This window comes from Cyprinus carpio, unplaced genomic scaffold (assembly GCF_018340385.1).
Source record: "Cyprinus carpio isolate SPL01 unplaced genomic scaffold, ASM1834038v1 S000006701, whole genome shotgun sequence".
Classification (NCBI taxonomy): Eukaryota; Metazoa; Chordata; class Actinopteri; order Cypriniformes; family Cyprinidae; genus Cyprinus; species Cyprinus carpio.
In genome coordinates, this window is record NW_024879310.1 from 101,585 (window position 1) to 173,673 (window position 72,089).

The following is a 72,089-nucleotide window of genomic DNA, read 5'->3' on the forward strand; positions in this document are numbered from 1 at the left end:
CGAACAACTGTCACATGCGACTAGTCTAACTACTGATTAGTTATCCCTATCAGTTACGACATGAAGCTAAAATACACTGGCATAGAATCTGTTCAAACATGTTGAAATATCACTGGCACAGGACTACATTTAAACCCTGCAGTGGGAAAGATAATGCCCGTCCTGTTAGCAGTGGGCCTCAAGAGCACCTTCTTATTCGCTTTTAAACAGTGCAAGTTGTGAAGATCCCTTCCCTACACTTTGATGCGATGCCTGATCCCATCAGTACATTATAGCTGTGATTTTGAAGGCCTTAATTTTTTTAACTGGCAGACGCAGCCTCCCTCTGCCTCGTGCCGATATCGATTTTTCTGCTCTGGAAACATGCCCGTTTCCCTCTCTCAGGTGCAGCTGTGATCCCAAAGCATAATGGATATCTAGTGTCTCACTACACCAGCAGTAGAAAATATAAAGCCAGCCTGAAGATAAATACATGAGTCCTGGAGAACGCTCACAGTGAACAGTTGCCCTGATGGTTCAAAATAGTTCATCCCAGCTAAAATACGGCAAATGAGAGATTGTATTTGATGAGTGGCCAGCTCTGGAATGGCTTAAGTTTTCAGTCAAGAGATGCTTGACTGCCCAAATTTCTCACACTTTTCCTTGACTATTTGTATTGGTCCGGTGTTGCTAAGCCTCTTAGTACAGAATGTGTAACACTCAATATTGAGCTGTGATACTTTGTTTTTTTCTATTCAAGTACAGCATACAGTTGTGACCCTGTGTTTTGAAACTGAGTTACAGTCATTTTTATTTACTGTTTTCTACATAAACTCATCCTTCTTAAAGATGTAGAAAATTATTTGAAAATATCACCTTTATATTTATATTGACTGGAGTAAGGCTCATGTCCAAGTTTGAAATCAAGCGAAATAATGGTTGAATCAAACTTTGATTGCGGTATTTTCATAACAGATTTGGAGCCTTTACCCTGGATTTCACATACAGGGCACTCCATTTTCGTAGTGTAGGATGGCTGCAATTAAGGGAAGCATTGCTTGGCTATAAATGGTATACATTGCTCCACGCTGGCTTGCTGCATATCACTTAATCAATTTGTTAACTGCAACATTGGTTGTTGGCTTAAAAATACAAAGTGTCTGTATAAAATAAATAAATAAATAAATGTATAAATATGGAAATTACGATGGCGTTTTAGTGCCACGTTGAAAAAAAATCTAAGATTACGAGATTAAAATCGTAATATTTCGCGCAATAAAGTCAAATACTTTGAATAAAGTCGACTATTAAGAGAATAAAGTCGAAATGTTTAGATAACTTTAAATAAGTAGAAATATTAAGTTATATTATTTTGAGAGTAGGCCGTTTATTGAATCCTGTAACAGGTCACGGATTGAGAGCACGGAGAAGTTTCAGGCCACCGGGATGTCTTAATATTGTTTGCATCCGGCGGAACCCGCATCATTTACCGGTCATGAGGAAAGTCAATTTTAGGCTCGCGAAACAGCTTAATATCAATAATTGATATTTATTAACAGACTGACAGAACAAAACTTTTTTATCTTACCAGCTCACACACCCATCGCATTCTCGGGGGAGCTGTAGTTTCCTTATTTAATGTGGATTATTATCTGAGATCTACCAATGTGTCATACTCGCGGGGACGTAATGCTTCAAATATATTCTAATCTTTCCATTGCATTCTTTATTTGTAGAGCACCATAAGAATAAGATTCGTGCTTTTGATAGGCCCACTTTAATGTCTCAGCTTTCAAGTCGTTTCTTTTTAAAAAAATAATAATAGCGACAACACAAATTATGGTTCTTACAATAATGTGTTTTTCAAGCTCTTTAGATGATCATAATCACGTATTTATTGTGAAACAATTCTTAATTAAACTGTTTTTCTTTTTTGGGGGAAAAATTCCCCAAATATGTGAAAAGTTTTTCTCGTAATTTTCGATTTATTCTAGTAGTATTACGATTTTTAATTCTCGAAACTTTTCGACTTTATTCCTCGTAAAATAGTTCGACTTTATATTCTCGAAACCAATACGACCTTTATTCTTGAAACATTTCGTCCTTTATTCTCGTAGTATTACGACTTTAATTCTCGAAAAATTTCGACTTTATTCTCGTAGTGTTACGACTTTATTCTCAAAACATTTCGACTTTATTGTCGTAGTACCCTATTACGACGTTTATTCTCGAAACCTTTCAGACTTTAATTCTCGAATATTTCAAACTTTATTGCTCGTAATTTCGACTTTATTCTCAAAATATTTACGACTTCAATCTCTTAATCGTAGACTTGTTAAATGTTTTTTTTTAACGTGGCACTAAAACGCCATTGTAAGGAAATAAGTAGAGGTGAGATACTTAATTAATGCAGAATAAAATAAATATTAAAATAATTTTATTTAATTATTAACATAGGTTTGGTCCCTCAGAGACTTTAAAGCTACAATAGCATATGTAACAATTCATGGAGTTACTAATTGTACATTTCTTCAGCGTTTTTGTTTTGTTGAGTGTAAGCTGGAGAGTGATTAACTGTAATCATAATGGCAATACTAGGGCTTTATTTCGAATGGAGATGAACCATAATAATAATCGCTACCGACCATAGTTTACCAGACAGCTAAGGAAATTACATAAATTTTCCTGTTTTCAGCAGGAGTGCCAGTATGCAGTGACAGCGAGAGTAAGAATCATTTTAACAAGGCAGATTAAACTATAGACCCTGAAATTCATCTATCTTATTTATTATCATCAGTAGCATTTGTCCACGATTGTCATTAACTGGTGCCGCTGTCTGGTCCATGCTCCAAGATCCTTTCTTTTTGATGCAACATACTTCACATTAGTAACATGTGTTGACACATTGCAGTGAGCCTTTTGTCATTGCAACGCCAAGAATGAATTTTCTGTGTTTAAGATGTTTATTAAAGCCATTTTTACTTAAAAGTTGTCACTCTTCTAACTGAATGTGATAGTTTATGCAAGAACGGTATTATGTACAATTTACACTGAAATTCTCTTCATGGTTTAATAAATGAGGTGTTTTGTTGTTTAATTGAAAGTTTTTGGGTCTTACCTACAGTAGAGATCAAAATTAGAGAACAACCTACAATTTCCTAAATTTCAAGGTCACTGCTTAGTCCTATTTGAACTTATCCTCAACCGGATAGAAGGTGGATTTGTTTTAAGAATCTTTCCATAAAATTATATTGCTGACGCAATTACAATGCCACTAATTCCGGCACTCCCAAAAGGCTGGTTGTGTCCACGTAGACAAATACAGAAGTTGACAGGATAATGTTGGAAAACTCACTTGGAGAATCGGTTCAACACTGCGATGGAATTGTTTGCCAGTTCAGCAATGAACAGGTATGGCATCTGTCTTCGGCACGTTTAAAAGCAAGTCGACTGAAAGCGCACTCTGCAGTGCACCAGCTCTCATCAGCAGAAAAGACTCAAAATGGCTAGGCTCACCTTTGCTAAGGACCTTTGAGAGTCCTCTTGGTTGACAAGATATGCGCTAAGAAGCCCCATACAGTTACCGAATTATGGGAAGGGACGAGGAAATATAGTGGACCAAGATCACACCAAGCCACAGTGGTGAGAAAATAGTGATTGTCCTGCGGCCAGCAGATAGTGCTGAAGTCATTCGAAGCGGGGCCTCTACACTTCCTACAAATTTTTGACAGTTTAACTAAAACTCTGCAACTTTTATTTGTAATCTTCGTTCACGCTACAGTGGTTACTGTTTCTCTAGATTTTTGATCACTGAGTTTTTCCACAAAATAAGGTTTTTGTCTGAAAATGCCTGGTTTATTTTGTCAAAACATGTTAGTGGATCAGTGGTACCCACCTATAGCTAATATTCCTTCCAAGTTTGAGCGTCTGAAAAAAATCAAGTATTTATAGATCGTTCTCTAATTTGTGACCTCCTTAAATTTGACCTTCTTATTTCAGTGTCTAACTATTGATGGACGTTATTTCATTTTCAGCTTATATCCAGTCATTAAAAGATGTTTTAATAATTGGTTTAAGTTGAACAATTAATAAACCCTATTCTGTATGCAAAAAAAAGGCTCTTGCACAAATAACTGTATTTTCTGTCAGATTCACAAGCACATGCATGCATACATTTGTTCATACTAATCATATTCTAATGTTTATGAATACATGTAATTTTAATGAGAGAGATGGGATATGTGTGATTGCATGAATGTGAACGTGAGCGTGACTTTTCACTGCAGTGATTCCCATTGCAGCAGTCTCCCATCTCAGCTCTCCTCTGTTCCTGTGCGCTTTCAGGGTAGAGCCAGTCTGCAGGCAAAGCTTCTCTGCGAGATCGACCATGTGCGCAATCGGAAGACCAGGGCTGGTACGAGTGCAGGGGTCCTCATGCTGGAACAACAATACGACACCTTTCACAACGGCAGCTGGGTTCACCTCACCGTCAACGGTGAGACCCCTCGCCGACTACTCTCCCAACTACATACTGCTACTGTGAAAGAACACACCACATCTATCTCAACTTGTGATTTCCATATTCCTTTTCTATATCAGACAGTAAATCAGAGCTTGTGGAAGTGGAGGAGGAAGTGACTGTCACTCTTATACCACTCATGACTGTCTGCTCTGTTTCTGTGACTAATATGTAGTAGTTAATCCCAACAAAACAACAGCCTTCTTGCTCTTGCCACAGAAATGCAGCATGTACTGTACTCCCTTGTGGTCTAGAGTCTGCTGGTCATTTTTTTCCATTAGAAAATTGTCATTGCTATCTCCCTTGTTTGAGCCAATATTTTGTTCTTGTCTTGTACAGAGGACAATAGTTTGGCAAATCATTAGATTTTTGGTCAGTCGTTAACATCCATGTCCCACTGTAATCTTTATAAGACCTCTATATGTTACGTTACTCCTAAATGTTACTAACAGCAAAATCATACCAAAATACTGATGCCTGCTCATCCTGCAATACACAGATATTATTGTACCCATTATTGATCAAATTTCTCTCCAATCCCAGCTAAAACAGACTAGCAAGTAAACCCCAAACCCAAGGCACTGCTCTGAGATCTGTCATGCCCTTTGTCTAATAAACAGGAGTATATTTCACTCAGGCCAGCTAGAGCCCTTATCATTTTTCCATTACACTACATGGAGATGTCTTTCTATGGTGCCCAACTACAGAGGCAAATTTGCTGGGTAGCTCAGGCTTGGTCTGTCATGGTTCCTTCCTCTCATTTCCATTTGAACATCACATTTTGCCTTACTATTATTTAGGGGCATCCGGTCAGCGCCGCTGGAAATTATTATCACCTCTACGGTGAGTGTTTGCATTTTATTCAAGATGATGAATTTAATACGATCCTTAAGAACAATATGTAAACTGATCAGGATGATTCACACGCTCGGTAATCATTGCCTGGGGTCGTATCCAAAAGGCCCTCGGAGCGCTTATTACATAGTATCGTACGCCACTGTAGGCGTTAATCAAGTGCTGATGCAGCAGATTAATTCCATACTACAAGCCTTTGTATTTGGCTGCTAAACTGTCATACTGATTCTACACTGTACATCACCTACATTTATGGAGCTGCAGTGGCAGAGGAATTAAAGATAATTCATTGGCCGTTCTGTCTCTCGTCTCATGTTTGGTACAGAATATCGTTTAGTGATGCCGTCGTTGGTACGTTGTGTGATAAGCAACTCTGTTGGTCCTTTTATAGTGTCCCATTTAAATTGAAAATCACATCCCCAAGTAAGACTATGTGTCCATTCCATGAACATCCCACAGAGAGGAAGTGATAAAAAGTGGGTGCAGTTCAATGATCATGGTCATCCTGGCTGAAACTGCACAGTAGGGATTGGAGTGCGTTTACTCGAGGAGAGGTACAGACCTATATTTGGAAAAAGGCACTGTTACGTCCCGAAAAAAACTTCAGCAAGATTTTTTTAAGGCGTGGAAGTTTTGAAACATTTGGATGCAACTAGGATACAGTATTTGCAGTGACTCCCTTAATAATAATGTAAGCTGTCATATTTTCATCTATGAAGAACGTCATCATTATACTGTGAAAACATGAGCAATAATAATGTTGGCAAATATTATCTGGAAAAATAATTTACTCTCTATTTTTGGCACCTGATCTTTTTTTTCTACCCATTCGTTAGATTTTATAAACCTGAAGAGAACTGCCTAAACTATGATAACAAAAAACAAAACAACAAAAAGTACTGTTTGCAGTAACCCTGAAAGAAGTTAAGGAGAGAGGCAGTACGTCGCTGTTTTCATCCTGTGAAGTAATAGTCAGATATATGGGCAACTGAGTACATTTTTGCTGCAGTGATGTAACGTATTTGCTTATTTGTATCTCTTCTGCGTTCAGTTATGGATTTGATTATTCATTGTTGATATGAAGCCAGCTACCTGATATTTATTTGGCTTCTGTCAGATGTTGAGGTGGTCATCCAGCAGGATGTATAAATTAGCACAGGGCCACTGTCTGTCTACGTAAGCACAGGATTGGTTGAATATTTCACCTATGCTTGTGAGGTAAGACTCATGCATATTCCAAACTTCAAACAATGACACCAGCAAGGTGGTACCAGTACTGCTGGCACCTCGCGTCCATGATTAAAGGTCCACAGCCGTTCCCCTTGCAGAGATATCACTGTGACTTATTTGGAAAGTGCACAGTAAGCCGTTTCTCCATCTATCAGAGCTGCGGCGGGCGGGAGAGCGTAGTGAGCGAGAGGCCCACGAGTAAAGGGTATTATTGCATGTGGGGTGCGTGTTTTTGTGTATGTGTGTGTTTTTTCTTGGCCCCAGGGTGACAATGCTTTTCAGTGTCTGCCTCGTCTTTTTTCAGGCCAGAGAAAATGTCACCTGTGCAGCTGTGCGGGTGGCCGCTTGTGCTGAAACATCTTTGAGGGTTTATTTTTCACGGCATCCTATTTCCTCTTTACTGCTGCAGTGGCCATTCCATGCCCTCCCTCGTTTGCATTCACGAGTCATTTTTCAGAGGTTACACTCAGTCACGGTCCCCTCACATGCACACACAGTCCCTGGCCCTTAGGTGCTTTCCGAAATTCAATATCAGTGATTGCGGTGTGTTAGATGGTTTGTGGTTTTTTATATGTCGTCAGGACGTTTTACAATAAAGTGCATATAATAGCCTTTTTGGCTAAATGGCTCATGGTCGGATTTGCGAAGACCATGCAGCTTTGAATCTAAATGACATAATGCGTGCTTGTTGAAATTCACTCACATTTGCTTTGCATTGCGGATGTGTGAGTGACCTGCAGCCATGGCAGTCTTTTCTGATCAAAAGTGTCGTTTATATTGCTTTCTCCCAGTAAGTTTTTCTATGGCATATAACATTTTTATGACTTTTATAAGCCACTGCTTATCAGCCTTTAAAAATTAGTCCTGCTAAGGAATTGTCAAATAGCTGACTTGGTAATTTGGTTAATTAAATGCTTAATGTGCATTTATTATCTGGATACTTGAAAGTCTTCTTGTAGAATAATAATAATAAATAACTCAACAATCAACTCATAAACCTTTTGCTGAGGGGGGGGGGGGGGGTTTTTTAGGAGATCGCCAGGGGGGTTTTGCTTGCTCTTATTGTTTGATATTCTGTTTTCCACCAAAATGGTGCAGGCCCCTTTTTTCATGGACTGAAAATAATGCTTATATAAGTAACACTTTTTATGCCAAAATAGCTTGTCAAACTTGTAACTTATATTTTGTATAGTTAGAAAGATTCACTCATATTAAATGTATAGGCTAAGTCTAAAAAATCTAAAGTTAGGTGTTTTGTCATATTTGTAAGAAAAATAATTAGTTAAAATGCAATATTTATCTCTCATTTGAAAATGTATTAATTAATTGATGTACATTTTAGAATATTAAATTAAGATATTTTATGAATAAAGTCAAAAGTCAGGCATGGGTTTAATTGGTACTTTGGCACCATTTAAGCAAATAGGCCCACGTATGAGTTTATTCACAAATATATATATATGTTCAAAAAAAATTGATTTTAAAGAAGTAAAAACATTACATATATTACCAGGGAGTATTAAAAAAAATAATAAGTTTTAGCGCCTGTAACAATAATAATTCAATATGAAAAAAATACAGTATGCAAAGCACACACTTTTGCCGTGCCAAACATGATAAAGGTTTTTTTTTTTTTGTCATTTGTCATCTAAATATAGTTGGAAAATTAATGTACAGTAGGAAGTAAAAGATAACGTACAAATGTTAGTAAGAGGTAAAAGCATCAGTGAGTGTTCCACAGTGAGTTCCACAATGGATTCCACAGTGAGTATGGTAAAAGTTACTTTATTAAAATATTTGCTCTACAAAACAATTTTATGATTTCTTTATTTGTAAATTAATGTGAAATGATCCTAAACATTTAGCGTTTTCTAGTTCACATGCTAATTCTTCGGCAGTCTAATCTTTCAGTTAAGGCTAGTGTTTTGACCTTGAGATTAGCTTTGTTGCACAATTTCAATAAAACTTGAGCAAAATTATATATCATTGTCAATTACTATTTGTTCATGACACAAAAAAACAAACAAGTCATTTATCTCTTATTGAAATATATCAAAAGTAATTTTAACAAAGACGATGGCTGAAAATTGCAGAATTGTGTTTTATTTCTGAAGGGTCCCGGAAACACCAAAGTTTTTGGAGTCTTTGTGGGATGTCACCTGAGACGCATGCACATGGGTGGGGCTAACTCAACACTGGCAAATCTGATTGGTATGGCATACAAAATCTCAGGTAAGTAAAAAAAAGTTCACAATGATTACCACGGCATACACATAATGATTTTTTTTTTTTCTCTTTTGAGCTTAAAGGGTACATGGGCTTAATGGGCTACACTTACCCTAAATTAAAATTGGATTGCATTTTAAATGCTTTTTAAATTGTTTTATACTTTTGGCGCAGTTGAGTTTTTGGGTCAACACTTTTATTTTAAGGTCCAATTCTCACTATTAACAAACCATTAAACTATGACTTTTTTGCCTCATAACAGACTCCCCTGGTTTTGATGCTTCCTTAATGACTACTGTAAAACCTGTTACAGATTAAGACATACTCCAAACATTTGGGGACACTTTATGTCCTTAAAATAATTGAGTAAACAAACGCATTTTTTTAAGGTAATACAGCTTACACATCTTAGACAACAGGAGCGGGGCTGACAGTCCATGGTATGCCATGCTAATGCTCATAAAGCAACTAGTTTACAGTGAGAAATTGCTCCCGATACTAAAGTGTTGACCGAGTTTTGGTTTGTTCATTTTAGCTTTGTTTTAGTCTTTTTTATTTTGCACTGCCTAGTTTTGGATTTTGCACTATATTGTTTTGTTTTGGCACCGAGTAGTGTTTGTGCAGTCAAATTTTGTTTTGCACAATTATGGTTTTTTGTGATTTGCACATTTCTGTTTTTGTTTGGAACAGTCATGTTTGTTTTTGGCTCAATCTAATTTTGTTTTGCGCAATTTAGTTTTGTTTTGAGCAGTCCTAGTTTTGTTTATATCATCCACTGTCAGCCCTTGTTCAATGTGCATCACTATGCACCATTCAATGTCACATATTCTAGTTGGCATGCAAATTGAATACCCATCACACTGTGTACGCTTATCTTAAAAAAATGGTTTTTTTTTGTAATAATCACTGGTGTTCATTGGTATTCAGACTGCTCCACTTGTCCAAAGCGTCTTTTGTTGGGCAGGTGCGTCTGTCCTCACAAGGGCAGAAAGTTTGACAGCCCTGGTTTCCTGTAGCCGCGATATTAGCATCCACTTGTGTATGGATCTTATGTGGTCAGTGGCTGTTCTTCCTGCCCGCGTGTACCCAGCAGGTGTCAGCTGGGCAGATGTACCCGCTCGGAGAACAGTAATGGCACTGTGGAGATGCTCAGGTCATCACACAGCCCCCCCTTCATCAGTGACACTCGTCTCTCTCAGAACATCCTGCCCATCCCCACAGATCATTAGCTTCTGATACTAAACGCCAATCCAAACCACAATAGTGAGGCCTTGTGGTTAAACATCTGAGCTGGTAACTTAAAGGTTGCAGGTTTGAACCCACAGTGGATCAGATATCACCACTGTGCCCTTGTGCAAGAAATAATTCAGCCAAAATATGGAAAAATTAGTCATTTACTCATTTATTTTTTCTTCTACAGAACACAAAGATATTTTGAAGAATATCTTAAGAACCATTCACATAAAGAACGATATCTATAAATGATAACTATATGAGTGTCCACACCTGCACTGGACAGTATTGTTCTGTTTATTCTAAGCGCACAGCATTTTTTGTGCTTCAAAAACATAGAACATGATGGAGTGAATTTTTAGAATTTGGATTATTTATAACTCAAATAATGTGAGATATGACATATGATAATATAGTGGAGGTGCTTTAAAGGCGATGCATATAAAACACAACTTTTCTGAAAAGGTTTTTACTGTGAAAACCGCTTGACAAGCTGTCAAGCACATTAATTAGCACTGCCTCTAAAAATATCAAAACTAAAAAAAGATGCATGAAAAAAATCTAATGAATTAGTCAACCTCAACTGCAGACTAGTCTGTGGTTGGATTAGTTGACTATTGTGACTCATCCTTAGGGAACATATATTTTTAGAGATTTGATGCTGATCTCAGCAAGACGTTTTGGGCTATATATTCTTCTCCCTTGTGTTTAGCCTGCAACAGATTGCAGTGAGAATGCAAAAGCTCATGGTAGGCACAGATGGACAGATGTTCAGAGGCTATTAATTGCTTGCTTTGTTTGTTTTTCACCAGGTGTTTGCGCTGTTGAAAGCAAAACTGCTATAGGCTAATGGTGACCCACATGCAGAGGAAGTTAGGATTTCATTGCTGAAAGTGTGCAATGCGTACTCCTAGAGACTTGTATTATGACTTGATAGATAGGTACACATAAGAATGATTATGCAGAATTATGCTGAAATGGAATAATCATCATTCACAAAGCTCTACACATCCAGATGTGACGATTGATGGCAAAACAATGACTTTCATTAAAAAAAAGGCCTGACTCACATCATAAAGACTTGGCATTGGGTGACTAAACAACCACCTAGCAATCACGTAGAATACCTTGCAACTGCATCATGTTTAAAAATGTAAAAAAGCTATGCAGATTGCATTGACATGTTGCATGGATGTTCTGGATGAATGTGACACTACAGAGATACTGGTAGTTCTTGTCCTCTGTTTCTGCAGCCGCTGTCGTCTCACACGCTCACCATGGGGACTGAGCATGTAAGAGTATTAAATATAAAAAGAATCTGGACTCAACTTGTCCTGTCTTTGTTTCTGTCCCAGCGCCCCCTATGTTCACGGACACGCCACCTCAGTACGTGGAGGCGAGGGAGGGTGGCAGCATTACTCTGACCTGCACTGCCTTCGGAAACCCCAAGCCGGTGGTCACCTGGCTGAGAGACGGGGATCAGCTGACCAGCAGCAAGAAATACACGGTAACTGTGTTCTGGTTTAATATTTTTTTTCTTAATCAGTGTTTTTGACTTGTTTTTCCATTAAAAATATCTCAAAACAAGATCAATTTACTTGAGCAAACTACATACATGTTAAGACTAGTATTTAGAAAATACATACTGTTCATAAGTTTGGGGTCAGTAAGATATTTTTTTTTTGAATTAATACTTTTATTTAGCAAGTATGCATTACATTTTATAAAAGTGACAAGAATGTTACAAAAGATTGCAATAGAACAGAACTTACTTTTTTCATCAGAAATCCGGAAACTGGATTTTCACATTTTCCACAAAAATACTAAGCAGCACAAGGTTTGCCGCCATGGGATAAAAAATGTAACTGCACCTTTTTATCTCAGCAACTCTATACTTCTTTTTTTTTCCTCAGACTGTAGGATATAAACTCCGATGCAATAATGTCTGAGTGCAATAATGTTTAGAATTTCGAAATTGTGAGAAAACATAATAATATGAATAAAAAGTCACAATTTACCTGTTTTTATTTTTATCTTTGGTGGAATTAATTAAGAGATATAAGTTTTTTTGTGAGAAAATATTCAGATTTTTTTTTATTTGAATGCTTTTTTATCTCACATTTTTATTTTCCTCGGAAATGCAAGTTATTTTAAAATATTAGTTAAATAATTTTTTAAATCTTCTTTTTTTTATCTGTCCAGTGGTGGAAATGGGCTTTCAAAGCTGTCAGCATTGATAATAAATGTGTGCGAGGCAACCTAATCCGCATATTAGAATGATTTATGAAGGATCACCTGACACTGAAGACTGGAATAATGACTGCTAAAAATTCTGCTTGCAGTACAGGAATAGATCGAATTTTAAAAGTGTATTCAACATAGAAAAACATATATTTGATTGTAATAATATGTCACAACCTATTGGGTTACACACCACTTGGTGTCTTACAATTATCACCCTTGCTATGTCGATCATAATTCTCAAGTTCACATTATTCTCGAACTCTGTGCCTATGTGGGGCGGAGTCGCATTTGTGACGTTTTAGTTGTTGTTGTATTGTGTCGATTGTGAAATGCGATCACTACTGTACTATATCGTATTGTCTAGACGAGGTCTCAGTTTGAGTTCCTTGATCGTGTTTAAAATGTTGTCTTATCCTTACCAGTAAGAGATATGCAAATACTACAGCTCAATTGGTGTCTACGTCGATCCATTAATAACAGATGGAAGCACTGGCTCATTTTGCGTTAACTTTGGCTTGTCCTTTCGATTGACGACACAATTGTCGCTTCGTTCCTTCTGGGTTTTCCAAAATATTAGCCAGTATGAAATTAGCCTAGCCTGGAAGTTGAGCCGCAGTGAATTGCGTACTGTCTCATTTCGTTTCTTTTTGTTGTAAATGGAACGCATGAATCATCACTAGCCTATTTTGTAAGATACGAAAAGTCTCGGTTAGTCGGGGACCGCGTCGGAGGCGGTCCTGACAGTTTGAATAGCAACACGCATTGCTCAGTTGGGAATGGATGGAAACGATACGCAACTGGACCAAGCGCGTTTTCACAACTTACACTTGCATGCAGGCTGCGAGGGAAGAGGATTGCTGACAGGGACCTTTGACAGAACAGGCAGTCAGTTCTGGCTCCAGTAGGCATTGTACTCTCAGCACATCAGAGGCGCCATCCCTGAGACAACAGACAAATAAAAGGACAAGAGAGACAGTGGAGCTTCTTCTGTTCTTAGCATCGAATGTGCATTGTCATGTGTCTTAGACTAGACCCCTGCACCGTCCTATGTTTGCCGCGTGTTGTCTTGTTCCACATTTCCCAGCGGGTTTTGTTCACAGCTAGCATTTACACAAGGCTTGTTTTGGTGCCTTGTGGCCGTATTCTGCCTGCCCACACTTGCTCACGGCGATTGATGCACCAGGAAGTGATGGCTGGCTGCTTGTTTTTTCTTCATTGACTGCTTCTTATCAAAGGTTACGCTCCACCCCGGTTGCTGACTCTTATCCTCCTTCACTCCACAAGCGCCACACTCAGCGATATTCCCTAACTGAAATCACATTTTTTTATGTCCTTGGAGCAAAAATGGAAAAAAGTGTGCAGAGCCTGTGAAATCCCAAATACAATGATTTTGCCTAGTCTGTTGAATGTGCTTGAATTATAGTACAAAAGTAGCAAGCACAATGGTGTTTATAAAATATATAAATAATTATAAAAAATTTTTAAGTAAACACATTCCTAATTATTCTGTATTAATGAATTAATGACATTAAACTGAGTAAAATTTGTAGAAATTATTTAAAATATGCAATAGTGTTTTAATTTAATATAAAATTTAAATACAACAATGATATAAAGATAAGTGATGTGTGTGGGTGTGTTGTGATATATCTATATCTATAAAATTATGGTTAACTGTAACACAAAAAATAGAATGTTAATAATTATATTTTCGTTGAGACGTTTGATTAAATTGTTACAGTTTAATAAATATTCTTTGTTATGATGGTTACAACTATTTTAGTTCTATAATAAGATAGTAATATTATATATATTATATGTTAGATTTATATCTATATATTATATATCTATATCTCATCTATAAATGTTTGCATTTATGATAGTAAATGATTAAATGCTAGGTAATTGTTAAGTTGAATTTTATTTAATGATGCCTTTAGTACACACACACTCAAACCATGGTGGGCATTTGATTTATAAGCTATCTTTGCCAACTAAATATTAATTAAATTGTTACATTAATAAATTATAATTTAATTATATTACAATTATTGTTTTAATTAAAATATTTAAAATGTATTTATTAAGTCGTATTAAATGTCACATGTAACAAGTTATTATTATTAAGAAAATGTGGTATTGTATGTTTTAGGGAAGAAAATACATTTACTGTTGAATTTAATATAAAATGTCAAACAACGTGATGCATATGTTAATAGGATTACAAGCCTAACCTTGTAATTAAAAATGCATTTTAAAACATAGCTTTTTATTACATATTTTTTCAATGTTCAACTAGTATTAGAGCCAAGGAAAGTCCTAAATTTATAAAACAACATTATTTCGAGGTGTACAAATAAGTACAAATAAATAAACAATTTGGGGCCGCCTGTCTGCTTAATCCCGGACACCTCTGCAAGAAACAATCCCACGTGATTTTGATGTCAGGAATGTGAATGCTGCAGAAGGCTAGGCATTCCACATACATTTAGTAAATTTCCCCAGTTCTGTGATTAATCTGATTTGGCTGCCAATTAGATTGTATCAAATCTATATTTAATTATTTCTTTCGGTAGGGAGAAAGCACTCAGCTTCAGCTCTGTGCTCATACTTTTTAAAAGCCAGTTCCCACGCCTAACCAGGCACATTCCCCAGACATTTACTCAAAAGAAGTGTGTCGTGACCTCACCTTTGAGAACAGTGCTGAGGAGGCTGTGGTCCTCCAATGTATTTTCCCTGCTTCCATGGCTAGAAGTTAGAGAAATGGAGGAATGCGCTGAAGGAATACTCACGCTAAAGAGCAAGAGGCACAGATGTCTCATCTCGATGCGGCAGAGCATTGTTCTCCAACCTGCCCTCCTCCACAGGCAGTGTGTGTTTAAATGAAGCTCTCTGCAAACACACTGTGTTTGAGAGAGTTTATTACCTGCCTCTCGTGCACTGGTCATCAGTGTGATGTGACTGTCAGTGACAGGATTGTGATGGAACAGCCGGAGGATTGTGTCAACCTTCCAGTGGACTTGACACACCTTGGGATATTGTGTGGGAGGAACAATAAGGCCAGTCTCCTCTGGGCTAAAGCTATCGGACGTGGCAGGGAATAAGACTTCAATCCACTCCTTTTTCCAAGAATATCGCCTGTCAGGAACCTATGCAGTATTTCATGTCATCCATGTGTTGTCAGGAAGATACAGCTGCACTTTCAAGCTCAGATGGGGATTTTTAAAATGTGCTATAACATTCAAGTTAAATATAAATTTTAAACTATTTTATAAAATTTACTTGTTTAACCATTTTATAGCGACATATATATATTCTATATATATATATATATATATATATAATAATATATATATATATATATATATATATATAATTCTAGAATACTTTGGTTTTGCTTTATATACTTTTGGTTTTTATATGCAGCAATAAATGCATAATAAATTATTTTTTTTTTTTTGTTTAATGCAGGGATTTTCAAACTTTTTGATGACAAGGACCTTAAAATAATTAATTTCACACACAAAGAGACCCATTTATGCCGTGTATAAAAATATAACCATTAAAATTTTGAAGACGGTCAATGTTAAAAATTTGTGCTGTCAGTTTCCAACCAGGCTTTAGACAAGTATGGAGCCCCGCACACTGAACAAAGCATGATTTACTAATTCGTTCCCTTGTTTTAAGTAAATTGTGTGGATAGGAAGTAGAACAACTTATTATTTCTTGCACATGATTACTTAAAAATGTGCCGGAACAAATTGTAAATTGTGCACAACTTTTTATTTTTTTTTTTTCCACTGCATGTCATGTGCGTGGCTTCATAAAAAGAAAGCACAAAATGAGAAGAAATTTTAATTTATTTCAATGTACATATTATTTGAAAATTTATCTTATAATTATATTATATTATATTATATATATATTTATATTATATTATATTATATTATATTATATTACTATTATATTATTAAAAATTATCTCAAAATTTCTTTGGATGCTTTTTGGCCCCTAAAGTCCTCATGGGAAGAAAATGAGGTGTAAAGAGCTCAATGCATATTAGCGACATGCTAAATCAACTAGTTTACCACACTGATTTTTGACCATTGTGACTTTTTTTTTTTTTGTGTAAACCCATGTTTAATACTTATACTGTTCTACAGGTCGGAGTGACGGCAGTCTTCTGACGGGGCAGGCCATCACTCGGGAGGACCGGGGGGCCTACAGCTGCCGTGCCCACAGTGACCCGGGGGAGGCGCTACACCCCACCCGCCTTCTGGTGCAAGGTGAGCATCCACAGATTGAGATGTCTGTGTAGCAACACATATTCCATTTACTTTCCTTCTCCAGCTAAGAGATACATTACACAACAAACAGGCGCATCTATATACGAAAAAACAACCAGTACTTGGGATAGTCGGGAGAAGCCAGCAAACGTCCTTCACTATCCATATTTGGCCCTTTATACTCACCTACTGTGATCATCACGTCCCGTCAATACTAGGTGCAAAGATGCACAAAGCCTTCGTTGATCCCTGGTTAATTAGTCTCTTTCAGTGAAACGGTGTATGGACACATCAGTGTGGTCAAAGTCTGGCCTTTTACGTCTCGTCACTCTAAGCACATCTGCCGCAGTCAATACGCTCAGTCCGCTCCATCTGTATAGATCCACTTCCTGTCAATCAGCTCCTGATGGAGCCTTCCAGTAGAAGCTGTTTTAAGCCCTGCTCATGACCGATGGAAGTGATATACTGCAGGTTTACAGTTACCGCTTGTGCCTTGTACATTCTCCCTCTCCTTCAGAGAGGCTTGTGATTTATTCACCTGTAGTTCACATGAGGATCATGTATATCTTTCTCATAACTGTCATCATTTAACCCTCCCTGAAAAAGATCAGTTAGCATTAAAATTCTACACTGGTCAGGCTAATTTGTGTTATCTCTCCCAGTTCTGCTCAGTATACCAAAGTAGGCAACTGAAAGTGAGAAAATGTATTATGATTTCAATATATCTGACAGTTCTCTCTGGGGGGTTTGCATGTTTTGGTAAATCATATTTGTGAAATGAAAATTAATAATTATGACAAAAAGTCAAAATTGTGATACTATGTCATATTATTATGAGATATAGAAGTAGGACATTTTAGAAATTATGAGATACTCATTATGACATAAAATGACAAAAATGTCAAAAGTATACTATGAATAATAATTCTGAAATTTTTTATCTAAATTTCGACTTTTTATACCATGGACTTAAAAAGTCTTAATTATGGCATGTTGTAGTTGGGGACATAAAAAGTCAAAAGTATGAGATACTAAGTCATAAAGTAATCATGACATATAACATAAATATGACTTATCTCATACTTCTGACCTAAAATTTGAAAGATCTCATACTTTTGATATAAATGTTGAAAATTGATAAAGTTATAATAATTTCATAACTGACTTATCTAAATTTGACTTTCTGTTATGATTTTCTACTTTTTATCTCCTAAATTATGACTTAGTTTGTCATAGTGACTTTATAATTATTACTTAGTATATCATAATTTTGACTTTTTTCTTATAATTACAGTACGACTTAGTATGTCATAGTTTTGACTTTTTATGTTATAATTTAGGACTGTTATAATTTATCGCATAATTCTGACCCATTATCTCATAATTTATATATGAATGATAATCTCATAATTATGACATTTTATCTAATAACTGACTTTTTATGTCATAATTATGATTTACCAAGGCATTTGTCTTGTCAGTGTCAGAAATGGGCTTCCATACCTTTTGGCCTGGCTGTTGAAAGTTAAAAATATAATGAATTAAAGGGAAAAATTCCACCATCGACAAGCTGGTCCATTTAAGTCATGGATCAACTGCCACCTGGGAAAATGATCTGCCTGTCTTGTCTCCTTCATGATGGATATGAGGAGATCTGTTTGATAAGTATGGAGATTCATGCACAAGCAAACAGAATAATCGTTGTTCGCTCTGATTCAGCACCTGGTACTGGTAGCACAGCTCTCCCCATATGGCCCTCTGCGTTAGTACAGAATGATGAAGTGGTTCAGTTTAGTTATCCATGGACTGTGTACAGTATGACAGCAACATGAGCAAGCTGTCTGTCATTGGCTTTGTGGCTTTCACTGCAATCAGATTTATGGGCAGTGGAGCATGGCTGTGAGTACAGAGCAGCAGCTAACACACTTCCTGCACTGGGAAACAGAATTTAGAGGATGCTTGTGATCACAAAGCACCAGGAAACATACAGGATACGTGGAGCTTCTGTCTTGTCTATGCCATCTCTTCATTATCTGCTAAGGGCTGGCTGATATATACTGAATATTAACAACATATTTGTGATGATTTACTGGTGATCTAAAATGAAGCAATGCCTTGAATATCACAATCATTTTAATGCAGGACTTTAAAAAACATTAAAAAAAATTCCCAGATTAGTAAAGGCTATATAATTTCATGCATAAAGACCAATTTATACTGTGTGTACAATAATACCTTTGAAATTATAAAGAGATCTTCCTTCTTGACATCTTTCTTCTGCCTATCATTAAAGCAATTTTTATTAGTATTTAATATAAGCTGTCAATAGAATGATAAACAGTGATTTTACCTCATGATTTCATACATATCTTGGTAGCTTTGATAACCCTAAAAACATCCTTAAACACATTTTTTTTTCAGCCATAAACCACTGAAACGAAACTGAATCCAAAACTGAATATCTGATCATCTGACACATGAGATATATTTTAGCTATATCGTCTGCCCTACCTGAAGGTTGGAGTGATTTCGAAGAGGATCGTCTGCTCTTGTCTGAGTACCAACGAGTCAGATGGAGACACATATGAACTGTGCCGAGCCAAAATTTGCCTTGGCCATGAGCTGTTTTGTTAGTAAACTAGCAATATTGTTTTTACAAAAAAGCAATATTCTCATGAAGCCTCTGGAGAGGCACTCTAGTTGAAACCTGCTTCAATAACATGAGCGCAAGCAACGCCAGGGATATTTTTAGATGCTTTCAAGTGATGCCTTTTGCGATTTGAGCTTAATAAGCAAAGCTGCGATACTGTCAGTAATCCCCTTAGATGCCGTGTCATTACTGACATTAAGGAAACATCCAGGAAGCTCTCAGCATAGTCCACACATTAAGAGCTGCTCAAGGATTAGAAGATATTTCACAGCTAGTCATGGGTTTGTTTGGTGCTGAAGAGCAGCATTCATGCTGTATCTTTCTGCAGAGCAGCCACAAATGCCTCACAGCGGTCCCGAGAGTGTCACGACCAGTATTCCTGTCTACCCACACGTCTAATTAAAAGTCTATTGGCAATTTCAGTGACAGCCTCGTGTGGGAAGGATAATATTCTCTGTGGGAAGGCCTGACAGTAGTATCCTTGCTGTCTTTATTAGACCGGTTTATATACATGGAGGAGAATTAGGATAATTGCGAGTAATACCACATCTGTGGCATGCAGTTGATTACTACAGACAATAATTCCTAGCCATCCCGTACATAAACAAAAATTAAATGTATTTGCAGTAAATTTGTAAACATCCAAACGGTCTGTTAATCTTGCTAGCCAAAGCTAGATAAAATTAAGCTGAAAGCTAGATAGTTGTGCATCAGTTTAAAAATTTTAATAATGTATGAAAGCCTGTTTCACCTTAGAGAAATCTCACAAATATGTCGTTTTTTTTTTTCAGAACTATCACTTTATATATCATAATTGTGACTTAATCTCACAAATATGTCCATATATCCATAAACATCAACATTTTATCTTACAGATGTGTCTTTCTCATTGAAAATTTATATATCACAAATGTAAATTTACTTTCAACTTATCTTGTAATTGCACACGACTGTACAATTGCGGCTTTTCTCATTATTGTGACTTTATATCTAAACAGTTGCAATTTATTTCTTATAATTATGACTTTATATCTCAGAACCTGGGACTTTATATCTCAAAAAAGTCTCAAAATTGCTTCCCCTCACGATTTCAACGTTAACTTACAGTTCTTATTAGTTAAAACGATAACTCTAATTTTTGTGCCTCCACCAGGCTCCTCCATACATCGTGTCACCACCTGAGAACATCACTGTTAACATATCCCAGAATGCCCAATTTACGTGCACAAGCAGAGGCGTATCCTGGCAACCTGACCTACACCTGGTACTGGGAGGAGGACAACGTCTACTTCAAGAAGTAAAGTTATGATCGAGTTCACTACTGTGCCAAGTCTCAAAGTCTTTAATACAGAAGCTGCTGTGTGTGTGTGTGTGTATCTGTCGGTTTTAGATTAGAGTCACATATATTTTTGGACCCAGAAAATCCCTGGAATCTCAAGCCCTCTACAGCTGCATTAAGGCAAATGCTAGCGCAGTGACGCAGAGGCGCACACAGCAGGTTTTTATGCCATGATGGGAACATCTTGTGACACTGTGCTTGTGTCATCACATGCCTAAAAAAGCATGCTGATCATCTGAAGCCCGAGCCAGAAGCTGGTTCTGACTCCCCCCAAGCGTGGCCGTATTGACCCTCTATATGCAGGGCTGTAGTCTGTTCCTCTCTGTGGAAACAGGCCAGAATAATGTTTCGAAATAATGTTTTTTCCGGTTACTATTGAAATGTGAGGAGCGAACCATGTTCATGGGAATTTTTTTTTTTTTTTAAATATTTGTATCTTATAGATGACATTATTTTTCATAACTGACTTTAAATCTTTTATAATCTTGAACTTTATACTCACAAATGTGCCTTATTTCATAATTGCAATTTTATCTCTCAAAATGTTATCTAGTTCCCATAATTGCGAATACATTATGAACTGTACTTTTTTTGTTTCTTACAAATGCATATATTTTTTCATAATTGAGATTTTCTCTCGTAATTTCACTCATATCTCATAATTGCCACTTTCTCATAATTGTGCTTTTTCATCTAACAATTGTCACTCTAATAACTTTGACTTTGTCTAACAACAATTGCAATTTTATTTATAAATTTTGTGTTTTTATTTTATTTTTTTAAATGTGATACTTGTGACTTTTTCCTCATACTTGTGCACACTTTTGAGCTGTTTTAACTGAAAGAACACTAGCGTTGACATGATTTTTAAATATATCAGTGCCATTGTTTGGTCTCAAGATGCACACCAATAATGGTTTTTATGTTTTTTTTTTTTTTCTAAGGAACATTTTATAAAAGATTACTTAAATGCCTTAATTGAACTTTGGCCTAAACCTGGCTTAGTCTAAGCCCTGACTGTGAAACCAGGCCTTTATCTTACAATTGTAGCTTTAATTCTTGTATTTGTGACTTTAACAGTTTTGACATTTATTTTTCACAAAAAAAAGTATAAAAAAAAATCAGTTTTAAAAGTTTCTCACAATTGCCTTTTTTTATTATTCACTCTAAGGCAAAAAACAGACTGCCATAATAATGAGACATTGTATCAGCCTCAATTCTTCTCTGTGTACAAACACATTTAATAATTTTTTTCAAACAGATCATCTCTCTTCTCTTCTCTTCTCTTCCCTGCAGTGATCTGAAGCTCCACGTTCGCATCTTTATTGACGGAAACCTCATTATCTACAGAGTGAAGCCAGAGGATGCTGGGAAATACACCTGCAGCCCTAGTAACAGCCTTGGGCATCTCCCCCTCTGCTTCAGCTTACCTGACCGTGCAATGTGAGTTTCATTCACCTTCAACCATCTTAAAGAGCCTGCAGCACAGGTCTGCGTTTAAAAATCTCAGTCTATGTCCTGTGTGCCTTTGAGGTGGTTTTATGTCAAGTATACTATCATCAGAGTGGGTAATTGGTGTTCTGTCACATAACAGGGGACAGAGCTATTTACACCCTTTGAGATGCAGTGGTGGCTTGCCAGGCATCTCAGATGTTCTAGTTGCTGCCTCTCTCTGGAGGGTTTGATCGCTCGCTTCCATCTGCAACAGGACTCTTGTGGTGCTGCAGGAAGTGGCTGATAAGCCCTGAGTCTGAGCTGCCTCTGTGTCTGTCTGTCTGTCTGTCTGTCTGTCTGTCTGTCTCTCCTTGGATAGAGGAGACAGAGTGGAGAAGGCTTACTTCCATGAAAAGTGGAATCATGCCTAAGCTAATTAAAATTTATATATATTAATTAATTTAGGTTATCATAAGAAATATAATTATTTGTATCTGGACAATCCCATGTCACCATCAACATTTTCTGTTTCCAGAGTTTTTAATGAATTTGAGGGTACTATATATCATTTAATTTTAAATCACTATTCATCATATAATGCTTTATTTTGATATTGTATTATATGACACTATATGACATTACATAATTGAAGAAATATAAATTATTGATACTGACAACCTTGTTCACCCGCATAATAACATTTACAACACACCACAGCCACACACACACCAGGACACACAGCTACACACACACACACACAGAAGACACACACATACACAAAAGACAATATAAAAAATTATAAGTGCATTATACATATTTAAATTTTTTGCATGTTTTTTTTGTATTGTTATTATATTACCTTATATTATATTATATTATATTATTACCATTACAAGTCAGCCCTCAGCAGCCCTGGTAGATGTAGAATGTGTATCTGCCATTAAAAAAACATTAATATGGTTGACTGCTGCTAATAAAAATATTCTGTAAGCCAGAGTAGTGATTGTCTACAATAGGAAGAAAATGTAATGGTGTAGAGATATGTGTATTGTCTTGAATGTGAATATTTCAGTGGGCAAAGGCATATAATTCAAAAGCTGGCTTATTTTCTCTCATTTATACCAACCAGAACAGTATGTCACAGTGACACCGCTATATCATCACAGCAGATAAAAGAGTAGTCAGGGGTGACAAAGGGGCCTTAATGAATTAACTGAGGGGAACGTCATCATATAGCTTGGCCCCCCCCAGTTTTTGAAGAGAAACGAGATTAGCTTTGTGGAAAAGCACATTTATATTTGTGTCATATGCAGAGCAGTGGCTGGACTGTCTCATTAGCAGCCGCTCCTCTGTGTCGATGGGTTTTGCTACGATCAGGTCAGTGACACCCCAGGGCTGCGCAGGTCGAGAGATACTTCACAGGAAGGGCTTACAATAACTTTAAAATACATGTTTCTGGGTTTGTTCTGGTACCACACATCACTAATACAGGCTCCTGACACTGTGATTTTTGCAGTGAAAATTTGGGAGATGTGTTGAGTTCGATTCGATTTTTATATCTATAACTGCTATGAACCATATTATGATGGCTACAGTTCTCTTCTTCAGATATTTTCAGAATGGTATTCTATTCCTGCGGTACCATAGTTAACATGATTACCCATGTTTCTCATTCCTGTTTGGACTGTATCTCTCTCTGCAGACCCCCCGCCCGTGTTGTGAAGCATGCCACCTGTCTCTCTAGCCCCAAGAAAGTTGCCGGGAAATCAGAATCTTCGCTGCCCAGTGGAATGCCAACCCCCCCAGTTAAGTCAGTTCCGATGGGAGAAAGATGGCTACCCCTCAGAATCGAGAAGGTCTATAATGCATGGACATCTAACGTCTCAAATATTAAGACTCCTTGACTGTTTGACAACAGTCCATGTTTACACTGATTGTGCCTCCTCTCTTCCCTCACAGTATCCTGGATGGAGTCAAGATGGCGGACCGGAGCATTCGGGTGGCAGAGGTCACTGAAGACTCCCCTTGGCACCTACACCTGTGGCCTTACAATGTCCTAGGTAACCATGGGACAGTCCCCTCCGGCCACTCTGGTGCTAAAGGTGAGTCAGTGCATCTTACAAGAGCAGTCCCATATGGTATTTTAAAAGTGTTCCTAATATTGTGTTGGAGTCCCCTACAACAGGTTTTAAATGCATCCAAGGTCAGGGAACAACATTATTTCTCAGAATATACATTCAATATTTAAAAAAAAAATGTCAATGACTTTTGAAACAAATTGTTCAAAGCAGTTCTGAGTCTGTAAAACTCCTCCCTTCCATAAGGCCTACTCTGCTCTGATTGGTTCCCAGCTTGGTCATAAGTCTATTGTGATTGGTCTTTTCCGTATACAATGGTGTGTCGGAAACGAAACGCTATTACCATAGTTTTTCGACTCGTATAAGGCAGTTCAGAGTCGGAACTCTTTCATTTGGAAGACAATATTTTTATTTATCATTTGGGCACTTTTTTGATTCAACAGCTTTGCAGACTGTCTACACTGAAGGATAGCTACGTTTACAAAAATTGCAAAAATATATTTTTCGAAAACCATTTGACCTGCTCTTTAATTTTAAAAATAATCACATGTTCCTTGAATCTTTGAGATACGTGTTTCAGTTTGTGAGGGTAAATGTCATCATGTTGACCCCAGGACCCCCCCTTACTTCAACAGTGAGCCCCGTGGGGGAATATCGTCAGGAGGGCTGGCAGGGGAAGAGAGCTGGTCATCCCCTGCGCTGCTTCTGGAGACCCTGAGATTCCAACCATCGTATGGAGAAAGGTACTATGACCCACCACAACATTAGTTAATATTTCCCTCTTTCCATAGATAGATTAATAATTAACTGTTTATATTTTGTACTTTGTCAAGGTTGGGAGCCCAGCAGAAGCAAACATAACATCTTACCAAAGTGGTAGCTGCAATTTTGTTCTCTCTGAGCAAAGAGGATCATGGGGAGTGGGAATGTGTTGCCACCAACGTAGTTAACAGCATGTCACTTGCCAGCACAGCCTTTTTGTAATATAGGTAAATCACTCATAAACTACAAATTTCAAACACACTGATGTTTCCACAGCTCAGAAGAAGAGAAACTGCAGAAAAAGATCCATTATCTGATCTATCTATCTATCTATCTATCTATCTAATCTATCTATCTATCTATCTATCTAATCTATCTATCTATCTAGTCTATCTATCTATCTATCTATCTATCTATCTATCTATCTATCATTAATCTATTATCTATCTATCTATCTATCTGTCTGTCTGTCTACGTACTGTCTGTCTGTCTGTCTGTCTGTCTGTCTGTCTGTCTGTTTGTATGGAGGGGGTGTGTGATATCACGATTTTTGATCGTGGATGATTTAAAATTTCTCGACAATATGCTTTTGAAGAAATATCGTAGTATGCACTACAGCGCACATCTCTATCAGTTGCAGTTCTGGCACCTTAGTCTCAATATACTGTGCAACTCGACATACATTCACATCAAATGTTAACTCACAGGGACACTGCACTTATTTCACAATCCCAAAAGTACATTATTTGCATGTGCTTTAAAGTCTTGCTGGTTAAAGATTTCATTTGCTTGCTGTTCTGACATGCACTTTTTTTTTTGAGCACAGACATCTGAAGCGCAACGCACACTAAAAAAGTCTGTCAAACAGCACCTGATTACTTTTGCTTTTGTGTTTAGCATAGTTATTACTGTTGTGTTAACACTATGCTAAAGTTACCGTTCATTGGCTGATTTGTGCTAATCTAAACTGTCAAAAAACACAAAATGTTTACATATAAACAAGTTGCTCATGTGGAAAGTGAAAAGTAAAAACAGTTTAAAAGAAAAAACAGATGTGTTGCAGGTCTTAAAGTGACAGCAGACTAATAGTAAACTAACATTGTTGCCGCTTGTCTTTAAAGGGATAGTTCACCTTTATTTTTGGCTGAACTATCCCTTTAACATTCCCATTCAGCTCAAATGATGGTGACATTCAAACAGTCAATGTAATGCTTTCAAATGGTTAGTTTAGTTTATTTTTGGCTGAACTACTGGTCCCCATTGACTTTGGTAGTAGGGAAAAAGTAGGGAAGTCATTGGGGACCAGCAACTGTTTTATTACCCACATTCTTTCAAAATAACTTTTATGGTTCAACAGAAGAAACTCAGGTTTAAAACAAAGTGAGAGGAGGTATCTATCTATCTTATCTATCTACTATCTATCTATCTATCTATCTATCTATCTAATGTCTGTCTGTCTGTATGTCTGTCTGTCTGTCTGTCTATCTATCTATCTATCTCCCTATGTCTGTCTGTCTGTCTTGTTACCTGTCTGTCTGTCTGTCTGTCTGTTCTGTCTGTCTATCTATCTATCTATAGATCTATCTATCTATCTACCTCTCTCTGTCTGTCTGTCTGTCTGACTGTCTATCTGTCTATCTATCTATCTGTCTGTCTGTCTGACTGTCTATCTGTCTATCTATCTGTCTGTCTGTCTGGACTGTCTATCTGTCTATCTATTTGTCTGTCTGACCTGTCTATCTGTCTATCTATCTATCTGTCTGTCTGTCTGTCTGTCTATCTATCTATCTATCCATCTATCCATATATCTACTATCATATATATATAGTATATATATATATATTATATATATATATATATATATCTAGCATTGCACTGTGAAGTAATCTTTCATAATTACACTTATTTATATTAATTTAATTTAATTTTTGTACTGTACATTTTTTTGCACAGGTCAGGCACTCAGTGCTCAAATTTGGAAGGTTCTTAAAGACACACCACAAAATATGTTAGATATGTGTGTTTTCTCTAACATGTGCCAGATAGGAAGTGTAGGCTAGGACATTACAATTTCCAGCCAAGCAGCACAAGTGAGTCATTACAGTAGGGGGCCGTGTAGCTCGTGGGAGCTCTTAACTCCAGCTGTCACGTCTCTGAGAGTTTGCCCTTCGAATAAACAAGTGATGTGTCAGCGGGCACACAACCTCACAAACCACACACGTTTATTGGTTTGGTGATTGACTGTTGTCATGACAGTCTAAAGATTCTGCTTTACTTTCGGGAGCAATTACATAATCCTCTGCAGTGCTTGGTGCCGAGAAGATTAACGATATGTGATGGCAAACTCCGAAAAAAAAAAAACCCCATCCTCCACTTCCAGTGTCTTCATCGTTCCGCACTCTCCTGCTATTATCAGACTTGGGTCAGGTCTGTGCAATTTGGAGTTTAGTTTTATTGTCTGAGTCAGAGAACGTTAAGTGAAGAAGAGGTTCAGGTCAGACACACAGGATCTTCTCCTGTCCCTTCAGTTTCTCATAAATCTTTCTAGCTTGTGTCTGACAAGGCTAATCCTCCATCTTGGAAAGTAGTTGTTTGGGGACAAACAGTCTGGCCTTAGGACCTTAACGATTTTTGGTTATTCATCTTCAGAATGAAATTGCCTGGCCGAACAATAAAGACAATAGCACAGAGAGTCTATACCTAACCTTGCTGCTTGTAAATGTTTAGTGAATTAAGGCGGGCTTTCTTCTATATTATGTGCAGCATGACGACATAATGGATTCTGTTTTGCGTAGGCCTCATTTTAGTTTTGTGGTTAGCTCTTCGTGATCTACCGTCAGTTTTAGCTAGATGTGTGATTGCAAATTTAAAAAGATCATATGAAATTATACACTACTATTCAAAAATTTGTTGGTCACTAGAGATTTTAAAAAGGAGTTAATTATTTAATTCAGGTGTAGGGACACATTAATTGATTCAAAAGTGACAGTTTCTGCCTAAGTGGCATTAAAAAAATGGTACAAAAAAATGCCATGAAAACAAAAAGGTGTTAGCCTGTTGACAAACTGTGCTGAGGTGTTTCTAGGTGCTTATTTATTGGCCCAGGTCAAACAAGCATATCCCCAAATCACTATGATATTTTTGGGCTCCACAATCTCAGCTTCACAAGCCACATGAACTTATGTGTCATTTATCCAATTTTATTTAGGACGAGCTATGTGGCAAAGTTAAATACTTAGGGTTTGTGGTTAATTCAAATCCATAACATTTAGTCATGAGCAATAGTACTAGCATTTGCAGGAGACACTACCAATTAAAATAACCCTGTTTCAGGAACACTAGTCCCACCATGCTCGGCCAACTAATGTCCACGTGTCAGCATCCACAAGCTCCGCCTAACGTTTCCTGGGAACCTGGATATGCACGGAGGCTTTGAACAGACGTTCTCGGTCTGGTATGGCCCGGATGTAAGTCATGCCAGCACCCCCTCTAATTATACTTCCTCTTCCTCTCTTTTTTTTCCTTAATGTACTCATGACTTGTTGTATCCCTTATTTTCTTCTAATGTGTTAAAGCTATGGATTTTGGATATGTAAATGCAAGAATTCAATGGGAATGTAAGAGAGCTCAATTTAGTTACAGTTTCAACTGTATTTCAAGAAACAAGTCTTATACAATGTTCTTGTTATTTAAGGTTTCTCAGTGTACTTTTTAAAATGCAACTCTTTGGTATAATCCATATAGAAAGGGTGAAGAATGATTTAGGGCCACATGACTGGCTTGTCCATACCTCGACTGAGACGAGCTCTCAGACTGCTCGTGGTGGGTGTCCAGGGTCTGTACTCCGGAGCCAAAGACTGCCTATGAATTTAGGTGTGTTGGCCCAGAACAAGCTGGGGCACTGGTCCCTTCGTGAGGTAGTTTCCACTGTGACGTACTAAGGAGGTGGGTGACACTGTCTAACACAAACTAAACTGTGTATGGACCTCTGAAGGGACCCTCCAATGAGAGAAAAATTACAACATCACTTTATCTGTCTAGGGATATCCATAAGTACCCACTGAACCACTGGTGCTTCTAACTCCAACCACGGTGCCCCTCACAGCCAACCGGACACAGCAGGGGGTATTGGTTGACAGAGGCTTCCTGCCCAGCCAATCACTCTTCACCAAATGTGACCGTTACATCATCGAGTTTCGTTCTGGGGGAAAGAGGGGAGTTTCTGGATGACTTAATTCCACCACTGAGACGTGAGATCATAGCAAGAGATTCTTATTTCAGGTAAACACTTATTGCTTTTACATCACTTCAAACATGCATGGAAAATATACAGTGGACTCTGCAAATAAATCAAAAAATGTAACCCTGGATGAAGAGACATAAGAGGCTTTCGGAATCATTTTTTAAAACTTACCAACCGACCCCATACTTTTATATGCGTACTGTATGTGTGTACCTCTTAAACCCCATAAATCAGAGAGGTGAAGTTAATTTCACTGTTTTTTGCAGTATAAACTGGAACCCAATTTAACTTTTGTTGTGCGATGTATATTCTGAGTGAAAAAATGGTAATTTGAAGAAATTCAATGTAGTGATGTCCATATTCTTTCAGAGCTTTGCAGTTCTGTGGACTATTTAGGAGAAAACGCAGTTGGAGGGGGGGGGGGGAATTTGGCCATTTCCACTGAAAAGTTCAGCGGAGGGTCATTTTTTAATTCAGTCTGACAGACAGCAGAGTCTGTTACAAATGTTCGCGTTACAAATCGGTTTGTTAGATCTGACACTTCAACCATGCTGGTCCTCACAAGGATTTGTCTGACCCCATTGACCTGTTTCTCTCTGTCTCCCAAGGACTCTTTGTATGAAATTCCCGAGTGATCGGCTTGAATGGATGATCTGGTCAGTGAGAGGTAGAGAGCAGTAATGTGGGGTGCAGTGTTCAAGTACAGGTGGAGAATAATGGGCGTCACTAAACTTGCACCAATGCATTGCTATAGCCCTCTAGAGCTTCACACTGCCCTCTGACTGCTCATTGTGTAGTTAGTGTCCTACTGTATTTGTGGGTGTGTTTTGTTGTTTTTGTGTTTGTTTGTTTTTGCACCTATTTTTTTTGTATTGTATTTTTGTGTTTTTATTTTATTTCAACCAGTGGAAGTCCAGTGGCTTATATTTAAGATTTGGGACAAAAAATAGATAAATAAATATCTAATAAGTTAAAGTTAATTACAGATTTAGCTAATATAGTTGTGTGTTTAATAGATCACAATGCATTTTTGTTGTATGATAAAGCCTAAAGTGTCAATAGGACGACTCAATTTGATGTGATTGCTGCACAGGATGTTACAGAACTTCTCCTAACCTACAAAAAAGGTAATATTAAGGATGCAAGTTGTTTTTGGAAGTTGCATTCAAATCTCTTGGCTCAAAAATTGAAAGCCTCAAGCCCTCTTGATTAAAATAGGCAAGGTGCTTCTATTGTCGGTTAAACACTATGTATAGCTGCTTTATAATGCACACTAACTGAAATCACTGTAATCGATCTGTTAACCAGCTTTTGCTGAAGGATGCTTGCTGCATTCTTCCTCCTAATTTGCATAGCTGGAGTATGTTTCCTCTCTCAGACCCCTTCCACCCACAGAGATCTCAGACGAGGGGAGGGCCAGCCAAGTTGTGGCTGTCATCCGTGGCCACCCTCATTCTGTTTCTTGTCGGCTGCCCTCCTCTTCAGCACACTTGCTGCATGTTTTGTCAACAAGCAGCATCGTCGCAAGCTCAAACGCAAACGAGGTAAAGCTTTTTTAACGTTCAAGACACAGTTATCTGTCTCTCTTGTTTTAAAGCTTATTGAATAATTTCTGCGCCGATGTTGTGCATATCACAGTTTAATTGGAATTGCAAAAAAATGTACATCTTTTCAGTCTGTTGCATTTTTTACCAGCTTCAGCATTTGCAGTGGTTGAGATAAAGACTCGGAAGCATATGGTCCTTCTTGTCTTGGCGGACATCTCTCTTCTCCTGCTTCTGTCTGCTTCTCCCTGCTGCTCTGCCCCTGTTGCTGTCCTGCTCTTCCTGCTGTTGCCCTGTTCCTGCACCTCTGTCTTGTGTGACTCCCTGCCTTCTGTCTTGCTTTTTGGCCTATCACTGTCCTGCTCCCCTTTTGTGTTCTGCCTGCCTGCTGATTTCTCTCTCCTGCCTGCTGTTCTCTCTTGCCCTCTCCTTCGACCTCTCAATGCCCCCTCTGCCCCTCCTCCTCTGTCACCCTGTGCTTTGCTCTTTCCCCCTCTCTCTGTGCCTGCCCCTTTGCCTCTGTCTCCTTTGTCTTCTCCTCTTGCTCCTCTCTCCTCCTCTTCTTGCTGCCTATCCTCCTCTCTCTTGTCTCCTGACTTCCCTACCCTCTCTTGTGCCTCTCCCTCCTCTTGATCCCGTGTGTGCTGTGTCTTCCCTTTTTGTTTTTTGCTCTTTGTGGGGGGCTGTTGTGTCTGCCTTGCTGTGCTCTTCTTTTTTGTCCTCCCTTGCTGCTCCTTCGGTGCTCTTTTCTGACTTGATGTGGCATGTGTGATTTGTGTCTAGACCTCCACTATCGTTACCACACAAGGAAAAGCAGGGAATCTCCGTAAGGGACAGTGCTAGTGACATCCACTCATCGTTTCACTTCTGCAAAGCTGTTGACTATTAGGATCATGCGCGTTGAGGGAAGAGAAAGAGAGAGAGAGAACATGTACAGTTTGGGGAAATCAAACAGCTGACCCTAGCAGCTGCTGTGTTACCATAAGCGATGCATGGAGGAGGATTGGAGTGGTGCACTAACAGTTGGCAGTATAAGGTCATCTCGTGCTTACCTCTGCTTATCTCAGCAGGTGGAGATGCATTGATTTGCATTAAAACAATCTTCTCAAGCTCTTTCTTTTTTTGCTCGTTCAGGTCAGGTTGTGATTAGATACATTTCAATAGCACAAGAATTATAATTTTAACATGATGCTTATCCCCCCAGCTCCTCTGGAATTGATCAGCTGCAGGCCATGGCACGCATGTCACTCTTACAATTTACCATAGAACTAAAGGAAGGATAACATTAAGGGTAGCACCTCCAGCCCAGTTCAAAACTGGGACCTCACGCTATTATCCGATTCCATTGTGGTCTTCATAGAGCTGGGGCCCACAGGTCTCATGATCCCATCCCACCCATTATCCACATAAGCAGTGTGGAACCATATAGTTCGGTTGACGGTCCCCACGACGTCGCCCGTCTCTATTGTGTTTTTGTTACCGCAGGCCTCCTCTTACCATTTGCCTGGACATTGAGCCCCCTACTGGGAAGAGCCAGCAGGATGAAGCCACTACAGGGCCCCATCCACCCAGCTTTAATCTCAGTGACGGGTGGCTTGATACCTGCATTCTTTCTCTGCAGCAGGCGCTAGCATGTGACTGTTTGCCATAGCTGCACTGTTTTCAATTAGTGGTGCAGAGCTAAAATGCTTCTATGGGGGACATAGGACAAACTTCAGGATACCTCTGCCTGCTCCTAATTTTGTCACTTGTTTGACCACTTATGAACCAGCAAGATGGAATATATTAAAGTCGTTCAGTGAAGATTATCAGTTTACGCTGATATTTTTGTTAGCTCACTGGTGGTGCCTATACTGACTTATCTGTTTCTGTGTCCTGTCCCCATTCTGTTGTTCTCCATTAATCTGTCACCACCTCCACATCGTCTTTCACTTTAATGCCCTTTAAATGAAGATCAATGTTTAATCTAATTACTTATTATGAAAAGCCACAGGATAAAGATACTTACCCTAAATTGTGTTAAATTACAAAAGAGGCACATAGAAACAAAGAAAGTGGGTAATAAAACTTATTGCCATTTTCATTTGAATTATTATTCCATGTTTTACCTAGTGGAGTGATTAGTGGCTTTGATAGTTGTGATCTTTAAAGTTTCTGGTATTCCCCAGGGCTCAGTCCCTAAGCCCCATGTCTTTCCTGTTTATGATTGATGAGCGCCTTGTCCTCTGAGGAAGATCATCTCCTGAGAGCATCACTTCCTCCCGCGCCCCCATCTCTGGCCAGCCTGGGGGGCCCGGCCAAGATGGTCTTTACGTTAAGAAGTTGCCACAGGCCCCAGGAAAGAGAAAGAGCTTTCCCTCTATAAGAAAACCAAGAGAGCAATAACCAGTAAGAAGTTACAGCGTGTCCAAGCACGAGGCTTGAGGTCTGTTTACACGCCCCCTCGAGATGATGCATCCGTGACCCTGATGGCCCGATTCGTCAGGATTCCCAGTGACATCGACACATCCCTCAAGCCATCGGACCGCATGTGAAGGGTTTTCCTTTTGTGGAGGAATCAGACTTGTATCCTGAGTATCCCGCCACCTCAGATTGAGGAGCAAACGCTGACCCAGGGGCCCTAGCCCCCAGTCATGGCCACTCCGCCGATCAGGACCCACAGAATACTCCCCTGTGTTCGCCTCGCAAGCCGACGGAAGTCCACCCTGACATCCAGCCCACCAGGCCTACAGCGCCCCCGGGTTCCGAGGGGCCTATGGAAGGTATTGGAGCATCTCGGAGGGTAGTCGGCTTCAGGCCACAGGGCAGAGCCGGGTCCTACCACATATTTCCAACAGGGTCGGCCCTCCAGGCCCCTCTAATGGCCTATCTAGGTAGGTGGTGCTGAGGTGGAGCTTCACCCCTACCTGGTTTTACATGCCGTGATGTTAAGTCCACGAATAAGCAAGTCTGCCCATTTTCCTTGTTCCTCACCGTTCATACCCCCCTGAGGGCCGTTCCGCCATTCCCACCATCCCAGACAAGAGTCGAGAGGAGGAGCTAGAGGATACCACATCAGTATGTGCGCCTCCGAGCCACACCCTTCCACTGGTCTCGCATTCTCCCTCCCTCCTCCTCGCTTCTGAGTGATTGCGTTAATACGTTTGCTAACGACCAGCCGAGATTTCCTGGCTAGCCCTCCTTGATATATCCCCCGTTAATCTGCTTAGTTTTGTCTAGTCAGGCGTTCCCCGTCTCTTTGTGCTCTTCCGACCACGGGTACATTCGCTCCATATCTCCAACCGGACCGGTCCCCGAAGCCCCCGCATAAGTACCCCTCTCCCATAGTCCGTAACCTGAGCAACTTGAGCGGAACTCTCGTCGTGGGGGCGTGGGTGCAGCTCCCTGTTGTCGGAAGACTATGCTTTGGTGCGTGTCAGCTGGATTAGGCCCCTGACACCAAACGGGCACAGATGCATGATAGTGCATGCCCGGCAGGTTTCCGCCCTCAGGGCCCTGTCACCCAGCATATAACTATGCAACACAGGTCCCAGACTCTGGGGCAGTTGAGACACACTACCCCACGTATGGGCGTACCAGTGTTGCCTTAACTTAGGCGCCCAGCCGCATAGGTAGCCCAACGACACACTGCACAGTGAAGAGCTCGGACCGGCCTGGTAGGTCCTGAGGCCAGCCTTGGCTGATCGACACCAGGGCGTCAACGAAGGATGGATCTTCGGCCCTGCAGCAGGTGGTCCTGCAGCCGTCACGACTCTCCCCTCTCACCCAAACCCCTCCCAGCTCACACCAACCGGATTCTCCAGACATTCTCGTCCGCCACTCCTCCCCCGTCGCCCAGGTATGCCTGCGTCTTCCAGCTCTCAAGAGATCCGCGTGCCCGAGAGTGCCCGTCACCCTGCCAGTGTCTCCTTCTCCGAAGGTCTCTCTTCTTTTCTCCCTGCCACTTCCAACCTACTTCAAGGCCAGAGTGGCCAGACGCCCAGCCTTCAGCTACCATGCCAACACGGCCTTTTGCAAACATCCGCGGCCAGCTACCCCTCCCAGTCCCCTTCACCTCCTGCGAAGAGAGCAGTTGATGCTTTCGACCCAGGATGCCATCTCAAGAGAAGGACAGATGAGGAGATGCTCCCCTCCCCAGAACCCCTCTCCAGGGGTAGGTGAACTGTACCATTCGTGAGGAAGGCTCCAAAATGACAAAGGAGATTGTCTATTCAATCATCTTGTACCGCAAACAGCAATGCTTTCCATGCTTTGGGGCGATTTTTGTTTTTTGTATTTATATACAAAATATTTTATATGTACATCTTACTATTGAACTATATTTACATATGCAAAAATGTCCATTGTCCTCCAGTAATATATCTCCTTATTCAGTTCACAGGATAAATTTCCATACTTTTTTTTAATTTTCTTCAAATCCTATTCTCCTTTAGCCTTTGAACAGGTGTTGATGATTTGATATATGAAATTATCCATAGTGTATAACGTTTTTTCCATAGTATTTAAAGGGATTTTCTCTAGTGCATCAATGATGATCCCATGGCTCTTCGCTTCCTTCTTTGTCCTCTTTTGTGGGCTGATCACATCTATACCACCCTCTCACATCTCATTCCCACTTTTTTCACATTTCTCCTCACCTTCCATCTAACTCAGGGCTTTGCCATCACAGTGGCCTTCATTGCCAGGGATGGGTGTGCACCAGCATCTCTTGCAACACTCATCCTCATCTAGAGTAGAAGACGGCACTTTACTGTGGAGACTCTGGTAGTCTTACCCTCTTTGTTTTTGATTGATATCTCAAGCTATCTGGGCAGCATTGTTGTTGACCAGGTCCTCTACACCACAATAGGTAAGGGTTGAATCCATGTCTGAAAGGGGAGGGGGTTTGCAGGCGGGGTCGTTAAATCATTCTCATTTAAAGGGAATGACTGTTTTTTTTTTTTTTTTTTTTTGACAATTTTTTTTTTAGTATACATGATATCAGTTATAAAAACTGAATATTTTTGGTACAATATCCTGAATAGTTTTATTACTGGAATATAAACAAGGCCATTTTTTTTAGCAATGCTTATTAAGTATTTCTGCAATTATTAATGCAGACAATTTTTCAGGAAATTTTGCACTTGTCGTCCCTTATAGAGGCACACTTGGATATTCCCGCTTTAAAATTTTGTTTCCATGAACAAAATAATCATGCATGCCTTTTCTAACATACTCTTCTCCTCGATGCCGAAGATCAGTAACAGCAGTTTCTCAGACTAAAAATTTCTTGTCACATTTTGTCATCCTAGTGGTTTGGTTCCTGTGTCATGTTTATGTTTGACATGGTCTGGTACTGGGGCCATGGTCTCCCCTCCCTGATGCCAGCGGGGGGATCTGGCTTCTACCTGTCATCGCGGTGAAGCCACCGTGCGTGTGAGGGGGATTCATGATAACCAAAGTGTGTTTGACTGTGTGCGGACTTTAGTGCTCAGTCATGTCTACCCCCCCCTCTAGTTAATCGCTTTCCTCAACTTTCTCTTTTCCACAGCCTCAGCAGCAGGGGGAGACTGTCTATAAACGCTTTGTGTTTTCTGTGCCTTGTGAACCCATGAGTTGTTGGCTGACGTCTTCGAGTATGGAAATTTGAGTGGTCATGAACTCTGCCATGATAGAGGGAATGGCATGTGCGATAAAAGACTACACTTTACAAGAAACGTGACCTCTGTGGTCAGTTTAATAGGACAACCCAGTGAGCTTACTGGGAGAAAACAGGAGATTTTTGGCTAGTTGTTATTTGATTGGACAGTGCTGGCAGCATGGCAGCAGTGTACACACATGAGGTAAAAGGTTTATTCATGCTAATTTAGGTGTATTCTGTGTAACTGAATGGGGACAATGCTGAGAAAAAAAATTCAACTCACCAGACTAACTGAACTAACCCAACGTGCTTTTAAATTTGCAGAGTACCCATCTAATGAGGAAGAGTCTTTGTTTTTTTAAAATAAATGACTGATTGGTATTTAATTTTTATTCTGATGCCCCCCAACAACGGGAAGTGGCCAATTAATATGATCAAGATCTTATTTTGATTAGACAGTATTTTTCTACATAATATCTAACAACACTTGCAATTTGCCAAAACGTTGATTAATTGCTAAATTGAACAGAACAAAAGGGATGAATGGTATATTTGTCACGAAGGTTTGCTTTGCACTTGGCATTGGGGCAGCCAAAGTGTTCCCTGTTGGGGGCTAAAGCTCAATTTGATCAGGCCGGTGGAGGGCAGCGCACCCTGGTGGCGGTGTGAAGTAATGCATCATTGTGTTTGTCTCTCACAGGGAGGCATCTAGGTGCAGTGAGAGTCTCTGCAGGGTCTGAGAGCGTTGAAGCACTGATTTATTATTGTATTAATAAAGCCAAGAAAATCAACAGCCAACAAGAACAAACAACTCCAGATTCAAGAAAAGGACAGGTCAGTTTCACCCGTACATTACATACTGGGAGAAATGGGACATGTTATCTCCCCCTGATGTCCTGACTACATGCTTATTTGTTTAATAATTATAAGAAACCACGCCCCACCAAAAACAAAACAAACCCACCACAACACCTTAACATCGTGGCAGTGGCAGTGAGGTTGCATGCGACGCAGGCAACGCTCACATGTTTCTTCTGAAAATATAAAAATCTATTCTGTTTGCTGTGGTCTCATTTGCTCTGCCGTCTCTAGATGTGTCCACCTCTCAGACCCAGACAGCCGCATGCATCTCAGGGGCCTCTTGAGCAAAGAGAACATCTCAGCTCTCCCTCAAAGAAAAGTGAAAAAGTACACTTAGAAAGTCCCCCTGAATCTTCATCTGTCCTCTCTGCTGCGCGTTGGCTACACCCCAGAGAAGACAGAAAATCCCTCCTGGGCAGTATGGACACCTGTCCCCTCAAAACTATAGTTCTCTGCTCTAAGAGGCAACCCACCAAAAAAAAAAAAAAAAAAGAAAACTAAATATTAATTTGTGTGTTGGAGATCGTCTCCTTGTCCATTAGCAAAAATGTACAATGGACAAGCTCTCAGTACTGTTTTGTAATCAGTCTAAACTAGATATGATTTATTATGTTCTCCGGTTGGCACAATATACTACACATATCTGAATTTTCTGTAAAATTTACACAAAGGAAAAAACTTACAGGGGTGCTTTTTGGAAATAAATAGAAAAGAACAGGACAAATGCTTTTCATTTGATAATAAAACGAAAATAATAGCATTCCATTACATGCTAGGAAAAATCTTGCTGGCCACTTTAGTTTTTGTCATAACGTTGTCAGAACTGTGTATATTGTGAAGGATAGAGTTAAATGCTCTGTACAAATATGTCTCTCAACGCGTGTAGTTTTACTACAGGGTTACTTTTCTTCCTTCTACAAAATATACCTCAAAAAAAGAAAAAAAAAAAGAAAAGAGAGAGAGAGAATAGAAAAAAATAAGAAAAGGAATAAATAATCTGGAAACATATTTCAGTTCACTTCTAGCATATTTTGTGCAAGATAGATTACAAAAACATGAGGGAATATTTGTAAGCCCAGAAATGACATATAAAGCCACAGAATATCACGAGAGAAATTGTAAGCTTGAAAAAAAAAACATGACTGCAGTACCTGGGACTGGACCTGTGACAGTTCATGTTTGAACAGTTATTCGGATTTTGTAAATTTCATGCAAAAGTTGGAATTGAAAACTTGTTTCTTCTTATTTATTTATTTTTTTATTATTTATGTTGCCATTATATTTGACTAAAATTATTGGATAGCTTTAAGGCACTTTTTATCTATGTGTGGGAGGAGATTAATATTAGCCCCCTGCTGAAAAATGATGTCAGGTTCACATTCAATTTTAGAAATATCCTTTTTGACATGTTCAGAATGACATAAGTGCAAATGTAATATTTAAACTGAAGTAGCAATTACTTTGGTCCTTGTCTTGCACAAATGTAGTTAGAAGTGGTGAAATGCATCTATTAATCTTTTTCGTCACTTCCTTGCAAGTAAATCATTTGTTATATGTTTTTGCTTTGGCCATACAGTACACCAGGAAGTACAGTACAGATAGATTGTGCATGCAGACTAATGAAGACATCAATTAACATAGAAAAACGAAATAGTCCTTATTCTAATCAGTTGAAAAAAAGATTACCAGTCTTCTTGGTTTACTTACAAACAGTGACTAACCTCCAAAAGTTAGCTTGACTCTTTTTGAAAAAAAAAAAAAAAAAAGTAAAAAAAATTAAGGAAATTGTATTGTAATCTTTCCTATTTGCCATCCATCACAGCTTATCTGATGACATAGCAAAGTTTGTGTTATTTGAATTAATGATGAGAGTTTAGTATTTCTAAAGGATGTTAATTGTCTCTAGAGATTCACACTAACAGCTGCTGATCTGCTACCCTACAGCGTGAAAGCTAATGGAGCGGTGTGTTAGTGTAGTTTAAACGATGGTGAATGTCCTTATGATTTGCTCTTAGAAGTTCAGATTTATGCTGCATATTTTCAATGTGATGTTTCTCTCTTTTCAACAGCGCCAAAATTTATCTTCTTCTTCTGCTAATGGAATTTAATAATGAGGTCCACTATGGAAAATTGAATGAAATCTCATGCATTACTTGAATAAGGCTGAATATCCAAGCAGGAAACACTGGAGGAAAAAATTCTGTGCATAGAGATTTGTAGTAGCCATTTTTTAGTTAAGAGGATTTGTGACTTGAGTGCCCAAAGGGCTGTTTACTTTTGTCTTTCCGTTTCTCTCTTTCTTTTTTGTACAACTCTTTTAGTCAACGTGAACACGACTGCTCTAGACATCTTAATTCGAGCTATTCAGTATTAGGTCAGCAGACTCCATTGCTTATGTTCTATGTACGTCTCCGTCATTACTAGCGTTTTCCCACCTCACATGGTGCGATTCGTAAAGCTGCTTTTAATCGTGTAGTCTCTTGAAGAGAAGCAGCAGGGCAGTGTTTTTTTTTTAGATATTCCTTATTACCTGCCTTTAGCTGTCAAGAGAAGTGTTAAACTTTAGACTTAACTCTGTTTTTTGCTATGTTGTTTTGTCAAGTTCTGTCAAGCACTCATTGCTAACAAGTCTCACAACCCAACTACATAATGTTTACATGATCTAGAAATATAACGTGCAAGGATGTAGGCAGCATTGTGTGGTAACACATTATGACTTGGTGCTATGTCTTTTTGAACTCGTGGTGCTGTGGTTCAGAGGTTAAACACACAAACTCACGCACAGTCCTCTGGTCTTTAAACTAACTAAACTAGCTCCGTTGTGATTTCCGTTGTCGAGTTCTCCTGGTGAGTAGGACTGCAAGCAATAAAACCTCCCTCACAGGGCAGGTCCGTGGCCTGCGCTCACTCTCTTTAAGTATGAAAATGGTTTAAAGTTGTTTAATAATAAAGTTCCGGCTTTTGACATTCAATATGTGCTTACATTATCGCGTGAACGTTCATGTCACCATGAATAAAAACATGGTATTTAGACAGATTTATAAAGAAGAACTTGCCAGTCTTGAGGAGGCAACATATCAATGTATAATCCATGAAATGTACACCACACGTATTATGATAGTACATTTTTTCATTTAGCATGGAAAGGACCTTGGTAACTCAAGTTGGTCGGCGGTCCTGACTCGTCAAGCGGCGGTATTTCTGTTTTATAAGTTTTTTTTTCTTGGGACACGATGGAGTGATGCATCCTCGCATAAAGCTTTCACGCTGATTTAAGATGCACATGCAGTGTCGCTGTATATCTGTGGATGGTGATTGATGGGCATTTTCTCAGCTCCTCTGATCTTTGAAGGGAGAAACCCGACTGAAATGTTTCTCTTGAATATATATCATATGATACTGACAGGTAGATACGCCCCCTTTTGCTTGTGTAAGAGGGCTCATTTTGCAGGAAAGCATCATATCAGCTCTGTTGATTGCTGTATTTCAGATTTGTGCTTACTTCTTATGGTGCTTCGTGAAACTTTATTTTCTTTTTTGTGTTGATTGAAACATAACTAACCTTTGCATAATCAAGATATTTCACTCGTTCGGACCTATCTGTCTTGTTTCAGATAATGGTACATCTTTTTGTTCTCGATTCTTTTGCTGTTCATATTAACCAGCACTGAAAACTTAGAATGTAATACTGCATTATGCACTAATTTACGACTGTTTTAACATTAAACCTCATACTTAGAGCTTATTGGAAGCATATTTCAAATTGCATTGTGCTCTTTTAAACTGCTTTGAATTTGTGTTGTACATTGTTTACAGATTATATTTATCTAAAGATGTGTTCTGGGCAACACATGTTTTTTCATCCTGATCACTTTACATGCAATGTATTAAGAGACTGTTTCTTATGTGAAGAAAAAGATCATAGAATATTTTTTTTCTTTTCAGATGTTATTTGATTGAATGACTTGATCGAAGGTCTTCTTTGTTAGTTCATTCTAAATTTATTTGCAGGTATTATTCTTAAACAGTATGGTGCTGTACCAACAGCCTTATGTACAATATGTATTACCTGATGCATTGTTTGATTCATTCTGCCACTGCATACAAGGGAATTCTCCAAATTGCCTAGACAACTCTGATTATGAAACAAAGGTGCAGTGTGCCTCTATCTCCTTGTCCCTGATTAGTACTTCACAGTATTTTTTTCCATGATTTGGGCATTCGGTGTCTCCACAGTACTCAGATGTTAAGATATGGTGCCCTGGTGTGTCTTCATGCTGCTAGGAGTAAATGTTAAAGATGTTTTGTATCTGTTACTACCAACCGTTTAAGTATGACATTGACCTCCACAATACACTCAGCTGGACACTTCGATTAAGCATCTTGATATTAAAAGGGGAACAAACTCTGCAGTAAGCAAAAGGCAATTGTGGTTGTGAGTGGAATAAAGGCATCCATTATTATTTTATTTATTAGTCGGCGATTATTTCATCATTTTCAAGATGCAAGTCTTGCTCCGAATAATACTCCAGGGGGGTCAAAAAGAATATGCTATCCTGACAAAATGAAGGTCCTTGTGATGTTACATCAATACCCAGACCTGGGAATGAAACATATGGAGTGTTAAGTGGTGTGGTGTTTGTGTGCTGTCTTTAACAGCCCAATAGAAGTTCTGTATAGCGGAAAGCGTTCAATTTGCATTGTTTACATCACCAGATATGCCCAGCATATGTCTACATTTTGGCAAGCTCTGTTAGGTTGACATTTTCCAACGCTTTGGTTCATGTAATAACCGCCGTAAAAAACTTTTTGTATTTTGAGTATACTACTTATAATAAAAAAGATCAATGTATATATATGTATATATTAAAGTGTGTTTATTTCTTGACGAAGTGGTTTTGACTGTTCTTATCTGCAGTGTAGCACTAGAGGCCACCGGGGTGGGTGTGGCATATGTTAAATCTGATTGACTTTTGTTTCCACATTTCAAGCAAAATGCCTTGAGAGGCGATGGTGTGTTTTCAAAAGTTTGCCACATGGGACTCGGATGTTGTCAATAGGAAGTTAAAGTGTGGGGGTTCATGCCAGTGGGGGGCAACGTCCCCCAACCAACACAACTCCCTCTCACACACCTATTTATCTGAGGTGAGTGTGACTAACACAAAACAGATAACGCCTTGGCATTGGCCACGAGACTAGAATGATAGCAGAATAAATTATCGTGATGATGTTGATGATGATGATTTCCAAGGTAAAGTTGGGATAGACTTAAGTTTTGAGTAAACCATTCTATTGTCTTTGGGACATTTTTGCTTTAATGAAATGGTTCTGACCTTTCATCTTTGACCATTCAGCATGTTATGAGTTGTTTTTTTATTTAGTTATTTAGTTATTTAATATGTGAACCAAATTAGATCTAAAGATACTTTATTAAAAAAATTGTTTTAAATTGTTTTTATTCACATACTGTTCTCATGATAGTTTGGTTTAGTTTAAAGGGATGGTTTCACCCAGAAAATGAACATTTTGTCATCATTTAACTCATCTTCCACATTGTTCCAAACAAGTCTTTGCTTTCTTCTGTGAAACAATGACCGAAGAAGATATTTTGAAGAATTAAGCAAGAAAAAAAAAAACTTTCTCAAAATCAGCTTCTTTTATGTTCAGCGAGAAGAAATAAATTTATAAGGCGATTAGAACAACATGAAGGTGATTGAAGCGAAAAAAAAAAACAGCATATGCTGGGTATAGTTATGTTTTTGAAAGCTGGGATGCTGGTTTGAGCTGGTTGAAGCTGGTCTATTTGCTGGTTTATGATGGTCCCTTTGCTGGTTTAAGATTAAGCTCGGTTCCTAAACTGGTTCATCCAGCTCTTAGCAACCAGCTCAGGGTGACCAGATCAATATACACCAGCAAAGGACCAGTCTTAAACCAGCAAAGGACATGCTTACACAGCACAAAGGACGCCATCATAAACCAGCAAAGGACCAGCTTAAAAACCAAGCATCCCAGCTTCAAAAATACCTACCCGTAACATATGCATATGCTGGTTTTTTCAACAGGGGAGATTGAACAGAGATGAACATTTTACAGAGCGAAACTACATGTACATTCCTTTCCATGTAATTACTTGTAACTGATTTTTTCTCTTGTAAAGTTGTCAGTCCAATTCAATGTGGCATCAGAATTCTTAATAAATGTGTATTTCTCCATCAGTATTTAATGAAACTTTTCCTTGAGGGAAATATTTAGTCCCTCTGTAAGAGCATCATGAATATTTTTAAGGTTTTCCCACAAATGTTTGGCCAACTGACTCAACCTTTTTAAGGACAAACAGAAGTTAAAATGGATCCTGCTGATAGTCCACCTTGCTCTGTAAAACAAAACCCACGCCGTTAGTCACGCCCCCAAAAACACACAACGCGCTCAGTTACTATCAGGTTGATGCGTGTAGAACGAACTTTCCATGTGTCCTATCACCTCGATTTGGCTATCGCGCACAGATCCCACGTTCACACATCGATGCAACAGGCATGATGGTTTGATTATTTTTCAGTCGCATTTAACAGTTAGTATGGATCTGTTCTAGAGGGAAACAAACATCTTGGATTTTCGTTTAGGAGAGGGACACGCTGAAACAGTCGCAGACAGGTGAGTGACTAGAGGCGTTGATCTTAAACGTTACCTCTGTTTGCTGTAGATTGTAAATATTACAATATATTACCCGTAAATGCTAATCACACCTTTTTGCTTAGTGGTCAAGTCACAATCTAGCCTGCGCCGTTATAATTTCCCTTAATTATCCTCCATTTTATTCACCCTAAAACTGTTAAGCCTGAGTTAGGTAACACTCAGACACAACGAGTCTTGATTAGAGAACGTCCTAAAGACCCTGACCGGAAGCGCTGAATGAAGCTGTTGCCCATGACAACAGTGCTTATTTTATTACTACCAGCCAAAACGGCAAGATTTCAACATCACTGTAGAATAAGGTAGATTATTTCTACACCTCCTTAGTCACGTAGCAATAAATGAATACTTGTGATGAATAGGCCTATTGAACCTTTTTCGCTGTCTGAACAACATTCCACGTCAGACACTCAGATATCCCAAAACTGACCGATTCCTGAAGTGATTTCAAGACATCTGTCGCTTAGCAAACCACATCAATATATACAGCTTTCACACAGTCCCATACACCAGTTACATTATGTCTCCTGTCTTTAAATCATGTTAACTTTTCACTAAATTCTAGTGGGGTCCAAAGGATCTGGAACGCACGAGTGAAAATATATTTTTATTGTAGCTTTATATGCATTTTGTCATACTATAAAATAATATATCATATGTGCTGTCCTTTATCTTGGCTTGTCTACACACACACACACAACACACACAGACACACACCATATATAATTAATGATATTATGAAATTTTTTTATATTATGTTTTTTATATTAGGATATAATTCTAAAAAGATAAATTGCAATAATAAAAAATTAAGTACAAAATTTATATAGGAAGATACATAAAATTATTATCGATTATATAGATGTTAAACTTTTTTTTTTAATATAATGATTTTTTAATAATAGTAAATATAATAAAAATGTGTTGATAAAATGTTTAATAATGATGATTAAAATATTTCGAATATAATTTTATTTTTAAGATAATTGTAATATTGAAAATAATTTTCAATAATAATAAAGTTTGTAAATAACATTATTATTAATAATTCTATTTAATTTAAATCCCAGGATTTCATTAATGTAGTTTTAGACATTCAGACCCTGTTGTATTTCTTATGTATGGACAAATCAAAGAATACAGACCACAAACTGTTGCTCATATTTTGAGATACTAAATTCCAAAGTGTCCTTCTCACAAACTGTTCAACAGGAATTAAATAATAATTATTTAAGTCACCATACAGCGACTGTGTAAATAGGTTTGGATTAATACACTAGATCACCTGTGTTGCTTATGTTAGTTCAAGGGTGAATCTAACTCTCTCAGCTACCTGCATGCACACATGTGTGAGTCTGTCTTTTCTGTCAGGGAGGGTTCATTCTGCAGGAGTCTAAACATCAAGCTTCTGCCGGTCAAACACATTCTGATAAGTAGGACCGGAGTGTGAGAGGAATACTTTGTTGTTTTCATATCCCATTACTCTATCAGAACCAACAGATCATAAAATTGCAGTGGTCAGTTTTTCATACAGGTGTGTTAAACTGTCTCTCGTGGGTGTGTCACAAATATTGCAAGACATTCACCTTTTGTTTGTAGTTCACACTTGGAATTATTGATGCCATAGCAATATAGTTTGCTTATAACCAAGTCTTGTGCAAGCCCTGTATTCATCCACGGTCCATGCATCACTGGAACATGGCACAAACTGTTCTCAATCATTGATATGTTCTTTAGGTTTTATTTGTAATTTTCAAGGTCCACAGTCGCCATTTAGCCAACTGATTTTTTTTTTCCTGAATTTGAGTGCACTTCTTCATCAACATGATTTATGATTTAATAGCGATATTTATAAAAACATCCACCTTCGTGCAAATTAGATGTTTTTATTATACTGTTTTACGCTGTTTTACTTACATACTGAAACATCCGTCCTTCCTTCCTTCCTTTCTTCCAATTATATAGCTAATTTATGGACAATAAAGAGGTAATTAAATCAATTTGTGACACAGTAATGCGCCATTAGGAAAAGTAAAACAATAAAGGTCCCACCATGCACATACATATTCGTTCATTCCTTCATTCATTCATTCGCAATGAATATATCCTTTGCTGTTATGTTAATTAACAATAAGCTAAATAAATCCACCAATATTACATCTCTATTGATTTATTGCAGTGGAATATAATATTTGATGCTGTTATGGTAATAAAAGGAAATAAATCCATCATGTTTCATAAATACTTATTTATTGCAATGAGTATTAGCCCTTTGATGCGATCTTCAAATCATTTTTGACAGGATAGATTACAATGTTTAATGCATATTTGTAAGCATTTGAATTTACACAAAATAATGATCTGTTTCATCATTAGGTAGTGTTTAATACCGTTTTTGGTAAACATAACACAGCACATTATTTAATGTTTCTAGTTATTTGAATATATATTCACTAATGAATGTCATGTTTGTTAAGGATTTATTTAATGAAACTTATTAATATAGTGTTACCCATTTGGCTATTTATTTATTTATTGTCATATGATAAGCCTTTGAATGCCATTTTAATAATAAAAAGTCAGTACAATAAACCGACACATGTACATGCAGAACACACAGTGTCTATATCACCAGGGCCTTCATCCTTTGCCAAGGTTGGAGGTTTATGTTTTAAAGTCCGGTCTCCTCCCTCCCCTCACAGACAGGCAGCTGTTGTTGCAGTGACTCAGTATCATGGAGGCGTGCAGCGGGACTGCAGCAGCGACACACGGCAGAGCTCCAACACCTCTGAGAGACGCATGCAGGTCATGCAGTCCTGTGAAGGGTGAGTTACAGCCTGCATACCTTCACCTCTCAGTGTGCTTTGGCGGCTGCGGTGCTCGATAGTAACGGTTAGATATGCTGTATAAAGCGTGTGTATGCCTGTGTGTTTCTCTTGCAAGGTTAGATGAGGCATTTTCTTACATTTGGCTGCAAAATGAGTCTCTGCATAATCAGTGCAGTGCAGGTGTTTGGGTTTTTGCACAACACAGTGTTTCATGTGTGATGTGACCGGGCAGGGTCACCTTATTAGACAGCATATTTGGAGCAGCACTGCATGCAGCAGAGTGTGAATTTGTCCCCCGAGGAGTAAAATATAGTGGTGATTTTGTGTGCAACTGGTGCCCTACAGAGATTAATAACCAAGGACAGTAGAGTCATCAATGACGTGTTGTACCGCCCCAAGGAAGCAGGCATGGTTTATTGTAATAGTCAGTGACATGACAGTTCTTTTATACTATCTGTAAACTTATTCATTAAATATGCAATTCATATAAATAGAGCAGGGTGATAACTGATTCTGATATCATCATCAAGTAAAAGCGTGATAAAAGCATTTACAAGGGATACTCCACACCAAACATGAAAATTTTGTCATTAATCACTTGCCCCCATGTCGTTTCCAAACCCGTAAAAATCTTCGTTCGTGTTCAGGAACACAATTTAAGATGTTTTGGATGAAAACCCGGGAAGCTCTCCTGTGATTGTTCCCCCATAGACTGCCAAGTAACATAACAGTGTCAAGGTCCTTTTTTTCCTCAGTGTCCAGGTTCACGGCTCTCATACGAAAGGTATGAAATTCCTGTCATCGCAATGGGAATACTCCATCTGCCATCAGATGTTGCAATTGGTTTATATGAAGCGACGGGCAACACTTTTTTGTAAGTGTAGACACAACCAAAAATAACGACTTTATTCACACAATTCCTTTGTCAACGGTCTCCTCTGTGTCTGTATATACGGTGATATAGTGAGACACAGAGGAGACTGTTGACAAGGAGAATTCATTGACGTGAACAATAGAGCAAAAAAAACAACAAACAGGTTAATATAGACTAAATACAATAAAAATTAACATTACTTTATGTGTGAACACTCTCATAAATTATGACCAGTAGATTGTAATTAAAAACTCACTAATCTGTCATTATGTTGCACCTGTGTTGCTTTAAAAATGGCAGTAAACTTTTGCCTCTTCCTCCAGAACAGGATTTCAGGCATTTATGTTCAGTCTCACAGTGGTCTAATCTGTTGGAGGAGGGGGGAGTGTGGGATGTTCTGGACGAAATCACTGACGCTGTCTTTTGTCTTCTGAATGAATCGTCTAAACTCTAGCCTTTTATTCCGCTTCTAAAGGCTCTCCCAATCCTTAAAGCTGTTCCAGCTCACCTTTCCTTACCCCTGGAGCGCTATCATATTTCAAGTTACACTTTAGCCCTGTTCTTTGTTATTTAGCGGGTGATTCATTGTGACTGACTGACTGGACTGATTGAAAAACATACAATAGTGTGCTTTTTACGGCCACGATTCTGATCTTCTGTGATGTATCTCCTTGTTTCGACCCTCGCCGGCGCATGTTTCTCAGCTTGCAGGGTGAACTGGGTAATAAACTCTGGAGATTTCTCGAAATGGACAGATCATTTCATGATGTGAATGTGAATATGACGATTGAGCTTGGTACTTTAGAGACTGGAAAGGAATGTAACTTTTTGAGTATAATTCATTACAATTGGCTTATGGATAGAGTGTTGTTTTCTCATGTAATAGGTTTGTGTATAATCTAATTGATCAGAAGAGCAGTTTTAACTACCTGCACACCTAAAACGGCTTGTACTAAGTGACTAACAGGGCGATTATATACGGTTTCAAAACCTCATTAACAAAACCGAGTTTGTAATTTTTCTAATATAAGATCCTAAGACCCATTGAAAATGCATGAGGACTGGCCAGCTTGTGTTTGCTTGAGCAGCCTTTCCTCTTGTGTTATTGACACAGCTGGCACCTCTGGTCACTTGTAACTCGTGGTTTGGTAGTATTACTTCAGAGGTCATGAGTTCAGTGAATGAGGTGCCTCTCAACTTAGTTAGTTTATTGTCTGCCATGTCCTGCTTGATTAGGCAGCCAGCCAAACCTGAGGAATAGGCACTGGGTCAGAAGGAGTGTATCAGTGGTCTGTGTGCATGCTTGGGACATGATAGAGCTGTTGGTTTGTGGAGAGATTTAGGTTTGGGTACCGCAAAAAGCTTCAAACGCTGTGTAACATTAAAAACTTAGGCAAAAATAAACTAAAATAAAAAGTAATAGGAGTTTATTCATTGAGTGTTATGATAATTCAGAATGTCATCAGTAATTCTATTTTTTACAGATTTACAAAATTCAGATCTTTCAGCAATTGTGATCTCCATCTGAGTGAAATGGTGTATCAAAAAGAAAGAACAAACTGCTGTAAGGGATTGTTCTAGCCATTGGTGTTGATTGGATAGAAGCTGTTCTGATTGCGAGTTTACAGTTGGTTTACAGAAAGAGGAGGGTTTAAGCAGACGAAATGGAAGACATAGTTATGATATTTTAAATTCATCAATTATTACTTACTCACCCTCATGCTTTTTTGTGAGAAATGCCTAAACTGGGCTTGACAAGGACAGAAAAGCGTTAAAAAAAATAGTGTAATATGTGTTATATTCCAATTCTTATGCTTTTTTGTGCCGCAACATATTGTAGTGTCAAATCTGTATATGCGCAAACATGAATAAGATTTGAGAATTACCACAGAGGGATCATTTTTCACCAAGTAACAACTTAAGGCTGAAATATACTGCACAGCTTTTATAACATAAACATATTTTAAAACACTAGGCATTACACACTTGCCGATTTTATAAATGATTATAGAGGAAAAACTTGGCAGCATACATTAAGCAAAGTCGTGGCATTAGGAAGTTGTGGCCTAATGGTTAGAGAGTTTGACTCCTAACCCTAACGTTGTGGGTTCGAGCATAAATGGCTGCCCACTGCTCCGGGTGTGTGTTCACGGTGTGTGTGTGTGTGTGTGTGTGTGTGTGCACTTTGGATGGGTTAAATGCAGAGCACAAATTCTGAGTATGGGTCACCATACTTGGCTTTATGTCATGTCAGATTTCATATAATTTTTCATTTCATTTCATTTCATTTTAATTCATTTCGTTTCATTTAATTTAAAATTTTCAAAAAAAAAGCCATGTAGTGTATTCCAAGCTAAGCTCAGCCCTTGTTGTGTGTGTGTGTGTGTGTGTGTGTGTGTGTGTGTGTGTGTGTGTGTGTCTGTTCCCTGTTGTATGGCTTATAGAAGACCTGGAATATAGTGTACTAGTCTTGTGGCCGACTTTTAAGTATCTTTTATTTTTTATTTTTGACAACATTTGACAACCCCTGGTCACTAAGCGATTCAACTGATTGGAAAAGGGCAGCATGAACATTCTGCAAAACATCTTATTTTGTGTTCTACAGAAAACTCATTTTTGGAAACTATTCCTTTAAAACAATCCTAGCTCAGGAATTTCATTGGTGTAATTGCTTTGTTGCCGAGTGATGCGATGTAGAGGTATGTATATATGTCATAGCAGAAGCTTATTTCAACATACCCCTCTCTGATTCTCTTTTCTTTAAGGCCCCACCCAGAGGAGGATGAGGGGGGGAGGAAGATAGGAGCTTGCAGCCAGCAGAGACTGCAGGCTGGGAGGACGCCATTGCTGTTATGGTGTGTGTGTGTGTGTGTGTGTGTGTGTGTGTGTACTGCCTTTCTGTATGTCACGCTTAATGCATTTAGAGCGCTGCATAGTTGTTTGTTTACATGTGCGTGTTCGTATATGCAGGCACGAGGAGCGCCGATCGTCCCTGAATTGCCTGCCGAATCTTCTCTGCGCTCATGTGCCAGCACGGCCAGCATGAAGGTCAAGAACGTCAAAAAGTAGGTGTTTATACGTTAAAGGGACGAGTTCTGTCTCTGTTTTGTCTCTTTCAGACACACAGAGCAGAATACTGATGAGCTGTTTTTGTTCTGCAGATTGTCCCTCACCAAAGGCCATTTTCCCAGGCTGGCAGAATGTGCCCACTTCCACTATGAGATTGTTGACTTTGGCTCTGTGCAGGTAAGGGTTTTAGGGTAAATGCAGTCCTGCTGAAGGCCATGATCACTCATGGTTGACGGAAATGTGTTAATTAGGCTCTTGGCTGTTCTTCGTTTCACTGGTGGCGGATTATCCATCATGTTGAAATTAGGGCTGTGGTTTAAGTTACATGCAATACACATTAGTCTCTGTCAGGTTAGTTGCTATCCTGCAAGATCCTCAGACTGTGGAAAACACCTTGGCTAGCTGATTGGATTTCAACACCATTGTCCCTCCCCAAACTGTTATATATTTATACAAATGTCTTTAGAATTACCTCTGTCCATTTTATCAGATGCAATATATGTAAACCGATGACTCGCCTATATTACTGTTTAAAAGTTAAAAGAGTTGGTAAGATTTTTTTTTTATGTTTTTGAAGGAGTTCTCTTATGCTCACCTAGCTTAACTGAATTTATCTGATCAAAAATACAGAAGAAACATTTCTTATTATCAGTGTTGAAAACATTTGTGCTGCTTAACATTTTTTTTAGGATGTATTAGATTTGTGTGTTTTTTTTTTTTTTTTTTTTTGAAACAATCATCAAGTATTTACAATCTTTAAGTATTTACTGTCACTTGATAAATTGAATGTGTCCTTATCTAATTAAAAAAAAAACCTTTTCAAAATTTTGAATGGAAATATGCATATGCTCAAACATTAATCAACCATATTTATTGTTGTCGCCTGCATTTCCCTTACATTTAAGTATAACGTATCATGCTCCAAAATAGCCCAGTTTAGTTTTACAGCAGTTTTTGCTACAGTGCCTTAAAGACTTATGCAAATCATCTCTGTTATGCAAACTTGCTCATACCTTATCAGCACAGGCCAGGATCCTGCATACTTAACAGACAGTATTTTAATGTGATGATATGTAAATGTGAGCAGTAATATGTTAAATTACTATGATGTTCATGGGTCATCCGTGGTGGACTGGTATAATGCAACAGTACGCAGTAGACCCATTAAAGCCCTTTAAGGAAAGTCAGTTCATTCAGCAGCCAGCTGGAGTCAGTTATTGTACCATGATGCAATTCTAGAGTAGTAGAAAAGATATTGGCACTTCAATTGCCAACATTTGACTTTTCTAAATGTTGTACTACTCATAGTGTCTCTGATCGAAATCATCAGGACGGGGCTTCTCTAGATTTATTCCAATTGGGCTGCTGGGTTCCAGAAGAGAGCAGTAAAACTACCACTGAGCCCTCCTCAGTCTGGCTGTATGATAAATTATCCTGCTTGAGAGTCGCAGGGGACTGTTGCCGTTTCTGGACACCTGACATCCTGAGCAAGGGTTGTGGCATCATTAGACTGAGACCAGGAACGATTTGGCCCTGCACACGTCCCACAGCGCTCTGGCAGACGGCCCGCCTCGCATAATCCGTGCGTGTTTGCAGACCTCTTTCAAGGTCACACAGACCCCTTCACTGTTTAGATCACAGCGAGTCTCCCTGAGCGCTTATGACACTGACACTACTAGTGGTCCGAGGGCCTGGAGGATGTCTAGAGTAACACGTTGTAACGGAATGCAGATAGCTCTTCTATGCCATACCTTGGAATTGAAGAACATTGGATGTTTCGTATGACAGGATATTCTTTAGATTACTATCTTCTCTTTTGTTGTTATTCGCAATGCTCAACTTGCAATTTATAGCGTATCGAACGATATTACTGTATGTCGAAGTAAAATGGAAGCGTATCAGTGTAGCAAGCAACTTTGAATGAACTGGTGCCCTTTTGTACCTGTCCAGTGTAAAAAAAAAAAAAATAAAAATAAAAGTAACTTCTATAACAGCTAGTGAGACACAAACATGAGAACACTTTGCGTATAGAGGGATACTGGAACGCAAAAGTTAAAGTTCAATACACTAGGGATGTCCATAGTCCTGGTCATAATTATTGGCGCACAGATTTACACTAGAACTATCTATCAGCAGTAACATGCAAATTAACAACGCAAGTTTGTATAATTTTAGTGTACTTCTTTCTTAATAAAACCACCGTGTTTTGTCTGTCTTTATTGTTAAATAATTCACTATATGACTGGAATTTTTTGTTGTGGTTCAATAACTTTGAATAATGTTCATACAATACTTAGGTTTGAAATTCTGGTACTTGTCCAACAAGGAGCCACCATCTATCGTTGCTCAAAAGGTTACATTTTAAATATAGTATATTAATAGGATTCTGTTGACTGGCAAAACAATACAAAAAAACGTATTATATTTTTATTATTGGTGGGTAGATTTATTTTTATGGAACAATGTTGATTTTTTTTTGTTAAAAAGGTGTGGCATGCGGTTTCCAGGGTTAGACTAGTTACCCTCACACATAAAAAACATTTGCACTTTTATTTTCGTGTCTACAATTACAATCTATTCATATAAATTTTGGAGATGCTACTTGACTCTGGATACTTTTTTATGTAGTCGATAACTGTTTTAGTCCTATAAACTGGTGTTATAGCCTCGAATAGTGTATTGAGTTAACATCTCAACTGTGGCGTCTTTATGTAGACCTTGTTGCCTTCCCAGACGGTGGTGTGCCGATTCCACATTCCTCGGCTCAGGTTTACAGAGGAGCTTTCAGGATCCCTGCCTCCTCCCTACTAGTGCAGAGAGAGATGGAGACAGAGGAAGAACTGGGACAATCTCAGTGATGCTGTAATGAATATTGATCAAGTCTGTGTGTTTTCCGCTATAAATTGTCTCGGACAGAAGGGAGGGAGCCCTCACTCACCACCATTTCATTACAATGGACCCGATCCTGCAGGTTTCAGCAGGTTCTACAAACAGTGCTGCTGAACTGTGAGAGAAAGCGTTTCCTAAAGGTGGATTTATCTTGAAATATTGATACTTCCACTATCTGAGCTTAATCCACATGGCCTATAATACTACTAGGTGAGCAACATCAAGGTTTTGTAGTGAAATGACAATGCATCAAGTCAGTTTTATTGGAAACCCACAATCAAGAGGTTTTGTAGAATATGTTATAGATGGAACCAGATTCAGGATCTACATTTATGAAGTCGGTCAGCGCTGGATTATGATTTATCATATTTTTGACTGAAGTGGAGCCAGAATAACTTTTGCTGTCCAAGACTTTGGGCTCATTTCAAAGACCTGGCTTGTATCTTTAGGGGAAGAAGCATCATGTGATTGAATTGCTGACAACCCTTGTGTAATTTATGGCACTGTAGATTAGCCATGGCTCCAAATGGAGAGTCAACTCATGGTCTCTAGGTTACTCTTTCTATCTTTTATGTAACTTGAGGAATTTCATTCAGGATTATTGCTACTGAAAAAGCTTTTGCTGGAATTTTAATCCACAGATTGTTGACATAAAGCTGTGGCCGTTGACCTTTGGTGTCTAGTTTTTACCTATTTTTATCACAGTTGCAAATAACAGACCAGGTGTTACAAACTTAAATGCACTTATGTCTTTTATTTAGTATTACCACAAGGCTTGAGTAGATTGTTGTGCGTGATCTGGGATTTCATTGATTCAGCTAAAGGAAAAAAAATTCCAGAGGAATTTCCCAGCACAGTGGCTTGGACAGGGCCTGTCATGGTAAGGTTACAAAGTGGCATTTTCACCACAGCGTTCAGATTTTAAAGATTGTTTTGAGGTCAACTTGTATGTGAGTATACTCCTTGAAGTTGTTAAAATAACATACACATTTACAAATGTATAGTCTTTCTCTTCTGGGAATATGAACCAAAAGTATTGATGACTCATGGGAAGTTCCTACTTGTGAAATCATAATTACACCGTGCATTTAAGAGGTTTTGGTCAGAAAAACATAGGCTCATTGGGCAATTTGTATTTCTTTTTTTATCAACTTTTTATTTTTTTATATTAACAAAACAACATCCATCCGAACCAACAAACAAACAGGGAAGGGGAGCAACAGACATATTATCAATAATTTAATAAACCTGGATTAGACGTGTAATCAATTTGTAGTAAAAGGATGAACAGAATTCACATGAGTCATAGGTTTGACAACACAATTTTGACATTCCCAAACGCAAAAACTGTGGAGAACAGTCCCTGATGATACAGTTTCCAGGATATGGCAGTTATAGTCCGAGTGTAGTTTTAAAATCTTTGGTATGTACTGGTAAGTGCAAGGAAAATGATGACTTTTGAAATGGAATTGTTGGCAATTGTGTATACTCCTGTCGTCCTCTTTTTTCTTTTTTTTTTTTTTTCATATTTCAGGGCTCTTGTTTTATACATCCAGAAACTAAAGACAGGGGAAGCCGTTCAATCAATATTTGCAAATTGTGGAATAAATTTTAAAAAAACCCAAAATAAAAATAATTAAAAAACAATAACGCCATGATAGTACAATACATAGTAATATAATTTCTTATTATAGTTATTTGTGTGGTACATAATATATACACAAACAGTTTCCTTCACACTGAATAATCGAGGCAGTTTTGTGTCGATGGTTCATTCCCTTTAGAACCTATTTTGGTACATATGAAAAAAGGCCAGCTTTGTGCTTCAAACTCAATTATACCAATTTTATTAAATTTACATAAAATATCATCAAATAATCTCATAAAAAAGCTGATTTAATCAATATCCATCAAAATAATAATAAACAGAAGAATAGGGTGTTTGTCCCAGATAAGAAAAAAACAAAAGCAAAAAAAAAACAAAAAAAAACACAAGAAGAACAAAAACAAATCCAAACAAAAAAAAAACCACAACAACCGTTTTTTTTTTTTTTTTTTTTCTTTTGTTACTACTGTTGAACTGCAAAGGTTGAACATGGAAAGTGTTTTTATATTATTGAGACGAGTTTTATCAAAATAGTCTTTCTTTCTCCCTTTTCTCCTAAACAACATCTCATCAAAACACGAGGTCGATATAAAAAATCAGGGGATCATGCTATTGAAAAGTTTGTGTACACGGAGCATAATAAAGAATAATACATGTTAATCATGTTAGTGTTTGATTTTAAGGATCTGTTTTAGTTTACTTGTCACCATTGGATGCTTGGACGTTAAAATCCCAAAACCATTTTAAAATTTGCTGAGCCACTAAACTACAACAACAACAGGAGAGAGTTGATGTACATGTCCTGTTCTGAGATCAGTAAATCTGAGAGCGCAGCTCTGTTCTGCATGGATTCAGTAGGCAGGGCCCACTCCACATCCAGGCGCAGGGAGGGGGCTAAGTATGGTGGAGCAAGGGGGTGGGGGGTTCCATATTCTATAGTTGTCCTCTTCTTCTGTAATTAATTAGACACAGCATAATGCATATCCCTCTACTGCAGGAGATGAAGAAGGGAAAAGGTCTGTGTTTCAGACAGGATGTGTTTTAACTGCAGCACATTGCTGAGTTTCATTCTGCTGGTTGGTTTTTGATGAGCTGGGCTGACTGAGCACAGGCTGCTGGTCTGTGGGGGTGTGTGTGACGGGTTTACTGATTACCTTACTTGGACTACTGCGCGCTTCTGCGTGCAGCAGCCGTGCACAACATCAGCAGAGAGGCTGAATAAGAAAAAAAGGCTCAGGTGCCAGACTATAGGGAACTATCGGGTTGGAAATCCGTCAAAAATGGGCCTGAGCGTGCTGATAAGACAAGAAAGACGGCGTATCAGTGAGTATACATCCATCCTGTTTCATTAGAGAGAGGAATAATTACATCCTCATTTGAGGAAATGGACAAATCCTTGGCTGCTTTGTCATGTGGCTACAGCCATGCAGTAATGTAGTGTTGAAACCCAAAAACGCACATATATATACTATATACTATGATTTCTTCTTTTGTGTGATGTTCTTGAGTTGACAATATTTGTCTTTTTCTTTCTCTGCAGTACTTTAGAACTTGTGTAATATGACCTTTTTTTTTTTTTTTTCTAGATCTTGAATTTAAGTTTTTTAATTTTTTATGTTGTTATATTAAGTTTTATTTTTTTCCTACCTCATTGCATATATGTGTATGTGGTATGTGTATATATATATATATAGAGATATATAGTATAGTATAGAATATATATATTTATATGTATATAAGGGATAGTATAGTATATGTATGTAGGTATATATAATATATATATATGTGTGTAAATGTATGTATGTAATAGATATATCTGTATGTAATAATAAATGTGTGGGTGTGTGTGTGTATATATATATTATCATTACTACCGACTCACATGTCACATTTAACATTACAGTCTAAGCACCTGATCATTTAGAAATCATTCTTATATTCTGATTTATTATGAGTGTTGGAAACCGTCTGCTGCTGTTATCTATATTTGAGGAATAAAAGTTTTAAAAAGAACTGCATTTAATTAAAAAAAAAAATCTAATAATATATATTCTAATAATATCTTTTCTTTACTATCACTTTTTTATCAATTTAACACATCTTGCTGAATAAAAGTCTTGATTTTATTTAAAAAAAAGAAAAAAAAAAAAATTATCTGACCAGTGACAAAATATTTATATTTTGAAAAAACATAGGCGTCTTTTTTTCTCTTTTTGGTTTTTACTTTTGTATTCAGCAAAGTATCCTAACAAAGTATCACATGTTCTGAAAAAAAAAAAGATTAAGGCAGCAGAACTGTTGTTCAATCCACTCGTGATAATTGAATCATCATATTAGAATGATTTCTTAAAGGATCAGGTGATTAATGATACTAAAAAATTCAGCTTTGCATCACAGAAATAAATGATACTTTAAAGTAATATAAATTTAAAAACAAGTATTTGAAATTGTAATAAGAGATAACAATTATTGCCTTTTGTTTCTGTAGTTTGTGATCAAATAAAGGCAGGCCATTTGATGAGCAGAAGAAAACTTCTTTCCAAAAACATTAAAAATCGTAAAGTTTCCAAACTTCTTGGTCTGTACTGTGTTGTGTGTGTGTATATATATTATATATCTATATATATTATTCTATATATATATATAGATAGATATATATATATTATATATATATATATAGATAGATATATGTATATCTGTATGTGTGTGTGTATGGGGTGTGTGTGTTGTGTGGATGTATATAATTCTCTGAAATTAGCCGTTAATATTTTTAACACTGGTTTACTTATTTATATTTATTTAGTTTTACTTATTTTTACTGGAAATAAAACAGGAAAATTGATTTAAATTTTCTTTTTATACTTTTTTTTGCAGTTTTTTTTTTTTTTGTGTGTTTTGTAACCAGTTCTTGTTGATCCAAAACTTTCAATTCAAGCAGGTGCATTATGATGTAGGAAATACATTAATGTTCACATTTATTTAATGGACTTATGTCCAGTAATTTGTGCTTGGGTGAAAGATGTTGACAGTACTACTGTACATCAAGTGCTTATCCTGCAGTTTGTATACTCTACTGAAACTGCAGATACTTAAGTAGGTCATTAAAGTCTTGTGTAAGTGTCGGTTAGTTTTATTTCATTTGTTTAAATGCGATCTTTGAAGTGGTGCTCAGTGTTGGTCATCAGTTTTGTTTTTTTTATCAGATAAAGAGATGCAGTTCTTGTTTTTGATGTGGAGGTTAATGTGTGTGTTTGTGTTGAATGATGCATGGGGAGTCTGCATTACTGAGATGATGCAGAGAAGTAAATTACAGCAGACACTACACAGGAGTTTGCCTTACTGGATGTTTAATTTGCATATCGAAACCCCTGAATCACATCAGCTTTTGGGCTCACAGTTTGGCTCACATTTTCAGGGACAAGCAGATGTTGTGATGTTTTTTATAGAGGAAGGATAATATAATGTTGTGCCTCAGCCAGTAGCTGTGGAAACCTCAGAGGAAAATCCTTCCATAAAGTTGCACCGGAATAGCTACACACAGTGTTTTGGGGAATATTCCTTGAAGTGTTGGCTTTGTGAATCCAGAAAGAAGCAGACACTGTTGAGGGGTGATATACCTTTCGTCTTGTTGTATGTTTGTCATCATCAGGGCCTGTTGTGCTTTTCAGTCTTTATCAAATCCATCGCTGCTTTACAATGTTAGGCTTAGTCTTGACTTGTTTTACACAGTCTTTGCATATTTGATGAAAGATTTTCAGCGCAGGCTGAATTTTTGTATATGAAGTGAAGACAATGTTAATGCAATAATTTTTTATTTTTTTCATATTTATCAGATTTTTTTTCTTTTTTATTTACATTTAAATGGCCATATACAGTGGCCCCAACAAGAGTATTTTAAGACTTTTGAACATGTTTGAATTTATATACAAAAATAACATATAAATGATGCCTTACAGTTTTAGTCACAATTACCCTTTTTATTTTTTTTTATTTTTTTGCAATGACCCAATGGTCGTGAGGTGATTTTTTTTAATAGATGTATAAAGTCACTGATGTATGTATTTTTTACATTACATTTTAAGGAATTATCAATAAATTTATTATTTGTCAACCTAAACTGCCTTTTATAAAATATTTAGCTGAAGTTTTATTACGCTGTGTTGCTTAAATGTCCAGATATTTTTTAAGTTAACCAATATATCAGCATTATCCATAAACAAAAGTGAATGGAGAATAAGCTAAAATTATACGATTCGCCTCTGATAATATTTTTTGCGCTGCCCGTGAGAACAATGAGGTGTGTTTTTGCTATATGTACCAATTCCCCCCTGTTTATTGCTGTTGTAGTGGCCCTTTGCCAGTATCTTGGTTTTATGCTATGTTGCATATCTTGTACTCGGCGTCTGGAACTGAAATATTCCGCCTCCACTCTCTGTGTGTCCTCCCCCAGCTGTCTTATCTTGGGCTCCGAAACGATCCTCACACACGCTGGCCTGGGCTCACAGGAGCCGTGTCTGGGTCCCGATTGTTGCCAGGTAAGCTTGTTGCCAGCGAAGTTTTCACCAGAGGATAACCCAATTTTAAACAAATAGCATAACTTTGGTAGGCCTATAGGTGTTGCCAGAGAGAGAATATCATCCCAGGTTCACTGATTTGTTATGGCCACATGCGTGAAAGCTCAAGCCTAGGAAAAAACGGTTGAAGTTAATAAAAGAACTTTAAGAGCTCAGATCAAACAGGAAGGCCAAACAGCATTACAGGTGTGCAAAGCAATTTAATTGTTTCATGGAATTGTGTCGGGTTGGTTTAGGAAAAGGACAGGCGGATTTTACAAAGAGCGCTTTTGAGGCAAGGGATATGAAAGACACAAGATGAAAATTTATAAATACGCTTTGTTCCTGGATAGTTCTTACCATCACCCAAACCCTGGGGCTGTTTTTATTTATGTTTTTGGCTCTGGAGGGTTCTTTAGGAGGGTTATAACATTGCACAGAACTTCTCCAAATCATGAATGACTTCACCAACAGGCCGTTTTTGTCGTGGTAAGTTGTAAGAGCGGAAGGATTTAGATAGAGTCGTGCTCTGCTGTTTCGGAACCATTTACTCGACTCACTGGAGGCACCACACAGAGTTCCTTGGTTTACAGTTGTCATGAAATATACACAACCACAAGACATCACAGCTACCTGAAGTCAGCTCATGCTTAAACCATAACATGGGGTGTGGTTAGGATGGGAGCATGTAACACGTTCGAAACGTCTAAACAACGAGAGGCGATGATGATTCTTCTATCGGGGCTCCGACTGCGACCACAGTGGGCATATCCAAGTTGATAGTATCTTATATATTGAAGTAAAACTGCATAGGAAAAAATCACAAATAGTTCTCATTACCAAATCTTTTTTGGTATTTTTATCTGACCTAGAGGCAGAATATTCTGATATTCAAATTAACTAAGAATTTCTGATCTTTTAATTATTTTCAAAGGCAGTTTATTACAGTGATTCACAGAGATGAATTTCCAGCATAATTACTCCAGTCTTTCAGTGACACATTGAACCTTCAGAAGAAATCATCTGATTGCTGCGGAGGTGCGTCTCAAGCAACATGGCTTATTCTAATCAATGTCTGAACAAACCGTTGTACTGCTTAATGATTTTTTGATACAGTTTTTTCCCCAACATTTAATTTACCCAAGCGGTCGAAAGAACAGCATTTATTTGAATTATTGTAACACCAGAATGTTCACTTTACTTAACAATGCATTGACGGTCAATGTTGACCAGCTTTAATGAGTCTTGCTGACGCCAAAAACATTGCACATTTTGAACCCAGATTGGGTTACACCATAATTATTGAGTAGTATTTCAAAAAGCGTCACTGCCGAGTTTTATATCGTTATCCATTTCCATTCATGTGTCCTCACGTAGATTTGACGTGTCAGTTAACTCTATCTTCTTTATTCAGAATGACTGTTCTTCCCATTGTTCACTCTCAGTGCCTTTCATGTGTCGTGGCGGCCGTAAGTGGGCATGTGCCAGGCCAGTTACTACGACGAGTTGTGTGCCCGGGAACGCATCTCCACCTCTGTATACATATGATAGAAGATTCATTTCAGATACATGAGCTGCCCCGGATCGACAGCTTGAAGGACAGCCTGAGGTAGCGTTCACCCAAACCCAAATATACCACACATCACATATATATTTATATCATTACACACACAAACATCCACACACCCCCACACACACACACACACAGTATATCTATAAGGGGGGAGGTATCACCCGTCTCATGTAAGCCTTGAAGACAATTCCCCCATGCAGTCAACATTACAAATAGGATATGAAAAGGAAGGTTATATGGCATATCGTACCATCTACTAAGAAATATTGTCTACAAAGCTCATTAAAACACTCACTATGCGAGTCATGGCCGGAGAATGGGCTTATGATGTATCAATTCATAAGGTTTTGTCAAATACCAGTCTTCGTTAAATAGTTTTTAAATATCAGTACAAAAACTTTAATTTAAAACAAAATGCTATTTTGCACAACTATAAGCCGCACTCAATTACAATCATTTGCACATGCCTTCATGGCATTTCAGCTGTTCCTTGTTGGTTGCAGTCTACTTGTTAAGCATTTTCTGAGTAGTGGATTATTAACGAGGACGTTTCGTAATGTATAGAGGTGTGAAGCATGAAGTACATCAGCATTTAATTAAAGATGGAACTGATAAGGGCTGAAAAACTTCAAGCAAAAGTGAATACCAATCAATTGCATATGCGGCATGGCAGTACAGATAGGCATTTTGTGGCAAAAATTTTGACTTGTTAAACAATACGAACCATTATGAGGAGATTAAAGATTGACTCATGGGTTAAGAGTTTCGCTCTTGATTACATGTGGCAGTTACGTACGATTTAAATAATAGCTATTAGGAGTCAACAAGGCTGAATTGCTTTAAGCACACATACGTCTAGAGCTCAACACGCGTCCTGTACAGAGATGTGTCCTGTTGTGCTAAACACTGTGTTGCTTAGCAGTTGTAGCTCATATAAATAAGTCTGTTGAAGCGCATTTCAGCTCAGGATGTCCCATTAGAAGGTCGCTAGTAGTTGTATTGGGGAGATAGCAGACCAATGATGCCACTCTCTAGGCTAGGTGGGAGAACAAGCTATTGTGTTGGATCTCAAGGGCCTTCTTTGGCTACAAGGCGAGAACATTGAGAGTGTATAAAACTGGTCTCTTTGTTATTATCCCTGCTCTGTTTCTGTCTTTCTCACAGACACTTTCCCAGATGCTTACTGCATACATTTCCCGTCTGTAAGCCCATCGCGTGACTTAACAAGATTAACTGCGGGCCAAGCACTTACAGGGATGGAGGTACTAACAAGGCACTGACTGATTTTAACTAACACCACATCTTGAAAGGCTTCCTGGGGATGCTCGCCCAAATTCTGCCTCTTAAATACAGGGGTGATTGGGACATGCGAAAAAAAAAAAGACAAGTGGACCGTGGGCACGTGTGTTTACGGAAAGGAGGTGTGGTTCACACCTTTGCTTAACAGCAGGTCAAATTTCCTCCAAAATGCGCGCATTAAAAACACCATGCCGTTCTAGGACAGACTTCAGACCTAAGTGTATAAAACAACAGTTCACACCCCATTTTTTTCTATGCAGGTAGGTCCATTATAAAGGATATAAGGGAGACCACAGTGACTTTTCCTTGTCTGGACGTTGCTCAGTCGAAGTGAGCTGTCCTGCTCGCTCTTTCCCAGGATCGTGTGTTATATTTCACACTGATTGTGCAACTTTGGGGAAATCGTCAGAGGAAATTAGGAACTCACTGCTATAAGGTGTGATGACTTTATGGTTTGCCTGAATTATATGCATGTTGTGTATATATTTGTTTCATCTTTCTTCAATCTTACTTAGAATGATAACAAGGGGAATCACCTGACTGAGTGTTCGCGATGATATCCTGCTATTAAGTTTCCCTGCTGTAGCTGATGGACCATCGTCATAAAGAGCTACAGTCGCCCAAGCAGCAGATGAACTCTCTTTTGAGGTTATATGTGTATATATTTTTTTGCAACATTTTGCTTGCATGATATATTTGGATTTGGTATTAACTGAAGTGTTAATTTCTCCGTTAAAAAAAGGTTAGGGAGACATAGTATCAGTGATTGATATGCCTCACTAAAGAAGGACACTGGGATGAGTGGTCAGGGGCAAAACATGGATTGAAAGGGGTGTTGGTGTTTGTAGTATGCTGTTTCCTTCTTATATTGTATTTTTAATTTTATGTAAAATTCAGCTTTTAGTTAAGTTTTCATGAAAAGCCTGTTACGGGTTGGAAAAAGATTCATCGCAAACTTTATGGCACACTCTGAGTCAAAACATCGACGTCCGTACAGTTCTATATTCCGATTAAGGGAGGAATTTCAGTGGTGTATAAATGGGGTGTAAGTTAATTTCTTCTGGACATGCAGGATTATAAATCTATTCATATTGTGCTTGCCAGCAAGATTGTAAATTTTCTAGACCGAGGAATTCACAGACTGTATTCACAGCTGTGTCTTTTAAGGATTCCCGGCACAGAGTAAGGATCATAATGTTGCCCTTGTTGAAAATGAGGATATCGACGCGTTTTGTTTTAATTCTGGATGCACAGCATTTATTATTTGTTTGTTGTTTTTCCATTCAAAGGGGTGGGATTCTTTCCTTCTGAATGTGTGGAAACTTCATCAGTTAGGAAATTACCTAGCGAAATTGTGACCAACTATCTTGGCCACAACACGGTTTACCATCACTTTTGCCCAGCATATTTATTTCACTGTTAAAAATTGAGACAAGTATAATACCCATACATTTCTTCAGTTAGAGTGATCTGACGTGATTATTGTTTCATTAGTGCATTAAAGGATAATAACGAGAATGCCCCAACCCCGGTCAGTTGAATTTCAGTGTTAATTAAAAAAAAACATAAAATGGAATTTAAAACACTACAAAGGTTTATTTAGACAGTTACTTTTGTAAGGCAGAAAAAAACGTTAATCTATAGCAGTTTTCTGTTATAGGTACATCATTTTTTATTCAATTGGCCTGGCATATTTAAGATGGTACAGTTGTTACTAGCTGGCAGCATTGATTTTAAAGTTTTTTTATTTTCATGTGTCTGTAGTGTCTAAGAAGCATGGCAAGCTGATCACATTTCCTGAGCACGTTCATGAAGTCGCGTCCACCACGCAGAAAGTGAAACAGCGAGGAATCCTGAAAGCCGGAGTTTTCGGGCTGTGACCTACGGAGAACATTTGGTGTGCTAAACTCGAGCCATTATGGTGAGAGGAGAGAGAGACATTAGAGGGATGTTTTTTGCATGCATCTAAAATCTTTAATTGTAAAGTAATTATGCATAATGCATATTTAAAGTTGCAGATTTCATGTTTTTGGTCCAAGTAGTTCCACAGGTAATCAGAAAACTGCACCGAGTTCATTGAGAGACATCGGAGTCGTGGACGGAATTTACCGCTATCTGGGATTTCATCTAACATCAGAAAACTGAGGTGATGGTTTATTTATTTTCCAGGCCTGGAAAAATTAAAAGAAATCAAATACATTACTGTTCTGAGGGTTTGGGCCAGTAGGGTTTTTATAAAAAAAAAAAAAAAAAAAATGTAAAAGAAGTATCTTATGTTCACCAAGGCTGTCATTTACTTTGAACCAAAAATACCATAATATTGAAAAATAGTATTGCAATTTAAAATAACTTAATTTCTGGTTTATTGCAATTGCAGTTGTCATTATAATCCTATATAAAATCAGATTTACAGGTCTTCACTGATGACTTTTGATGAATTTGCCCGTTCTGAAAAAAGGTGGTTATGCTTAAATTGTTGTGGTATTTGCTGTTTCTTTTGATGATTTTTTGGTTTATTTGAAATTTATGTTGGTTTTTTTTTTGTTTATTTTGATTAATTTGTTTTTTATTATATATTTGTGTTATTTAAAATATATATATATGTATTTGTGTATTAAAAGTATATTTTATAAATTAAAACTAAAAGAAATGCATTGCCCTCTTGGTGTCTCTAGGCATGAGTTTAGACTCGGAGCATTTGTTCCAGATCTCACTAATGACAGCTACGTCCAGGACATTCATCAATGGGATCGTTGTGCCAAAATCTACTTCCGGGCGCTGCCCAACCCACTGCTGACCTATACAGCTATATGAGAAAATTTCAGGTACGGCAGCATCAAAACATGCTACAGTCCACGGACACACCACATGTTCAATGCAAATGTGTAGTACCAGTATCAGAACAGAGAGGTGATGCTTTGGCATATTTTTCCAGGATGTGTAGTCAGCAGCCACTGATGAGGAGAGGCTGGTCAAAGTCCCATGACGTCATACCAGCCAGCTGCCTCCACCACACTACAGGTTAGATGAGCGCACAGCATCCTCTACTGATGAAAAAGAGAAGTGCAGATTTCTCTTCATCAGATGATTACATCATACTTTTGTGCTCATTAGGGTGTTGAGTAAATATGTGACCACTAATGTAAAAATTGTTTTTGTTTATATTTAAAGTGAAAGTTCACCCAAAAATGGAAATTCTGTCATCAAAGAAGATATTTTGAAGAATATTTTTGTTCATACAAAGTCATTGTTTTGAACAAAAACATTCTTCCACAAAAAAATTAATAAAAAATAGTCAAAGATTTAGAATGACATGAGGGGAGGGGAAAAATGTAAAAGATGACAGAGCATTTATTTTTGGGTGAACTGTGCCTTTAATACATTGTTCTTATGCTTTGTTTCCAGGACTCTTGAGTTTCTCATGAGACATTTATCACGTATGGGAACTTACAGTGCTGTCAACCAACATGCACTGCAAAAACCTCGCAATTGTCTGGGCTCCAAACCTTCTCAGGTGATTTTAGTATTCTTTTAATATTTAGTAATACATTTTGGAAAATTGGTCTGTTAAGATGTTATTTGTGTCGAAAAGTTGCATTCATTCATTGTTTCGCAATTGTTGCAGGTCTAAACAGATTGAGTCGGCGTGTTTCAGCGGCACCTCTGCTTTCTTGGAAGTTCGCGTTCAGTCGGTTGTTGTTGAGTTCATCCTTAATCACGTTGATGTTCTGTTCAGTCCCAAACTCAGCACTCTGATCCGCCACAGCACAGGTGAGAAATGAGCCTCTGCGATTCTCCTCCCACCAGAATAGATTTTTAGATGAAACTCTACTAATGAGGATCTTAAATGAGCTTCATAACTCTAACTTAAAAAAATCCATAGGCCACATGACTTTAGCTCGACCCAAGTCTGTTCTACTAGTGAGCTCTCATCCACCAAGCTGCTTTCTCTAGAGGAAGCCCAGGCCCGAACTCAAGCCCAGCTCATCTCTCCTGTATCTCCAGACAGCAAGTATATTGATGTGGGAGAGGGGCCTGCCGCCCTGCAGGGCAAGTTCCACACCGTCATCGACTTCCCTTCTGAGAGGTCTGTCAGTTTGTACTGGTTTAAGTATTGTGGTATTTTCATCTTTTAGGAAAATGCAGATGTGAAGTACTAACTGGTTTAATTGTGCTGGGTAAATACAGGAAAAAGGGCTCTACCAAGGCGAAGAAGGAACCTCCTGGGGGAAACTGGTTTTCCTTCTTTAATATGGGAAAGTCCTCTGCTACTGCCCAAGCCCAAACTGCACCGTCACCCCAGTGAGCCCAATGAGATGAAAAAACCACTCCCCTTTCCCAGGTGCAGATTGACTCTCTTTTCAGTATCAACCTGTATTTGTTCCAAATCCTAGTGAGCTGCCTAACCTAGAGGGCATTTTAGTCATGATTTTCACACTATATGCAATGCTCAAAAGTAATAATGGAACTGTTCATTAGAAAAAACTATTTTCTACAATTTAACATAAGTGTATAATAATTTAAAATGTAATTTATTCCTTTGGTGGAAAAGCAGAATTTTTAGGAGTCATTACTCCAGTCTTCGGTGTCAAATGATCCTTCAGAAATCATTCTAATATGCTTATTTGGTGCTTAAGTAACATTTCTTATTTTCAATGCTGAAAACAGTTGTTCTGCTTAATATTATAAAATATAATTTTTCATGATTCTTTGAAGAATAGAAAGTTCAAAAGAACATTATTTTTATTTGAAATAATAATCTTTTGTGGGAATATGAAAGTTTTTACTGTCACTTTTGATGCATTTTTGCTTAATAAAATGATCAATTTTCTTTAAAAAAATCAAAGTGACCCCAAACTTTTGAACTGTAGTGTGGGTATATGTGGTCAGCAGGATAAAAAAAGATAAAAAAAATAAAAATATAGTTGTTAAACTCTGGCTTACTTTTTAGGCGGAAGAGGAGACAGTGGAACACTACGATCTGCTAAAAGTGAAGAATCTCTGTCCTCTTCACATAACTTTGAGGGTAAAAATCCATTTCCATACTTAAAGGTGTTATATGCAGTTTTTATACCACTCTCTACTGCCACATAACACATAACACGGAAATATGCTTCCTGAGATATCACATCTGTCTCTGTTAATGTGTCTCTGGGGTTTGCTGACATGTTTTTGGTGGTTTTGTTTAGGAGAAAGAGCAGCATTTTCTGAAAAATTTTTTTAAGTTTTTTTAGTGTTTTTTTTCAGCTGTTTTACAGTATATATTCATCCATGGGCTGATCTCTGGTTTTGTTTTGTCTGGTGTGTATAATATTTTTTGTTGTACGTAGACCGCTCTCCACCAGTGATGCTTTATCAGTCTCCTTCAGTGAGGAGCTGCTGGACAGCAGATTGACTGGAGACTCCCGGTCCAGTCTCAAAGACCACAAGAAGGACACCGTTTCCTCTTCCTCTTGTGTGCCAGCTCTAATATCTCCACCCCACCCTGCAGCGGATTCTCAGTTTATAGGCATAGCCTCCTTTGACATTGACCCATTGGCCTTTCAGTCCACGCAGCTGGTTGATCCAACTCTATCTGAAAGTAAGAAAAGAGGCAGTCACAAGAAGGTGGGAGGCAGCCACACTGAGTCAAAGACTTCTGACAAAGTCACAAGTCCCTCCCAGCCACCTGATCTTATCCCACTGTGCTCTGAAGATGCAAATCTCAAACCCTCTGAAGTGCCAGTCACCTCAAGTAATCTGGAACTGGGCACCTCTAAGACTGGCCATGAGAGCACCGCAAAGAGCTCAGTGGCAAAGAGTAGTACTGTGTCCTGTCCTTCTGACATTATGTCCCTTGTGAGCAAAAGCCTAGTGTGTCCACAAAAGGTGGTGAAGGCCATCAGCGTTCTGCAAGCTTTTGCAAAGCAGAAAGTCTGGATCCGCAGTATCATGTCAGGGAGCACAGAAGAGCAGACTCAGGTAAGCCACCATTCTTGTGTTCATACATATAATAAAATTATCCCATATCCATTAATATATTAAAGGAACATATGTTCCACTACAAGTGCCATCATTTATCTGAAGGAAATATGTTGGGATAGAGACAGCTAATAATGTCAATGAGAAGAAAGCTAACAGTGTCAGCTCAGCTAGCATTTGACCTAATGGAATATGTGGAATAGGATATTTAGGACCAAGGAAGAAGAAGCCAGAGAGTAAAGAAAGTTAGAATTTAACCACACTTTCAAGTTGTATTTTAGCCCTGTGTTCCTCTATTTAAAAGTATATTGGTTTGTTTTTCTCCATCTAGGTGCAGTGACATTTGAATGCACGCCTGGGTTAGTGAGGTCTGTGTCTCTCATAACTCCCCAGCCTGCAGTAAAGAGTGCTGCTCGTATGCTTGCTCTAGCCCTAGCTGAATCTGCCCAACGGGCCACTCAACTCAGCAAACGTGGGAGCTCTGAACCTCCCACACCTGTTTCTCCAGTTCATTATCAGTACCCACTCTTCACACTTCAATTTCCTCCTCCTCTACAGACATCCTCTGATAGAGAGGAGCAGTATGTGTCTAGCAGGACCTTCCCAGATCCATCAAGCACCATGTCTACTGAAAGCCACACCGATGCAGGCAGCCTACGCAGCACCTGCGCATGCCATGGCAGTGAGAGCGGACACAGCTTTTCTGATGGTTGTGATGCATCAGCTGGTGGCCAGTGCACCCATGTGCCCTGTCAGGATTTCTCTCCTCACAGAGATCCAGAGATTCAACAGGCTCCAGAGAGCACCAAGACAACAATGAGAGACAACATCCGCCATGTTGGAGTTGGTACAGATGGAGGTGGATCAAGCCTTGATGCAGAGATGGAGGTACATGGAAGTTTACAGCCGACTCCTTCAGAGAGATTCTCTTCTTTGGATACTCATTCAGCCATTGAAGCGCTGCACAACAAGCAGGCTGCTAATGCTGCCAACTTTCGAGCCATATTGGCAGAAACGTCCATGCCTGCTTCAGTGCACACGGAAGTTCCTACACAAGCTTCAAGTACTCCACCAAGTGTGGTGTATCAGTACAAACCCAGAGACCAAAGGTCTGCTTACTCCCAACAGTGGTCAAGTCCAGTTGGGCAAAGCACCCCTTATTATCAGCCTGACGATGGGCGTCCCCATCCCAGAGTTCTCTCAAGAAACTACTGCAATACCCTTGCGCCACGATCCCTGCACCAGTCCATTAAATATAAGGGTCAACGGGAAGACTACTCCTCAGTCAGTCTCTATAAACATAGAGGACCAAGGTATCCTCCATTGGATGGAGCCTCTGTCTACCCCACCATCCGCAGGGTGCGTTCAATGCACACTCCACCAGAGGACAAGTTTTTCTTCCTCCAGCGTCAAGGCAGCCAAAACAAAGCTTACCAAAAACCACCACCATCGGACATCCAGCAAGTGCGACCCTACTTTGAAGATGGGAAGGTTCGGTACAGGTACAGCCCCTATTCAGAGGCTCGATACAATCAATACAGAGAGAGAACAATCATGGATACACTCTCTCTTACACACTCAGCAAACTGCCCTCTCATTCATCAAAGGTGATGGGTAGTACCGAGAACTACCACAAGCCTCCACGCAACCTCCCGGTGAACAATGAGTCTGATTTCATGAACAGAGATGTCGGTCTCCAGACAAGAATGAAGAACCCTTTTCTCTACAAGGCTTTTAATTCTGCTTCATCTGATCGAAATTTCAGTCAGCCCATTAGGCAGGAAAATGCAGCCAAAGAAAGGCCGTTGGGTCCAGTTGTGTCCCAGCCCCATGTTGTAAGAGGCGACCGTCAGTGCCAAGAAAACGATGCCACACTAGGAGCAGGTCAAACTCTGGAAAGGAGATGCTGATTTCAACTGAAGGGGCTGATGGGAAGTACAGGGTGACCATGGTGTCCCACTACTCCCCAGAGCACCCACTTTCTGAGCCTGATATGCCTGTGCCCTCGAAGTCAGACAGGCATGGTAGTGGACAGAGAGCCAGATCAGCTCTTAAAATGAAGCAGAGTCGATCCATGCACAACTATCCTCAACACAGGCTCGAGTCCATAGCACTGCCACGCAACCCGACCCTACATAAGGAATACAGCTGCCCTGACTTCAAACATACCGGGTCCAGCGATAGTTTCGGTGTTGCAAACCGCAACCAGGACAGGCTGATGTATAAGACTCTCAGCAGCTCTAAAGAAGACTACCAGTACATTCGTGCAATAAGCAGGGAACCTCAGAGGTCTAAGAGATCACATAGTGTTAAAACACACCATCCATCTGGTCAAGCGAAAATCGGGACTCTGGAGCGGGACCACAGACCGTCGTTCTCTTCCCAAAGTAGGACAAGAACTCACAGTATGTTTGTGCCATCTCGCTCGGACTATTCCGAAAGCTATGTATCCATGCGTCCGAAAGCCCCTAAGACCAGCCGAGCTAGTTCGGGTGTTTTCCCAAACTACGGCTGCATGCCGCTTCACAGTAACAGACTGTATTCCACAGCTGTGGGCCACACAGGTTTTCATCAGACACAGCTCAGACCCGAGATGCAGATTTATGCTGAATGACATATTTTTAATAAATAAATAAATAAATACCTAAAATAAATTAACCAGAAATATATGACCTCTGCAGGGCAGTGGTTTTCTATTGTTAATCAGATAAGAATAATATTTAAAAAGATTAAAATACTCTAATTGTTCACTGAAGGGTGTCACTGTATGCACTGCATACTCTATATATTACAGTAAATTTGGAAATTCACTCAAAGAATATGGTAATGGGTTATTATGGCTACTCTGATTTGTTTAAGTGTGTTGTGTCATTTTGTTACTAGAGGTCAGAGGTTGCAAAAAGTACTCAAAATATGATGTGAGAAAAATTAACAAAGGCTTTTAAAATTTGTCATAGGTGCAATATATAGGAACCACTGCCTTGTGTTTTTGAGTGACGTTTTTTGCCATATTACCATGACTGTGGAATTAAACAGTTATATGTCAATGACATCAGCATATATGGCCTGACTTTTAAAGAGAACAACTATATAAGGTCATAATTTCCACAACCGCCCCTCCCCTCAGTCCCCCAGGCTCCCAGAAGTTTTTCCCTCTGCATTTATAAATCATGCACTTTACAGTTGGTCTGTGTTTTATGTAACAACAGGCACTTTAGACATGATGTTTTCTTTCTTTTTTTTCTTTTTTTATCACGTTAACTGAGTCAAAGATGTGGGCGAGCTTTCATCTAAACCGTTCGAGCAGTAGTAATCATTACATGGTTACATATGGAATATATGCTGATCAACTGCTGTTTTAGTTTTTAACAAGCGTACTGTTCTCTAATTTAGTTGATTTTATTCTATTTTTATGTTTACTTTGCTTCACTCTCATTAAAGTTATTTATTCAAAATCATGGCATGTACCCTTGTTACACCTAATATAATCAGTGCTTAGACCATCATGTTTTGTTTCTTTGACAAAAGCCTGGCAAATAATTGCTGAATTATAAACGTATGAAGACAGATTGCTTTCTTTTATCGGCTAGACCACTGTTGTTCTAAGGTTTATTGGGCAGTCTTGTCATTATACCAAACACAAG

At 38.5% G+C, this 72,089-nt stretch overlaps 1 protein-coding gene, 1 long non-coding RNA gene and 2 pseudogenes across 2 annotated transcripts; all 4 read left to right on the top strand.

The window, feature by feature from the left end:
* The first annotated feature begins 4,230 nt into the window (after positions 1 to 4,230).
* On the top strand, positions 4,231 to 46,622 carry LOC109103890 (annotated as a pseudogene).
* Positions 46,623 to 50,108: 3,486 nt separating this feature from the next.
* LOC122134228 lies at positions 50,109 to 50,994 on the top strand. Its single transcript, XR_006159736.1, has 3 exons — positions 50,109 to 50,350; positions 50,466 to 50,560; positions 50,657 to 50,994. It is a non-coding gene; the product is annotated as an uncharacterized LOC122134228 (long non-coding RNA).
* Positions 50,995 to 61,091: 10,097 nt separating this feature from the next.
* LOC122144507 lies at positions 61,092 to 70,056 on the top strand (annotated as a pseudogene).
* Positions 69,993 to 71,903, top strand: LOC122134212. Its single transcript, XM_042755454.1, has one exon. The coding sequence runs from the start codon at positions 70,349 to 70,351 to the stop codon at positions 71,057 to 71,059; it is 711 nt and encodes a 236-aa protein (XP_042611388.1). The 5' UTR covers positions 69,993 to 70,348; the 3' UTR covers positions 71,060 to 71,903.
* Positions 71,904 to 72,089: the final 186 nt, after the last annotated feature.

Bases quoted from the DNA above. Each gene is read 5' to 3' on its own strand.
- LOC122134212 (XM_042755454.1), top strand. From the start codon at position 70,349: ATGCTGATTTCAACTGAAGGGGCTGATGGGAAGTACAGGGTGACCATG.